This window comes from Sinohyriopsis cumingii, chromosome 4 (assembly GCF_028554795.1).
Source record: "Sinohyriopsis cumingii isolate HCF-2022 chromosome 4, ASM2855479v2, whole genome shotgun sequence".
Lineage (NCBI taxonomy): Eukaryota > Metazoa > Mollusca > Bivalvia > Unionida > Unionidae > Sinohyriopsis > Sinohyriopsis cumingii.
Genome location: NC_142964.1, coordinates 145,108,460 through 145,180,548, shown reverse-complemented (window position 1 = coordinate 145,180,548; position 72,089 = coordinate 145,108,460). Strand labels below are relative to the sequence as shown.

Here is a 72,089-nt window from a genome sequence, read left to right as displayed (position 1 = left end):
GCTTGAGCTAACTGTGAATTGGAGACTCGTTGCAACACGTTATGCAAATATGTTAATACAGTCAAAATATCAAATGCTCAGCTCAGTGTCATTTGCCCGTGGTTTAGAATATCGATCGTTCTCGCCATTGTACTGTCAAGATTATGTCTCACCCTAGTACATTGTGATCACGTGGTCTCTAACACATAGGAAAACTACTATATGTCACGTGACATAGACAAGCATTTGAACTATATGAAGGTATATTGCGTGTATGACAAAAACATTATATAAAACAACAACAAAAATCAGAGCCCCGCGAATACACTTTCTTTTTTTTCACTCAGAAATCCCTTGCAAAATGATCAATAAATGCTTTGCATTCCATCACTCTACAAGAACAAAAAGGAAAGAGCAAGAATAAGGTTTATCTTTATAATTATTTACTTATCATCGTCGTCATCAATATAATTATCTATAAGCTTTAAATATTAAGCAGTGCTACCTTTTTGGCCTCAACATTATGTATTTTATATCTCTTGAGTTAAACACTGCCAGAATGGCTAACAAGGTAAAATAAAAAAACGGCACAAATAGGCGAAATAATGCATTCGATTATAAATTAAGTGATCGAAAGGAAAAATTAATTTGTCATGCCCAGTATTTAAGGAAAAGTAATAGTAAGCAATTTTGATAGCAACTAAAATACCTTCAAACTCCCGGTAAAGGTTACCTGTTTGAAGGAATCACTTGTTTTAGCGGTCAGGTTTACCAAACTATGTAAAATTAACCTATTGTAAGCAATCACCTGTCTTCAAAGGCCACTTTTTAATAATTTCCTGGAGTTGGTGTCTTGGTATATATTTGACTGTATGAGTATAAACAGATCCGATCAAGCAATAACACGTGTACTATGATTAGACTGATTTTTCATCAACCGTGGGCTGATCCAGAAATATCGCTTAAGGAGGGGGTGAGGGGCGTAAACAATCATGAAAGGAGTGAGTGGGATGGAACCAATGGTGGGAAACCAGGACGCGAATAGCCGGGAAACTCGGAAGCTCGTGCATTTTAAGATTTTTTTCTTTTTTCTTCAAGGTATACTTTAAAACGATCTAAATGCAAATGAATTGTACGCTAGGAAACGTTCTGGTGATTTTAGTCCTAATTTACTCGTTCTATTATTTGAGTCGTATGGGGGCGGTAATTTGGTCATTAAAATTTTTCTATTTCGTGTTAATACTACTTTTTAATTAAAATTTATTTATAGCCATTGAATCATCATTTTCATTTATTAAGTGCATATATTAATATGTCTTACACAAGAAGACTGTAGAGACCCAAGCCATGAGCAGAATAAGGGAATGAATGATGCAGACGGCACGTGATCATGAAAGGATTATAGTTTGATCCAGTTTTGTGAACTACAACACACTAAAACTGCCTGAATTCCTCATTCATATTGCTTCAGAATACGATGATACACACACACAAGGAACAGCATGAAAAAGCAAACATTTCTTCTGTGATTAGCTAACGAGAAAATCTAAAACGCATAGCTGAATCCTATCCATGACCAGGCCTGGTTAGTCTGTGTTTATTTGCTAAAAGAACAGAAACCCCGGTTTTCACGACTGAATGGGCGCTCGGATTGAATGTTCCTTTGATAAGTTATTATTCAAGCTCGATAGTGGATGAACGTTTTCCGCAAGCTTCTCCAGCCTAACCCTAAAAGATAGTGTTTTCCGTTCTTCCGTGTACATACACTGAGCTAAGTTGATCGACGCGTCTTCAATGATGATTATGTTCACTTCCCTTTGTCCTGTAATGTGATGACCTAACCTATCTGTATACCGTATTCAGCACTAAATGCCTGCACACCACACACTATGCTGGTTCAAAGCACAACCAGTACATGTGTATACGTTTTAGGCTGGTAACTAGAATGTTGTTTAATGTGAAGCCCATATCATGGAACGGTGTCATTGCGTTCTCTCTCTCTCTCTCTCTCTCTCAATTATATACAATGACAATAATAATAATAATAATAATAATAATAATAATGACTTTGTATAGCGCCTAATCTTTAAAAGCTCTAAGCGCTTTACATCAGGCAACACCTATATAATAATGTGATTACAAAAAACAAACACCATGAAATTAGAAAAAAAGAAAACATGCTGAAAATATTTAAGATAAGGAAACATTATTAGTCTTTAATTCTGTTATTGCAATCGAAATAGATTTTTTTTTGTTGTTGAGTTTAATTATAGTGGCGTGCGCACAATTGTGCATGTGCCACTTTTTTCGGACTGCACCGCAGCCTGCTAGTTGTTCCTGGGGAAGGGGATGGTGCCACCTACCCCAGGCTTTTATGGATTCAAGGAACCCTGATAGTTTGGCCTCAATCTGGGGTCCATAAAGGTCCCTACAGTTGAATGGTTGGCTGTCATTAGTGGGAAGGAGAGCTCGGGAACGGTCCTGCTTGCTTTACATCGCTGGTTTCCTGTTCGTTTGCCTGGTGTTTCTTGCAATTTTTTTAATATTTTTTTTTCGAATTTTTTTTTTTTTCTTCTTCAAAATGTTCTAAAAGGAGGGGGGATGTTCTATGCTGTTTATAGAGGTTCTTAGTAGAAATCATGTATGAAGAGAGATTTTCAAGGTTATTATGGTATTACTAGTCGAGGTGTTTAGATATTACCTCTTTAAGTTATTTATTAATTAACGTTTTTAGAGATTGAATGTTATTTATACTTTATTTAGCAAGAGACCGGAGTCCTAGCCGATTACACGGTTCGTTAAGGACATCTAGGACCGGAATCCTAGCTGATTACTCGGTTCGTTAAGGACATCTAGGACATCCGATTTTGCGGTTTCCTTAGTTTTTTATAGGTGCTTCTTAAGTGAATTATTTATTAATACTTTTATAAAATTGAATGATATGTTATGGGTTTTTATGTGGTGGCTTCTAAATTTATTTAGCTAGTTACTGGGTCTTTTGGTTTTGTGGGGATAGTAATTATATTTTGTTCATAAGTCCTGCTGAGTCTATGAATTGATTTATATTTTTATATGCTGATTGTTTATTTTTATTAGAGTCCATAAGTAACTCTGGGTATGTGTGTGGTGATCCAATCTCTTTTTGGTTTTTGATAAATATTTTCCGAGCGGGTTGATATTTTGGGTATATTTTGAATACGTGGTGTAGATCTTCGGTGGTGTGGCAGTTAAAGCAGTTAATGGTTGCTGGTTTGGGTCCTATAAACCTTCCAAAACTGCTTGCTAGTTTAGTTTTTCCAGTTATTATCCTGTTTATGGTTTTCTGTTCTAAATAGGTACCCTTAGGTAGCTGTATGTTCCTATCTACGTTTTTTTTTGGGGTTTCATAGTGCTTTTTACCTTTTGTGGAGGAGTTCCAAAAATCTTGCCATGTTTGGTCTATATATGTTTGTGCGAAGCTTATTGCTTCTGTAGAGCTATAGTTAAGTTTGATAGAGTTTTGATCTCCTAGTTTGGTTTTTGCAACTTTGTCTGCTGTTTCGTTGCCAGAGATTCCAATGTGCGACGGTATCCACATGAGCTCGACTAATTGATGTGCTGTGGTGATATCGTCGATTAATTGGCATGCTCTGTCGAGGAATTGTTCTCTAGAGTGTGTATTGCGATTTTTGATTGATTTGATAACGCTTAGGGAATCGCTTATAATGACTGCTTTAGGTATTTGGTTGTCTTTGATCCATTGTAGTGATTCAAGTATAACCCAGAATTCAGTGGTGTAAATGGAGCAATAGTCAGGTAATCTGGATCCCGTTTGTATACTGAATTCAGGAATGACTATTGCTGCTGCTGTTCTTGGTGGGTTGTTTGTTTTTGATCCATCGGTATATATTTTAACATAGTCCGGGTATTTTGGTTGATTTCGTTTACCAGTACAGGTTTTAGTAAGTTTTCTTGTCCTTCTTTATTGCCTAATTTGGTAGCTTCAATGTTAATCCTTGGTGGCTTTTGTAACCATGGTGATTTGTTCTGGTCTGTATTGTTTGTTACCTGTTTTTTAGTAGAGGTATCTTTTCTCTTAGTTCAAGGATTACTTTGCCACTTGGTGTGATAGGTATGATTTTGGGTTTGAAGACAACTTTACACTTATTTATAGCTATTTTGGTGGGATGGTTGTCTGGGTGGGTATCTAATCGAACGGAGTATCGGAGGAGCAGTTCTTGCCTACGTAATTTTAAGGGTAGTTCTCCTGTTAGTGTTTGTAGTTCTTCTAATGATGTTGAGGGGAGTGTTCCTGTGCATAATAGTAAGGCTTTTCTCTGGATAGTGTCAAGTTTTTGTAGTACAGGTTGCTTAGCCGAGTTATTTGCTTGGCAACCGTAATCCAATTTTGATCTAATTAGGCTTTTATATATCGTGAGGAGGGTTTCCTGGTTGGATCCCCAGTCAGTCCCTGTGATGTCCCTGAGTAAATTGAGATCTTTGTTACAATTCTGGGTGAGTTGTTCAGTGTGCTGTTTCCATGTGAGGTGGTTGTCAAAGAACATTCCTAGGAATTTTACTACTGTTACGTATTTGATTAATTGATTTTGTATACAGAAGTTTGGATAGACTAGGTTGTTATTTCGTTTGGGGGTGAACATGATTGCCACAATTTTTTCATGAGATATTTTGAAACCCCATTTGTCCGCCCATCTCCCTATGTTGTCTAGGCTCTGCTGGATTTCTTTAACTACTGTGTTATTGGCAGGATTTATATTCCTCCATATGTCACTATCATCTGCAAATTGTGACAAGTTTATTTTTGCGGAGGCTGCATTGAAGTCAAGGTCCTTTACCATTAGGTTAAATAGTAAGGGACTTATTACACTGCCTTGCGGTGTTCCATTTTCAAGTGAATATTCTTCCGAAAGGGTGTTGCCTATTCTTGTGGTAATTTTCCGGCCTGTGAGGAAATCGCCAATCCAGTTGAACAAGCGTCCAGTTATTCCAAATTGGTTTAATTTGGCCATTAGTCCATTGGTCCATACTAGATCAAACGCTTTTTCTAGGTCTAAAAAAACCGCTATGAGGTTGCGATCGGTTTTCCTATGTGCGTTAAAAGCGAGTTTGATGTCTGTTTCCAATCTGAGAAGTTGGTCAGTGGTGGACCGTTTGTTCCGAAAGCCACATCGATTTATGGAGAATAGGTTATTGGTTTCTAGGTGGTGTTTTAACCTATTTGCGATTATTGTCTCCATTATTTTGCAAATATTGTTCGTAAGGGAGATGGGTCGGTACGAATTTATGTTGATGGGATCTTTACCTAACTTGGGGATTGGTATTACTATGGCCTGTTTCCATTTGGTGGGTAGTTGGCCTTTATCCCATATCCTATTAAAGAGTTTGATTATGGCTATTGTTATATTGATAGGTAGTTTTTTGTAGATAATGTAACCTAACTGATCCTTACCAGGGGATGTTTCGTTTTTGGATCGTAGGGCTATCTTCCATCCATGTACTGTGATGTCGCTATTTAGGTGAGATTCTTTTGTTCCTTGGAATTGAAACATTTGAGGTTGGGTTCCCTCCATTAGTTTTTTGTGTTCTTGAAAGTTTCTGGTGTGATTATTGTTGCTACTCATGTTCGAAAAATGCTTCGCTAGGAGGTCTGCCTTATCTTTATTTGTTATGGCATTTTTAATTTTTGGGGCTGAGGTAGTTGGTTTCCCTTTTATGGCTTTTATCTTGACCCATATTTGTTTTGAGTTTGATTTTAGACTCAGTTTAGAGCAAAAGGTTTGCCATAGATTAATTTTAGCAGTTTTTATAGTTTGTTTTAGTGCTTTTTCTTTATCTTTATATTGCTGGAAGTAGATAGCATTTTTGGTCCGTTTATATTTATTTAAGGCCCTTTTTTGTCTTTATGTGCTATAGTGCACTGTTTAGTCCACCATGGTACAGGGTTTTTATTTTGGATATTAGTTGTCTTTGGTATGCATAGGTTAGCTGCTTCTATAATTGTGTCTGTTATGTTATCATAATACATGTCAATACTTGGGCTTTCTAAGTTATCTGGATTTACTCTAGCTAGTAGTAATTGGAATTGGTCCCAGTCTGCCTGTTGGTACCTCCATTTAGGTGGGGTTATTTTGGAATGTATTGAGTTTTTGTTTGAATGTTGAATGTGATGGGAAAATGGTCACTTCCTAACGTATCTTCCTGATCCACCCACCAATTTGTGATTTGAGCCAATTTTGGGGTAGTGATGGTTAGGTCTATGGCTGAGAGAGTGCCATCCTCGGGGTTTAATCTAGTGTTCGACCCGTCATTTAAGCTGACCAGATTGTTCTCAGTTATCCATTTTTCAACCATTTTCCCTCTTTGATCTTTCTTTTTACCTCCCCATAATTCACTGTGTGCGTTGAAGTCGCCACAGATCATTAGATTGTTGTTGTTGTTATTAGTGATTGCCTTTAGTGAGATTAGGTTGATAGGGCAGAAGGTACCCCCTGGGTCGTATGCATTTATTACTTGAATGTTTGTGGTTCCCATATTTATCATTGCTGACATTATCTCTTTGCTATTATTGATGTTTAGGTTAGGGGGTACTTCTATTACTTCATAGTAGGTTAGTGTATCTATTAACAAAATTGCTGTCCACCCCTTTTCTGCCCCATGGGTCTGTTTTTAAAGATTCCCTGGGTATAGCCTTGTAGTTTGGGCAGGCGTTTGTGTTCTTGTGTTATGAGGGTTTCCTGTCGGCAGATTACGTCTGGTTTTACGGCCATATTATTCAGTTTGTTGTGCAGTTCTGATAGGTTTTTAAAGATTCCTCTGCAGTTCCATTGCCAGATGGTGATTTTATTATTTTTTTTTTGTACTATTCATTTTTGACCTTGTCTTTATCTGTTAGTCTTGTGGTCCAAACAGCTAGTATGGTGAAAATAGTTTTGAGGGTTCTCATTATGCTACTGAGATCTTGCATTAGGGTTCCTGTTGTTAGGTTCATTACTTCCTGTATTAATTCTGTGTTGGGGTGTGGGTTAGGTTTGGGGATGTTTGGGGTGACAGTTTTGTTTGTATCTGGAGTGTTATCAGGGTGGTCATGGTTTGTTACAATGTGGGTTGTAGTTTTTGGTTCTTTTGTTTCCTGATTCGAGCGTATGTTTTGTGGTGCAATGTTTTCCCTTCTGATTCTGCGTGGAGAGTTTTAAGAGTGCTATTGAATTATATCACTGTGTCTTTGTGTCTAAGTTCAGTGGGCAATTCGTTCCACTTTACTGGGCCTTGGTACGCAAAAGAACGTTGTCCATATGTATGGAAGACCAGAGCTGTCATAAGATAAGAATTTGTATTATATATTGTGCATTTGTACTTATATGATGTGCAAACTTCTTTATATGCTGTGCTTTCTTCCTTTATATGCTGTGCTTTTGTACTTATATGATGTGCAAACTTCTTTATATGCTGTGCTTTCTTCTTTATATGATGTACAAACTTCATTATATGCTGTGCATCATATAAGGAAGAAAGCACAGCATATAAAGAAGAAAGCACATCATATAAGGAAGAAAACACAGCATATAAAGAAGTTTGCACATCATATAAGTACAAAAGCACGGCATATAAAGAAGTTTGCACATCATATAAGGAAGAAAGCACAGCATATAAAGAAGTTTGCACATCATATAAGGAAGAGAGCACAGCATATAATGAAGTTTGCACATCATATAAGTACAAAAGCACATCATATAACGAAGTTTGCACATCATATAAGTACAAATGCACATAATACAAAGAAGTTTGCACATCATATAATGAAGAAAGCACAGCATATAATGAAGTTTGCACATCATATAAGTACAAAAGCACAGCATATAAAGAAGTTTGCACATCATATAAGTACTAATGCACGTCACATAATAAAAATTCTCATCTTAAGACAGCTCTGGCGTTCCATATGTATAATTTCGTTTTCATCGTGGGAATAATGAGAATACGAGTGTCAAAAGAGGAGCATACGGAGCCCTAGAGAGGACACGAGATAAAAAATATTATTTTGTTCCCTCAAACTAGTATTTCGTTTCCTCAAAATAATAATTCGTTCCATCAAATTAATATTTCGTTCCCTCAAATTCCTAATTCGTTAGCACAAGTTTTTATTTTGTTCCCTCAAGTTAATATTCGTTACCTCAAATTAATAATTTGTTCCCTCAAGTTATCATTTCGTTTCCTCAAATTAATATTTCATTCCCTAAAAATAATAAGTCGTTCCCTCAAAATTAACATTTCGTTCCCTCAAATTGTTAATTCGTTTGAACAAGTTAATATTTTGTTCACCCAAGTTATTATTCGTTCCCTCAAATTAATAATTTGTTCCCTGAAGTTAGCATTTCTTTCCCTCAAATTAATATTTCGTTCCCTCAAAATAATAATTTGTTCCCTCAAGTTAGCATTTCGTTCCCTCAAAATAATAATTCGTTCATCAGTTTAACATTTCATTCCCTGCAATTGCTAATTCGTTCGCACAAGTTATTATTCGTTCCCTCAAATTAATAAGTTGTTCCCTCAAATTAATATTTCGTTCCCTCAAAATAATAATTTGTTCCCTCAAGTTAGCATTTTGTTCCCTCAAAATGATAATTCGTTCCATCAGTTTAACATTTCGTTCCCTGCAATTGCTAATTCGTTCGCACAAGTTATTATTCGTTCCCTCAAATTAATATTTCGTTCCTTCAAATTAACAATTCTTTCCCTCAAAATAATTATTCGTTCCCTCAGATTATTTTTTCGTTCTCTCAAGTTGTTAACTTGTTCCCTCAAATTAATATTCTGTAAATAGAAACATTGAATTCGTCTGCAGCTCAATAGAGGGACGCTTGTCGGCGATATTTGTTCAGGTGTGGACACCAGGTTACTATTTAGTTTAGATGATGAATGCCATTTGTAAGCGAGCTATGTAATTATAATGTGATATTTTGTGATAAATGATTTTCAATGGTTCCTTCATTTTTACATGGCAGATATCTGGAATTGTAATGATGTAAGATGAATTCGAGAAGCCCATTGTGGACTATACTTTTCTTTTTGGTTGTTTTTTAATTGAAGTGTTCTTTTCTTTAAATGTATGAACGATCGTTAGATTTTTATTGTTGACTGAATATGAATTCAAATTATTCTTCAAATACCAAATACGAAAGAGACTTTCGCTTAAAAACTATACAATAGTCCTGAACGCTGTATTATCGCGGTACTTGATGTTCTTATTGGTACATATTAAAACTGTTTTGACAAATGCTGCTTACTTATAATTTGTAAAGTTTCAATGACTTTCCCGCTTTCTATACCTATAAAAAAAGTCTTTGTCAATCGAAGCGCGTAAATGTAATTAAAACAACATTTGGTAGCTGACCCAGATTAACGTAACATGAGGGAACAACTCTATTATCGTAGTATTTGCCTAACTTAGGTATTATAACACGCACGTATTATAATAATCATGAATTGCAACTTATCTGTGAGAAGGAATGTCCATGTTTGTATTGGCAGAATATTTCAACAATAAACAAAAGGGTCCAATCATCAAAAATTCAAATGGAACACACACATGTAATTAAGTAGAAATCTAGGAATAACAACATTACAAAATAAATTATTATTTTACTTTATATGAATTTTAATCGCAATGTAGGCAAGCAAATATAAATATATAAAATATTAATATTATTATTATTATTATTATTGAACTATTACTGATTTCAAGAAGGTTTAACTGTTGTTGTTTTCATATTTAATACGAGAAGTACGATCATAAGCCGCATGTTGTCAGTTGTGGTCCATATTGGCTACCATAAAATGAAATTGCAACCTTAACCATGTAAGGATGCGTGTGTGTGATTTAGATTTTTAATGTAGCTTTTTTATTCAGTCATATCGCTACGATGTCTGCAGTGTGGCAGTTTATAGTAATGTCTAGCACTGAGGCACCATGCTGCAGACATGTAGCACAGTGTCTAATCCAGTCACATTATCCTGCCACCAGGCCAACCAGTCCTAACACTAACCTCTTAATGCTGAGCACCTAATGACACAGCTACTAGTAGCATTTTTATAAGTCTTTGGTATGACTCGTTCATGGTTCAAACACACGACCGCCCACGTCCAAGAGAGACTCTCTAAACACTAGGCCACCTGATGGGTCTGTAAGGACATGTTTGTCACCATCAGCAAATGACCTATAATCATCAAACATCAGACGATATGCTGAATATATTTCGTAATCAAAGCCAGTGCAGGTATAGAAGGTTAAACTGAAGTTTTGTATATGATGAACGGAATTGCATGCACTTTACAAAAAAGCGATGTTCATTCTTTTTCATTGTGAACTTATAAAAAATATTGCCATTTTAGATGAATTAAAATTGTGCTATAAGATATTTGCATCCTTACTGGCTACAGGTTTACATCTGTAAACAACCACTAAAAGGCATGTGTCCAAAATCAAATTGGAAAATCCTGCTTGCTGCGATAATATAGAGTCCGTGATAATACAGTGTTGGAGTATAAACAGAGATAAAAAATACAAATGTGAAGTCTTTTTGTAAATATGCCCACGGAATTTTGTTGTCAATACATCCAGAAGACAAAGTATAGATCTATGTAGATCCACATATATTGAACTTCCTACAAAATGTAAAATTTAAAACTAACTTCAAATTCCAATTTTGTATTATAGAATAGATAAAGTGCGCTGAAGAGAACCATACAACATACAAATGTGAGTTATGTAGTCTCTTGATTTGCAGAACAAAATCGTGTCCTTTTTTGCAGAATTATGTGAGAATCAATATATATTGTAAACCAGTGATACAAAATAGGGAATGTTTGATGAAATATTTGCTCTGGGTGACTACCTTTTGAGGTAATGATAATTTAAGTCGAATAGACCACTTGACAAACTTGATTTATTTTTTGTATTAATATATATATATATATATATATATATATATATATATATATATATATATATATATATATATATATATATATATAATAGCATAAAGCATTAGCTCTAAAGAAAAAAGAATTAGACTAGCAACATAAAATAAGAATTCAACCTCAGTTAATTGAAAAATATTATTACAAATTCAGATGACTCAATTTATGTTAATGCAAGCATGCATTACTATACTAGTGTGTTTTTATATTCATGCAGGATTAAACCTGTGTTATTATTAATATGCAGGATTATACCTGTGTTATTATTAATATGCAGGATTATACCTGTGTTATTATTAATATGTAGGATAATATCTGTGTTATTATTAATATGTAGGATTATATCTGTGTTATTATTAATATGTAGGATTATACCTGTGTTATTATTAATATGCAGGATTATACCTGTGTTATTATTAATATGTAGGATTATATCTGTGTTATTATTAATATGCAGGATTATACCTGTGTTATTATTAATATGCAGGATTATACCTGTGTTATTATTAATATGCAGGATTATACCTGTGTTATTATTAATATGTAGGATTATATCTGTGTTATTATTAATATGCAGGATTATACCTTTATTATTCTGTTTGTTATTATAAGCATGCAGGAATATACCTTGTGTTGTTATAATGATGCAGGATTATACATTTGGAGTATGATAAGCATGTAGGATTACACGTGTTTTTTATAAGCATGCAGGATTATACAAATTTGTTATTATACGCATGTAGGATTATACCTTTGTGTTGTTCTAATGGTGCAGGATTATACCTTTTGGAGTTTTATAAGCATGCAGTATTAAACATGTGTGTTATTATAAGCATGCAGGATTATACATGTGTGTTATTATAAGCTTGCAGGATTACACGTGTGCTATTATAAGAATGCAGGATTATACCTAAGTTTATTATAAGCATGCAGGATTATAAATGTGTGTTACTATAAGCATGCAGGATTATACTTGTGTTGTATTATAAGCATGCATGCTCATACCTGTCTGTTATTATAAGCATGCAGGATTGGTATCCCACTCGAAATTTCCCTGCCTGTTATTTCAATAGTGTAGCTAGAAAACAGCTGGCTTCACAATGTCAACACTTCATATTTCTATAAATAGTCTGTCTAATATCAGTACCAAGTCTTTTCCAGTATCAGCAATAGTGCAAGTTTAATAATCCCACTGTAGTTACAGCTTTTTGATGCATCCTATACAACAATAATTTTAGAACATTAATGTTGGTTTAACTATAGCAAAAATCCATTTTTATGACTTCAACGTCACATGGCCATTATGGCTAAATTAATGACAGTAATACCACCATTAACATCTCGAAATCCTTGAATGAATGGCTTTTATCCCTGATGTGATGCACATTTGATCTTTAATAAAAGGCATATCAGTAAGAAATAGCTACTGTAATTACCACTGTATTTACCTACACCCTAAAATGCAAACAATTATGCCTGATATGACTTTTCCATATTTACCTATATATTTACTCACACACAAAAATGCAAACAGTTATGCCTGATACGACATTGCTGTAATTACCTATGTATTTATCCACACCCAAAATGCAAACAGTTATGCCTGATATGACTGATGCAATAACCTGTGTATTTACCCACACCCAAATACAAACAGTTATGTCTGATATGACTTTGCCATAATTACCTATGTATCTACCCAACCCTAATGCAAACAGTTATGCCTGGTATGACTGATGTAATTACCTGTGTATTTACCCACACCCAAATACATACAGTCATGTCTGATATGACTTTGCCATAATTACCAATGTATTTACCCAACCCAAATGCAAACAGTTATGCCTGATATTACTTTGCCATAATTACCTATGTATTTACCAACACCCAAATCCAAACAGTTATATGACTGTTGTTAGTGGACTGGCAGGGTCCATAATGTTTGTTCAACCAGTAATTTCTAAAAATGCTGTTGAACCTTATCCTCCTGATAAAAGACCTGGGCCAATGCAATCCACAGTTGCATATGCATAAAGTATATTTGAATCTGCACTACATGTGTACCCTGCCAACTTGATAGTTGGATTGCATTTAAATATCCGCACATTCCAGAATGGATTAAAAAACAGCTTGCAAGATACGTTTGAAATTTTTGGACAGTATTTGAACAGATAATTATTTTCCTTCACCCATCTCTCTGGCCGAGCAAACTTTAAAATAATTTTCACTTGTGTGAAGGTACTATTAGCTAAATATTAACTAAGTTTATATGCTGTTCCATCAGTCACTTACAAAAATTCTTCTGTTTTATTAATTTTTCAACATATTGTTTAACGTAAACCGTTTGGAAGGCTGTGCTTCTCTCTCTCCTAACTTAGAATTTGAAAGATGCGTTCTAACTTGCTCCAATAAAGGGCTGAATACTTTAATTTAGCAGATTTCAGTTACGTGGAAGAAGATATAGTATATTTCCATTACAGTTCTTGGACGCTAGTGTATGTGTCTTTGGAATGTAACATATATACCACAGTAGGTGTCTTTGGAATGTAACGTGGATACCACAGTAGGTGTCTTTGGAATGTAACGTGGATACCAATGTATGGGTCTTTACAATGTAAAACGGATACCAGTGTATGTGTCTCTGCAATGTCAAACATATACTAGGGTAGAAGTTCAAATAAATGTGTACTCCTTTTTGTGATAACCTTCCAGGCAAGCTTAAATATAGAACCGTCAGGTGAATAAGAGCATGCTAATTGCAGAATTTGTAAATTCTGTCAGAAAAAAATTCATCCGGACATGTTTATGTGTTTTCTGCATCTACATGTGATGACATTTGAGACACGCTAAAAATGTACGATCTTTTTCAATTAGATAGATCTTCACTATCCATAAAGCTCACCTATCAAATACACCAGATTAGTCAGTGTCAGTTTTAAATTTATATATTCTTCGTTCGGGCTATAGCGGATAAAAGCTTGTCCATAACAGTCATAAATGAGTGTTTTCGGTTCTCCTGTGAACGTGCACAGAGAAACGCTCGTATATTTGAACGATTGCTTGTATTTCGTCACATGCTTATCTAATATTCAACTAGTAATGCATGGATATATATGCAGCAGACAACTTAGCTGATATGGTTCACTTCCTTTTTACCCATAATTTGATGACCTACCCTACACACATACCGTATTCAGAACGAACAAATGCCTGCACACAACATGCTATGCTGGTTCAAAGCACAGACTTGTACCAAGTGTATACGTTTTAGGTTCATAACTAGGAGGTTTATTATCAAGCCCAATCCATGAAACAGTGTCACTGCGTTCTCTCTCTCTCTCTCTCTCTCTCTCTCTCTCTCTCTTATTTGTATATGGCAATAATGATATATACGTTGTTGAAATATAATTGGTTTTCCAACGGAACGAGATTGTGTATGCGACAGTCAAGTCATCTTGCTATTTTAGATAGGATTGGGGACAGCTAGGGAAATGGGTGAGCGTGGGCTAGTGGCTGTAAATTTAAGGTAAGACGAACAAAACAAAGAGTAACCCTGATAAATTCTATTTATTATTTATTATTTTTGATGACACAAACGTTTATAACGCATTGGTGGGTGGACAGGGAAATAGATAGCATACAACACTAGTTGGAAAAAACCCATGGTGCCACTTCTATGTTTTAACCAACCATATATGTTGGGATGGGACTAAGAGGTTGTTAACATTCTCCAGCCATAGGGGTAAGTGTTACATTTGCATTTTTATTTGATATGTGAAGCGTATTCAGTTTTTAATGTCGTATCGTGAAATGATGCCTTTACTACTACGCAGATTTGAAACGTTGTGAACTTTTGAATTACAAGTTGATATTATTAGAGTTTAATTTAGTAGCACATATCTATAGATATTAATTCCGAACCTATTATCATGACCAGTTTGGTTTTATTGTAGCTGTTTAGGGCTGTCTGTATGTCTATACGTATGTCGGTGCGCATGGTGGATCCTTGCAGGGTCGTCGTGGCCAATACAAGTGTGCCAACCCAATTTAGGATAACTGTGTGCTGTCGGTGCGCATGTGTGTGCGGGTGTCTCAGGCTGACGGTCTGTGTGTCGATATGGAAGATGATGTAACCATCAAGGCCATGCGAAGACGAAACCGCTAGTTTGTAAACTTGTACGCATGGTGGATCCATGAAGGGTGTGTACGGCCAGTACAAGGGAGGGCCAACCCTAGAATTCGGGAGAGCTGTGTGGTTTGTCAGTGGACACATTTGCAAGTTTTTCAAATATGTATGAATCATACGGCTGTACAAATGACTTGAGTCGTGTTTGTTTCAATTGTTTGTTTCAACTGAGTACAATTGAGTCATTTTGATTACATAAGATTATTTGAATCTTTATTTTGATTACATGAGATTATGTGAATCTCTTTCATTCCAAGAGATTATTTGAATCTCACTTTCATTTGAATCTTCTATTTTCATTCCATGAGATTACTTGAATCTCGCTTTCATCACATAAGATTATTTGAATCTTAGTCTTACATGAGAATACATGAATCATTTTTAGTTTACCAATGTGTGAATGTTTGGATAGAGTATTTGAATGAGACGTATGTTTGAATCGTGAAAGAATCACTGTATTTGTAATATATATATTTTTATTAATTCATTTTATAAATTTTCATCTTTCATCACATTATGTTGTGTTGTCATCACATTCTGTTGTGTTGTCATTCGATCCAAGCATCCTTTCAGGACTATCCTGTTACATCCTTATTCCATTTTTGATAGGGGTTAGTGGGATGATATCCATTTTTGAGTTCACGACCTTTATTTTTAGCTTCTCATCAAAGCGTTTGACAGTAGCTTCTAAAGGGATCTCCATGGGGATACCCGACAGATGTACTTCTATTGTCCTCTTTTTATCTTTCGTCGAATTGGTTCCGCATTTTTTAATCACTTTCTCCCTCCTACTTTGTAGTCCAAACAATACGTTACAAAGACCTAATTTTGTTATCACAAGAAATGTGTTTTAGAATTTCATGTTTTCAGATTTTTATTATGTTTGAATTAAGTAGAAAATCACATACCTTACAACCATTAAATACATACTTCAACCCACCAGGTCTGCCGATGCTCGATAGATTGGACCTAACCAAAATGTCCTTTATGTTCAGATTTATTTCATAACCTGTAAACAAAGTGTATGTTACAAAAGCATTGGGACAGTTTTTTTTTGTCAATTATTAACCTTTTCTAACTAATCCTCCGGAAAGCAATGAACAAGCGTCATGAAAGTTTTGTTCATTGTTGTTAATCTGGCGGAACCTCAGTATTTGGAATTTAACAATGCTTCTGAACGTATGTTGTAGACGAAAACTAGTTTTGGTGCAATCTCATTTTATTTCAAATATATCCTGGTCCCCAGATTACCACCATTTGTAAGTTATTCCCCTTGCATATTTTGCTTTATCTAAATAGGCTACACCTTCTTTATTAACATTAGTTGTAATTTTAATTTATTAGAAAACAGTACCTTTTGAGCCTCAGAAAATTCTTTTCTCCCATTCAGCAACAGAAACGTATTTGACCTGGAACAAACTTCTTCCTCACATGTATGCCTTATTAAGGGACACATTTTTCTACATTAATTGTAAATTTGTTCTTTTCAAAATAATTTCTCAGCAAACTTAAAATTTCTTAGTATGGGCGATTTGGTTTCATTTTTCTTAAGCATGACTTTCTACAATTAGCCAAACCATAATCATACTCGATCTAAATATCACGGCCGTCATGACCAGCTGTAACCAGAAAAGCATGTTTAGGTTTATTCTTTTCTCGTTTGTGGTAGTTGCTTCTTAATTAACGCCATGAAATAGGTAACAATGCTATGAAAATATTACGAATTTCCAATTCTGAAAACAGATATAACATCAAACTGATCCAAAGGCATAAAGATTGTTATGGTTGAGATGTATGAAAACATACAGACTGAAAAGTAGGTATGTAAACATCTAAAGCCAATATTTATTCAAGAAGTCTTGGATTAATTATGAACTTTTCAATTAATACAATATTAAGTACAACACCATGAAGTACTTGAACAAATACAAGGTAATGGATTATGCTACAGGTCAGTCATATTTATACAAGTCATCTAAATACCAGTGTCATTCATATGCATGCATTACAAAGCGTTATAAGACCTAATTACTTACAGAATCCATTGTTGTACTGCTAAATGATATATTAAATATAAATTTCAACATAGTTTTCCTTCATATCCAGGTCGTCCAACAGGTTCATCTGTGAATCGCGTAAATCAAAGCGTGAAAGATACTAATTATATAAGCTTGAACATTTTGACTTCATCTGACTTTTCTTCAGTTACAAGTATGACGTTATTCGTCTTATTCAAACATATGCCAATAGGTTTCTCGAGTCTATCATCACTTGACAGTAACACACCAAGTTGTCTCCCTGCAGGTGTTACTTGAATTACTGTTTGCGATTTTTTACCACAGCAATACAGGATTCCATTTTTGTCTACAGTGATTCCACACGCACCTTTTAAATCATCACTCTCAAACGTGCTTAATTCTTTTCCGTCCATATCCAATGTAACCAGTCTATCCTCGACCGTATAATAAATTGACTGTACGTCAGGGCTCATGCAAAGTGCATCAGAACGAGAGCTCTTGTGGTCAGGTACCGTAATTCGTTTGATTACTTTATTTGTGTTGTATATAAGAAATGTATCTTGTTTTCCACCATATATGTCTACAATCATGTTTGTGTGGTAAAAAGCTAGTCCATAGCATTGGCCGCCAACAGAAATACTACGAAGAATTGTTAAAGTACTGGCTACCGACACAATCTCAATTTTACTTCCACTAGTCGTAACGGCCAGAGTCTCGGTGTCCACGCTGCACATAAACCGCGGTTCATCTGTCATCTTCAGGTATGATACACAATGATACAATTGGTCAAATAGTTTCAGTTTCTTATTTCCATTATCACATAACACAATACGATCATCACTGAGGAAAATACCCGAATACATTTGACAGGTTACAAGGTCGTCCTCGAGTTTTGCGTTCCATGTTTTCAGCGAGTACTTTTGAGCGCGAGGCGACAGCACCATTGCTCTTTCATATGATGTGTCAGGGATTAATCCAGGAAGTTTCGAAGCCTTACTTAACACCTGTCCTAATGAACTTGACGTTTTAAAAACTCCCTCAAAATTCCTGTCCCTTTCAAATTCAAGTGTAATGTCCCTACATTCATCATCCACTGCGTCATATTTTTTCAAGTACTTCATAACTTGCTGAGATACTCTCGTTGTTGTCATGAATAATTTTGTGCCATCGTTTGATTTTTTCTCTTGCAATAATATCCTCTCAGATGTTTCTATGGCAGCTATGGCGCTCTTACATTCCACGATTTGATCTGATATAACCACCTCTTCTTGTTTATATACTTGCTCCAGTTCCTCTAAAGATGCCGTCTCCAGTTTATCGGTTAGGTCTTTAACTTCTTTACTCCAGTCCTTGATTGCCTGGGTTATTTCTGTTTTGTTTTCCTTGATGGATTTAAGATTGTTTAACCTATTTTCGAGCAATCTCAAAAACATCTGTCTCAAAGTACATACATTTTCCAATACCCTCTTTGTTTCCGGACTTTCTGCTACATTTGAGGATAGATCTTCGATTAAAATTAAATCTTTACAGAGCTTGTGATCTGTTATGGCACACTTACTGCAGCAGAGATCTTTGTCTTCTTGGCAGAAATACGTATATTTTTTAGTATGTCTTGCACACCGAAACAATCTGTCTTTAGTTTCACTCGAGCTTTGATTTTCTGGCATTGACAGAAGCGTAGTAGTGTGGCTGTTGCTCATTTTGAACTTTTTGTGACAATCGTAACATATCCTACAGAGATACTCCGAACAGTTGACACAAAACGCCGAGGCCATGTTGCTCTTACCGTCTGTCAAACATGGTTGGCAGTGAATTATATCATCCTTGCCGGAATGGTCCAGTGTCACACTCGACAAAACCATAGAATTAATGGGAAGCTTGGCAGCCCAGTCATCCAGGGTTTGGTCGGTGACCGGGGGAAGGGTGGGGCTTCTACATATGGGACACGTGATACTGTCTAACTGCACGCCCTCCTCTCTCATACTACGAACATGCTTACATATACATTTCTCACAAAATGTATGTAAACATGTCAATACCTTTGGTGATTCAAACGTTTCTAAACAAATGGGACAGTTCAACTCTTCGTGTTCATCACTACCCTTGGCTTCCGCCATTGTAGAAGTCAATATAGTCAGTGTTGCTATGTATAAGAAAATATAATGTTCAGTACAGATAACACTGAAGTGCCCCAACTGTCACTGCAAAAGACTGCTCGATATACACATTCCACCCTCCGAATACTATACCAACCGTATTAACTGTCATCTATACCTAAATCTTGAATACGTTCCCGTGTTTAAAAGCATGTTGATGTCTTCTACCTCACTGAGTAACTGTGTAATTTCTTTACATCAGTGGGGAGACGATCACGTGGTCTTTAATTCAAATATCTAATCGCAATCTTGCCATGAAATGTATATGCACGTATTGACCTTGACAAAGAGCGAAGCACTAGAATCAACAACGACAAGTTTTCACACTTGAATTAGAGATAATCTGTACAAAAAGTCATGTACGACTGAGAATTCAAGGGTAAGCAAAATATTAGAAACAAATATTGCATGACAGTTAACTTGAAGAGCTTTTATATACCCAGACAGGCATATAATGTGTGTATTAGTGGCAGTGGGAGCGTTGTAACTTTAATAGATGATGCAATATTAAGTTATTATTATTATTATTATTATTATTACTGTTACTACATTTAAAACCGTGCGATATTTAAAAAACTGTTAGAATTCACTGTCATTTCTTGCAATAACAGTCACGAGCATTTCATGTCACATTTATATTAACATGAATTGCTGAAGGATTTAGATGGCAAATTTTAACCTCTATGAGTTTTGCAAAGACTGTAGGTCGTGGTGAATAAATGTATCAATACGGGAGAGGGAGAGGGAGGGAGGGAGGGAGAAGGAGATTCTTTTTTTTTCCTTGTTTGAAAGATTATGAACGTGGAAGGACATACTAATAAGGATTAAAAAAAGAAATTTACTTTTAATATGTTATGTTAATGGACAGAGTCATCTAAGGGAAATTTAATGGACCGACAGTGAAATGGAATTAGGTCCTGTCTGCAATATATGTCTTGCAATTTCATGTTATCAATGTTAGGATTAAATTGTTAGCTTGTACTTGACATATTCCTGGATCTGCATTGTCTGCGGTGACATGGGTCACAACCAATTAAATAATGTATTCGCGCACGCTCAGACCACCCTACACGGATTTGATACTGTCAATCTCAGTGGCCCGCGCACACGTTACAGATTCGACCTCCAACAGAACTCTTAGCGTGTTGTGTACACGCGCGTGTGGTAAACAATAAACAATATCACCCTCAGGCGTGAGTCAAAAGAACGATTAGCATGGCAACGACTATAATTCATACAGAAATATATGCGCGTTCGCGATACCGTCAAGCAACAACCGCACTCAAGTAAATCTACGCGTAATGACATTTCTCAGCACACGATAGGCAATAGTTAGTGGCCAATATGACTGGTAGAGGAAGAACCCGGTATCAACCAGAAAAGATCCTCCGACTCCCAGGGAGCTACTGACAAGCTACTTCTCACATGTCCACATTTGTCAAGTCCGAAACTCCAACCCACTCCTACAAAGGTGAGGTGGCAGTGATCGGCAAAGGCGAGTGCATTAGACCACTAGACCACCTAGAACCCATGTTGGATCAAGAGCGTGTTTCATAATGCTATAACATTTCCGAAATAGGAGGCAACCACTAAGTAATGTTGTCGGGAGTACGGGCGGCAAAGATACTGACTGGAAAGCTTAACAAAAACCGCGACAAGTGCAACTATCACGGCAGCGAGCACAACAAAGAAAGATGTCACAGCCACATATAGGAGTGCAAGCTGCTGTGCAGAAAATACAAACTATCCACTAACTTCAACCAGGGTGCGAGATCGCTAGCAAACGCCAGAAATACTCATTAGTTCGCTGAGATTCGGCAACAATTTCACAGATGTCATCAACCTGGGCATACAAATCTGTTAACGATTGTACACACACGGGATCATGGAAGCGCCTGTATCTCGCACCATCTTACTTGAATTGATCGGGTACGTTTACCATATTTCATAATTGACAACACACGAATGCTCATATAAATTAATACTGCAGTATAATTCATCGTGGCCACGGCAAGCAGAAAGTGGCTGAAATTCGAAATATTGTTATGCACGATCACGGAGCCAGTGGGATCATCTGAATCCATGTGCACTCTTGAAATCGCGTTGTCTTGGTTGTGTGCGTAGTAAAGTTGACCAAATATTAATGCGAGCCCTTCGGCTGTTTACCGGCCAAACAGATTGCCACTGCCGTGTCATTGATCAAAATCATCATGGAAGATCCCGCGTCAACACCATCGAGTTGAAACACAATAATTCTCCTGACGGCGACAGACACCATATATCGACCCCTGTATTGTGAATATCGCGTTGGCGTTCGCCGTTAGTTTAACGTGTGACCCCATCGCGGGAAGATATCAGTCATCGCTGGGTTGTCAAGCGAGCCACGGGTACATTTTATACAGATTCTTCTTGGATGTTTCTCCGGGTAATCGGATTTCGGTCGTGACGACTAACCCGGTTTATTTTAAGTGTAACGGCAACACTATGGCAAAGCTGAGGTTGTCGCTGAACTCTCGATTTACGCGGGGAAGAACTCACGGTGAGACTGTACATTCCCGATCGGGCTGCTTAAACAGCATCACTTAAGTCGCCACAATTAATCATCGGTGAAAAAAATGAACATACAGTGACGATAGTGACTGAGCAGCAATGCCCTTACGTCAAATAAATTACTGCGTGCCAGTCCCGCGCCACTTACGGCAATGCCCTATGTAACGTTGTCGTAGAACTCTGTGGGATTTCGATTAACCCGGATGCCTAAGAGTAGTGAATGGGGATGGTATAGGGTCTATGGGACTTATCATTAAAAATACCCTTGGGAACATATAGGGTCTATGTAAATTTAACATGGAGAAAAATCGTGGGAACATATAGGGTCTATGGGAATTAACATGGCCAAAAACCCTGGGACAATATAGGGTCTATGTAAATTTAACATGGCCAAAAAAAACCTGGGACTGTATAGGGTCTATGTAAAATTGAAATAGGGAGGGTCTCTATTTTTTTTTTTTTTAAAAATAAAAAATAAAATAAAAAATAAAATAAAAAAAGGGGTAAGCAATTCAAAGGCTATCTCTTTTCGAGAAATATAGGGGCCCTGAAAAGGGCCTTTGGGTTTTCTTCTTCTTCTTCTTCTTCTAATTTCTTCTTTTTCTCCACCAAGTTCTTATTTTATCTCCTACACTCTTCTTCCCTTTCTTTTTTTTCTTCTCCTCCTCTTCTTTCTTCTTCTCTTCCTCCTCTTCTTTCTTCCTCTTTTCATTTTCTTCTTATTTTTCAATTTTTTCGTTCCATTTGCGTATTCTTATTCTTTCCTCTTCATCCTCCTTCTCCTCCTTTATCTCTTTCATGACACCACTAATCTTGTCCTTTGCTTTTCTTAAGTTATTAATTTCCATCTTTACACGATGGGGACTATAGGAATAATGGTCTTCAACGAGTCTTATTAGCATCTGTTCCATTATTCCTAAGTTGTCTAAAACGTCTTGCAAGGTTTGTATTTTGTCCATTTGGTTTGACGCCATCTTCTTTTTATTCTTTGCAGAATGGTTTGAACAACGAACACTGTGGGTTCTTATAGTGAAAGCGCGGACGTGAAGGAAAACATCCCCCTAATAACATAAAATTGATCTTACCTAGATCATGACCTAACATCGCGCGTACGTGAAGGAAAACATCCCCCTACTTTCTCATTTCATATAACCACAACTATACTCTCTACATACGCTAAGAATCAATAAATAAACCCATAATCTACTATTCACACAAACTTACTTCACCATTTACAAACACAAACTTCCTTCAACATTTGCAAACACAAACACACACACACAATCACATACACTTTCACTATTAAAAAAGAGTTAGTGTTTATTTTCACACTACTCTACCTACACACATTGGCAAATCGATCGTTATTTCTTTTCTAGAGTATTGGGTAGCCCTGAAAAGGGCTGTTGGTTTTTTTAAACTCCAGATGCACCTATCTAATGGTTGCACCTTCCTGGCCTTGCGCCACACACGCATCTTCTTCCCCAGTCTTCTTTCACCTTTCTTCTGGGGAGCGCAGAGGGAGGATGATTCGCTTCAACACCCCAATCCTCTGTCTCGGGAATATTGAACGACATCCTCTCTTCTCTTTTCTTTTCCTCTTCTTCCCTCTCTCTTCTCTCCTCCTCTTCTTTCTTCATTCTTGCTTCTTCTACGATAGCCTCCGCTGATAGTTCGTTTACTATGCGCCTGGCATATTCCAGGTGCATCTGGAGTTCTAACAGTTTCACTATTCTGCTATTCATTCTTGTGTTGATCAATCAACAAGGGTAGCTGGACTGCCGAGCGAGTTTCAATTTACTGAAAGCGCGGACGTGATGGAAAACATCCCCCTAAAAACATAAAATTCATCTTACCTAGATCATGACCAAAAAAAAACAACAACAACGCGCGGACCTAAAAGAAACACTCACTCACTTTTTTATGCTACCCATCACTATTTTAAAATTTTTTATAAATCACTTCAATAGACTATTTACATACGCAAAGCAATCCAATTTAACCCCAAATATACACCTCAAACACCAAAAAAGACATTATTTTAATCTACTATCCATACCAACTTACTTAATCACTTACAAACACAAACACACAAACACATACCCTGACATTTTTTTAAAAAAGAGTTAGTGTTTATTTTCACACTACTCTACCTACACACATTGGCAAATGGATCGTTATTTCTTTTCTAGAGTATTGGGTAGCCCTGAAAAGGGCTGTTTTTTTTTTGTTTTGCTATGGCATTCTTTTTTAGTTTCTAAGAATGCGATGTCCTCTGAGGATAGACTTTCTGGCGATAGGTCTGCTTCTTCGGAAAGAGAAGAAGAACTCTTTGGTGTCGATACGGCAATCGACAAAGCCTCTGTCAGCTTCAGGTTGCTGCTGTTGCTGCTGCTGTTGCTGCTGTTGCTGCTGTCTCTGAAGTCTGTACTTCTCTGTCCATTCTTCTTTCTCCCTGTTCATTTCTTCTCTGAAGAGCTCTTCTATCAGGTCTTCAGTGATTTTTAACATTCTCACATTCTCTATTTCTTCTGGCTTCGGTATCAGACTGTGTCTGACCCTATGCAAATTCACGTAGGCTTCGTTGAGCTTAGCTAGTTTGGAGCACATCTTCGTAGGAGGATGAGTCGACAATGGATGGTTAGACTGGGAACAAACCGGTTCTTAAAGTCAAAGCGCGGACGTGAAGGAAAACATCCCCCACACGGTTTTTCGAGCCGCAACGTTCATGAGAGGGATAGTAAGAAATGAAAGAGCATCAATCCAACATTCTTATAGCTAAACAAAAGACAAAAGCATTTTTTCAAAACACAATATTTTTTATTCAAAAATCACATAACACTAAACAACAACTCTAACATTTTTTAACAATAATCCAACACTATAACATCAAACAATTTTTTTCAAATCACAAACATTTTTTCTCAATGGACAATCTACTTTAAACAGGGCTGACAACGTTGTGAATGAAATTGTGATTTCCACTGTTGGAAATCATTAGGCCATTGATGGACACTACGTTTCCTAGCTTGAGACAAAAGATAAGCATAATGGTCACAAAACCATCGATCTACTTTCACATCGTTTCTAGCAGAAGAACGAGGATCGAAATGAGTCACTAAATGTTCTAAGGAATAGCCCAGGCTGCGATGATGCAGAAAATACACACAGTACTGTCCACACACCAAGGAATCTGTACCTTGTAATTTCACATTATTGAATCGGGTGGTTTGAGCATTTCTTCTCATAAAGTCGATGATATCGTCTTCCAAAGGGGGCAATCCGTACGAATCGAAATATTCCACACATCCTTCTTGAGGAAAGTAGACGGCTACCCAGTGGGTTCCTGGGAGATGACTGTCGTCCGTGTTGATCACGTAAGCTTGATGGTCTTTAGGTTTGCGATGAGGGAGTTCATCTTTAGCACAGACGACAGGATTCCAAGAAGCCGTATACGAACTGTGGTTCAAAAGGTAATAAAGTTCCCAGGTATCCATTGTTTTGTGTTTTCTTCTTCACAGGTAATAATAAGTCGTCAATTCGATCCTGACTTTTTGCTTGAAAATGTCTGACGAATAAACGGTTATTCGTTCTGTTTCCTCACTCTGATTCAGGAGAGCTTCGATACGATGGATCTCTTGAGTGGTTAATGGTGGACAAGAATGTTCACGCAAGTCTTTATACCACTGGTGCAACACGTCTTTGTTCGAGATGAGACTCCAAGCTTCGTCCAGATACTCGTCCAATTTTTCTTCTTGACTTAACATTAGGCATTTATCGTGTTGAATTTGACTGGGATGATCGTTTTGACATCCATAGCAATTTTTCTTGATCAATTCCGTCATTTTATCGACCAAGTGTTTGGCAAAACAGGAGACTAAATGGGCTTCTTGTTCTGGCCATCTCGACTTCATTATGATCACTTCTTCTTCTTCCACAGTCTCCTCACATTTCATGTCCAAAGTTTCTCCACTAGGTAAAGAGGGATAACAGTCTTCCATGACTTCTAGTAATCTAGAATGACTTCTCTCAAACTGTTGATTTCTATGGTATTGTCAAATTCTGCATACAGGATGACGTTCACTGTGTGATCTGGAGGTGGATTTGCAAACTGAAGTTCCACACGAATCTGGCCTGATTTTATAGGGTGGAAATGTCCCTCGTCGCTGCCTTGGTCTGGAGTGAAATCAAAACCCCACAAAGCATAGCCTCCTGCATAATCGTCGTACGAAATACCGTGACTGGTGTTGGTTCCTAACTGTCCCGTGGCTTCGTACAGGGACAAGTACGATCTCAAATAATTCTTTGCGACACCAAAGTTGAGCTCAAAGGGTCGGGTACACAAGGTCTTGCCGTCGCGACTGACTTCGATCTTGGACACATTGTAATGTTGAAACTCAAAAGGATTTTGATCGTGGGTTCCGTTGAAGGCTGAATTCCTGACGATACCAACAATCAAACGTTTGGGTAACTGTCCTTGGAACAGATGATCTTCGATCATAGATCGCTGTCCAGCAGGAATGGTGAACGTTTTCACTTCTACGCGTCGTATCGGATACTTGGCAGTCGTTCTGCTCAACGTCTGACTGACGTCGTTTCCCACTTTAGGTAACACTTCCACACGACGCACGTAAAGTCGGGCTTCTTGAATGATAGTTTTGTATTCGTTGGCATGGGCCATCAAATGGAAAGTGGCACTGCTACGATTCAGTCTCAGACGGATATCCACCCCGTTGAGCAAATACTTTTCTTGTAACCACATGTCCAAATGCAAACGATCCATCAGTTCTAAACTTCGCCCTTGCAGAATTTTCTTACGACGGTCGTTAAACCCCACATTGTGAGGATTATCATCTTCTGTCAGGACTGTGTCGCTAAACGTGCCTACACCTGCTGTGTCAGGTTTCCATACCACGCAAGCATCCAGATGAGTATTCTTGGCTTCTTTTCCGTACGTCAAGAGATTTTCCAAGTAGGCACGATATGGGTAAGTATCCATGCTGCTGCTGACCAGTTTGTTATTCAAGTACAAGTCCACTTCGCTAAATAAGGAATGCATGAAATTGTTGACAGGAGCTACTCTAGCATCGCCTCCTGGATTGGTGTTGTCCGTTTTGATCACTTTCACTTTCAAATACAGGTAACTGCTATTCAGATCGATGTAATCTTCGGGTTGTCCTTTGATTTCAAACTCGATGGGAGCTGATTCCGTCAAAGAGGAGACGGGATGAAATTCCACCCACTGGGATTCTTGCATGGTCATCATGGTAGGGGGCATGGCAAACAGGTCCAGTTCCGTCTTGGAACAAGCGCAAGACTCTCGGTGCATCATTTTTTTCTCTTTCTCAATAATCGAAAACGTCTAAGTCTCGAACGGTTCTTCTTTTCTTGGCCTTTCTCGCTTGAAGTCTGGTGAAAGGGTGTTTTCTTCGTCGTCTCTTTCTGCCTTGTCCTTGCTGAATGCCTGACTCGGTAGCGTGCAGGGCATTTATAGGTGTGTCTCGTCGGCCCAAAATGTCTTTACCCGTTTGCAGCAAGACATTTTTGCCTGCCCTCATGAAGGCTTCTTTAGGGTTTTGTTTGTCGATGATGACATTTTGGAGAAATTCTTTGCCTTGCGTCAGTGCCGCATCTTTCAAGGCGTGCAATCCGCGTGTCACCATCGGTTTCAACACCGGAGCCACCGCACGAAAGGCCGATTTCAGCATGTCTCCTAAACCGTGTCCTCGCTGTCGAGCAACCCCTCGGTACACTGGATACATGACTTACTTACGAGTCGTGAGAGAACCGTTTTCGAAAATGGAGTTTCACCGTGACTTTTCCTTTGGTGAATGAAATATTTTGTCCCAAATCTCCTTTTATAGCAATGTTGACCGTGTCCAAATACGACTTGCTGACCGGCAAATAGTGAGGATGGACAAATTCGCGGTGAACGTGATAAGTGTTTCCACCTTCCTCGTCAGCGTTCATGGCAGAATCCACTTTGAAAGGAATGACACGTAGTAACGGTACAGAGGTGTGTCCCACCACGTTATACTCCACCACATCGGAGTACACAAACATCAAATTCAGTCCTTGGTTCAGTTCTACCGGGGCACGAAATAACTTGCTAAAAGACTCGTTGTTGTAAACGATGGGTCATTCGTTTTTCTTCATCATGGCCATTCTCATGTCCATGTCTCCGCCCAACATGTCAAACAATTCAGGACAAAATAAAATGGACAGGATTTTACTCCCGTCAAATTTCATCAAGAAGCGACGAGCTGTTTTGTGGTATTCCATGGTGACACTTTTTTTGACACTTTCCAAAGCTTTCAGAAACACGACATTAAACCTGGAGGTAATGGTGCTGACCAAATGTTGACCACTAAAATAATAGCCTGGGGGAATGAACAAGTGATAAATGGTGTACTTTTGATTTTTTGTGCCAGGGGTTTTCTTGTCATATTTGCCATAGGTATCCAAGTACTGTTGCAATTGTTCGTCATGAACTTCCACATCAAAAACATTTTGATTGGGAAGGACATTGAGGACTTGGGTCGGGTGAATCATTTCTACTAAAGCCACTTCCCAATGGGCTTCGTGATCTAACTGGATGGCCTGAGGTAATTTGGCCGTGTAACAGCACAACGTGTTCTTGGGAAACACCTCCATGGAACTGTCACTGGGTAAAGTTAAGTAAAATTGGTTTTGGTGACTCATAATTCCAAATTTCTTTGGCTGTCCGAGGGGTTATTAATGGACGTCAGAGGCGTGTCTCCGCCCAAAATGGGGTTCTGATTGTGGTTGGAGTGGTGACTGGCACTGGCACTGGACACAACGTTCCCGTTCGAGGAGAATTTCAGGGAGGGATTGGGAAGCAGGTAACCGATGCAACTGCTCAATAAAATGGTCCACAATTGTTTGTCTCCTTGTTGCAAACTCAAATTGGCAATGGCTGCCCCGATGACACAATACACCACGAAGATTTGGCAGAAAAAGACGATTTGCGTTTTAGGCACACGTTCTCCACACCACACCCACAAGGGTTGTTTTTGTAAATCTTGCACAGAAGAACTGGGTGAAGAAGGACTGGTCGACGTAGCTGCGTCTGCTGTGTGAAAGGGCATGATGGTCACTTCTTCTTTTTATAGTCGATGACTTGCGAAGCGTCGATCCAAGAATCGAAACTGGGTGGATATCCTTTCCAACGTACTTTGACTTCTTTGACACGTCGTTTGCCCACTTTACGGGTTCTGCGTTCGAGAATGCTTTCGATGTCGTACACGTCGTCTTCTTTTTGGTGACACGTTGTAACTCGGGCAAATAAAACGTTCCTTTGAGCACTTCTCCGTTCATGTCTTCCAATTTATAGACGGTAGGATGACGGCCATGCACTCGTCCAGTGACGCGAAACAATTCGGTCGTCCAGTTAGGTAAGTAACTTTTGTCGAAAGTGCGTTTGGTTTTGCCAATGCGCACCCAATCTCCTACGGCCAACACTCCACTTTTCTTGGGGACAGCCCTCGTCGGGGACGTACCAAACAGACGCTCAAACACCAGCACTTCGTTGTCGGGAGTCACGTCTTGCGGGGCACGTCCGATGCTTCGATGGTAAGATTGGTTGTACGCTTGCACCAGGTGCGGTAAGATGTCGATGTACTTCAGAGTGTGGTGATGCGTAAAATATTTCCACATGCGTTCTTTCAAAGTGCGTTGAAAACGTTCCACGATGCTGGCTTTGGTTTCGGGATTCTCGGTGGTAAAAAAATGAATGTCACGTTTCTTTAATTCTTTTTGGAAAGCTTGGTTCAGAAATTCGGTACCTTTGTCCGTTTGCCATCGAAAAGGGTGACGACCGCTTTGTTTCAACACCTGTTGCAGGGCTCGCACTAACTCGCTGCTCGATTTGGAAGTCAAGGGTACGACCCAGGCAAATTTGGAAAAGACGTCGATGACACAAAACAAATATTTGTAACCACGATTGTAGCTGGCCAAGTGAGAGACATCGGCTAAATCGGCTTGCCATTGATGATCGATGCCTTCCACTCGGGTGCGACTTCTGGCAAACTTGTGTCGAATGGGTTTGTGTAAAGTGTAGGTAGCTTGTTCTTGTAACCATCGTTGCACTTGAGGTAAACGGAGACTTTTCAGTCGAGTTTTGGCAGCACGATACAATTTTTGAACTCCTGCGTAACCTGCAGGATGGGAGGGATCGTAGTAAATGCTGGCTAAGACTTTTTCCATTTTTTGTGTTGGTTGGTGTGTTAATAAGACACCCACTCTTGGAGGATGCTACTCTTTTTCTCTTGGGGTACTTTCTTGGATTGCAATGCTTTGCGTGTGCGGCCGGCAATAGGTGTCGAAGAGGAGAAGGATGTCTGAGCGGGGGATATCGGTTCTTGTTTCACTTCTGTCTTCACTTCTGTCTTCACTTTCTTTTTCTCTTGTGAGGAAGAAGGGGTGGCCATCATCTTTTTAATCCATCCAATTCTGGAGGTAGGTGGTGTTGTTAACTTGCGTACTTTTTCTGGTGGAGTTTGAAACCCTTCCTCTTCTTCTCCTTTTTCTGTCTTGGTCACGGGTACTGGTGGTACTGGTGCTGGTACTGGTGATGGTGCTGGACTTTTCATCAAGGTCTTAAAATCTTTCAAAGTGGGTAGAGCTGTTTCGTCTAAAGCTTTCTGGTGAAAGAGTTGCAGTCGTTGCAAGAGTTGACCGTACTTTTGCGATTTTTCTGTTTCGGACAAATCTTGGCGATCCATCAAGGCCTGCAATTCGTGTTGTAACTGGGACATCTCGCTCAAATTGGGATTGGGAGGTAAATGCGGGGTGCGTTGTTCTTGCCACCGATGGTATTCCATCCATCGTTTGTAAGGCACTAAAGCTAGTTTTCGTCCTTCCATGGGGTTGTCAGGGGTCGATTCTGAGATCTTGGGACTTTCGAAGGCCTTTTTATCTTGCTCCCACCAGTCCTCCCAACATGGTTCTCAAGACTCCTTTCAGAATGGGGCCTAGCAAGAGAGGCAAAATGCCTCCACGTTGCACTAACATCTTCTTTTTTTGACGAATGGGAATTTTCTTTCGAACCATTTGGCGAAGAACGTGACGATGTTTGCTTAAGCATTGTTTCTGGTGTTTGGACAAAGGGATCGTGCCTTTCAAAACGTTCAAACAACATTCGCACACGGTATCGATGACCTCTTTGGAGGCCGTTTGAATGAGTTTTTTTCGTAGGGGTGGAGAAGCTTTGGACAGGACAGATAACAGGTCCCCGTGTCTGGCTAAACGTGGTGGCAGTCCTTTCCTTTTCTTTCCTTGGGGTTTTCTGGAGGGTGACATCTTTGAGTCTTTAGGAGCACCTAAAAAACACTGATACCCTACTCGGTCACAGGTCTTTTTTATACTGGAACGCGTCGCCACTGATTGTCTTTACGGCGTATCAGTTTGAGGACAGGCATGACACGTCGTGCAGGGGTACGTAACGGACTAAATCGAGCCAGTTCTTGCTTGGACAAATCCAGTAAACTTTGTAACATGCCCGATCTTTCATGAACTTTGATTTTGGGAGAAGGTACTTTGTGAGCAGCAGCCACTGCCACTAAATTGGAGGGTCCTGCCACTGGGGAAGTTCTTTTGGGGGTCATCAACGGAGAAGTTCTTGGTGTGATCAACGTCTCCAAGTACTCTTCAGTTCCTGGTGACATCAACGGAGAAGTGGATAAACGTAAGGCTGCCGGAGACGCAGTCACCGCTGTGGCAGGTCGTGGTTTGCGAGTGTAAGGTTGCGTCCTGGCCGAAGTGCCTCTCTTGCGACTAGTTTTCTTCTGTGGACTTTTCTTTTTCTGAGGACTTTTTCTCTGTTTCTTTTTCTGGGGGCTTCTTTTCTTTTTCCGGGGTGGTGGTGTCTGGTAAGAGGAGGGTCCTGCCACTGGAGAAGTTATTCTTCTTGGGGACCTGGTCTTTTTCTTTTTCTTCTTGGGGCTTCGTTGGACTTTTGTCTTGGGGATAACTTTGGGGGCATTAGGATCCCATCTTAAGAGTGAGCGAATGATGACCCCTCCTAAAGTACCGCTCCCTCCAGGTTTCAAAATGATTTGTTTTTTGGTTTGAGTGTCGATGCGCGGATCGGCCAGTTGGACCAATGCGACTTTGTTTCGATCGAAAAAGCGTTTGGTTTGATGAGGAATCTGAATGATTCCTTGGAGTAATTGACGTGCCGTCACCGTGAACCATCGTAAGACTTCTTTGAGACTAGCTTCTAAGACACGAGCTCGTGTTTGTGGGTCTTTTTCTCGACTGATGCCATACAAGGCACGAATCAATTTGACGGGAAGATGCGACTGAAGGGACGTCATGTTCACACTGTGTGAGACAGACGAAAAAGGGTCTGAGGTTTTTATAGATTTTTTCATGGGGAGTGAAATGAAGTCGAGGACGGAGACGTGTACAGGACAGGCCCTCCGTCTTGGCACCAGTGGTGAAACAAGTGGGTACGAAATCGCAAATCCTCGGGGGTCGTAGGTTTCAAATCGACGAGTAAATAGGCGTGTGGTGTTTGAGTGGCATCGTCGTACGCCTGAGTCAGCCAAGGCGTTCCTAACTGTTTGGCTAAGACTTGCACTTGCGATTTATCTCGAGGGCTTTTAAACAAGACCACGTAATGAGCATTGAGACTGATGGTGCGATGGGCTTTACTTTGTTGAAACAAATTTTGGGTGATGTAAACGACACTGGCATTACGGTGATGCCCTTTGCGCGTGAACCACAATTTAATTTCTTCTTCGTCTTCTCCTAACATGTCGTCGAAAATGACCAAATGGGTTTGACGGGAGTCAGAGACGATGCCGTCGTCTTCTTTAGGAATGCCTTCCACAAACACGATGGAATCGCCTTGACTTTCTCGCAAGAGGTTGTACGCCGATTGCCACTCTTTGTAACACCACACGATCCGTTGAGGTGGCCGATCGATCAAATGATGTTTATGTTCGATCAAACGTTTGACGAATTCGGTTTTGCCTGAACCGCTAGGTCCAGCAATGAGCATGTTAAAGGGATGGCGAAGATACAAAGCCTCCCAACTGGCACGATCTAAGTGTTCGTCGATGACTTTGACAGTAGAGGAAGAGGGAGCAGAGACAGCAGAGGTAGCCATGGTGTGAGAAATGTCACTTGTGGCACAAAAACAAACAAGACAAGAGTTTATATACATTTTCAGAACACGTTTATTGAATGTTTTTTTTCAAACATGAATACGAAAGACAAAAATACATAAAAGCCAAAGGCTTAAGTACAACAATAAAAGGCACATGATAACTATGAACGTGGAATAAACACAAGTGTCTGTACAACATGTTTTGGGTAATGTTCTAACCAGTTATATAATAGGGGGTAAGGTCACACAAGTGTCCTCCCGAAAGGGTCTTTCAGGCCTGTCCACTACAGTCCTGTCCTGGGTGACGGGTTCTTCTGGCACCGTCACTAACACGGGTTGAAAAGTAACTTTTTTCCTTGAACAACTCTCGTGCATACTGGGCCACTTCTTGGGTCCAAGCCTCAAAACCCCATTCTTTCCAGGCACGGACATCTGTCCAATGGGGATGTAAGTCACAAGCTACACACACATCGTCATACACGTCTTGGGTAGCTAAAAGTTGACGAATCTTTTTTTCCTGTTGAGGTCGAGAAGTATCCAGATGAAACCGCAAGGCTTTGAGCAAAAGGAGTTTTTCGTGACCATTTAAGGCCATGGAGGTGGTAAGTACTGATCGTAAAGAGTCCACAAAGAATCGTCTGGTAAACGAAATCCCAGAAAACAAGTCACTAAGACACACACCACTTGTCGTCCCAAATTGAATGGATACAGTTCTTGTAATAATTGATGGTAATGATCCACGGTTTGAATATGGTCATTGAGTTCCTTCCACGGAATCTGTTGGATGACATGTGACATAAACCGTGGCATGGCAGCCTGTTTTTATATTCTCTTTTTTTCGGATGCAATACACGTACTTTCTAGCCAGAGATCTTCGTTCTCCAGTAGGGAATCTAAATCTTGCATGCTGTAACCGAAACGTCAGAGTTCGTTTAGAAGTTTCCTCTTCCGCTAAGTAGATTCCACGTAACAAATGTTGGTAATCCTTTAACTTGTCTTCCTCAATGCGTTGCACTAGGTGAATCTCGAAGTAACCATAATCATGAACATGTCGATCATTAGCGACCTCAAAGTTTTGAACAATGTCTGACCATTGAAAGAATTTCTGACGAATCAGTTCTCTTATACCATTCAGGTACCAGTGGTTAAAGATCTGGTGACGTATCGGATGCAATTGTTCTTTACGTTTGACTTGTATTTTGACCAGCTCTCGGTAAATGCATTCTCTCAATTCCACAGGCAAGGCACGAATGTTCTCTAGCAAAGTATCCATGAATAGGTCATACTAAATCCTCCTTGGTCTGACACAAGAAATGTACTGTTTGCACAAACATGGTTTTAATTCATTGTCGAATCTAAATCGTTTCACCACTAATTTACACATTACAATTCATTCAGAAGTTTCCTCTTTCACCAAGTTGACATTGCGTGAAAGATGTTGGTAATTCGTTAACTCTTCCTCTGGAATTCGATGCAGTACGTTTACAATGTAGTAGATAGAATCGTCAATACCAAACCATTCCTTTTTATAACCAGGAGGTCGTTGATCAATGTCTGTCCAATGGAACACTTTCAACTCAATCAGTCCTTGTATAGCCTGAAGGTACCAGTGGTTCAAACACCGGTGACGTAACGGACGCAATTGTTCTTTACGTTTCACTTGTATTTTGACCAGCTCTCTGTAAATGCATTCTCTCAATTCCACAGGCAAGGCACGAATGTTCTCTAGCAAAGTATCCATGAACAGATTATTATGGTAAGAAGTTACTTCAATGTCTCGGTCCCACTAAGGGTAAGTAATGACAATTCGGTGACCATCGAGCATGTTCTACGTAGGCCGAATCTTGCGGTTCCCAGTGGTGAAGTGACACACCGCAACTGAAGCACTTGACTTTATCTCCTTCGCCCAAGTAGAAAAATCCGGCTCTGGCTAATTCTTCGGGGGTCGGTCCTCCCAGATATTTAGGCCATTTTCCTTTGAACGATTGAAGACGATTTTCAAAGTCGCAGTATTCCGACAAACGCACAGGAAACGAATATTCGTTTTTCACAGGTTCGTTTCGATGAGGGTTGGGTGACAGGAACAGGAGTTTGCTCAGGGCTGGATGACATCCGTAGGGGGGTAGACGTGAAGGTGAACATTCCCCTTTAAACCCGGTAAAATGTCTAAGAGGACGAGCGGCATCGCTTTCGCATCCCTCAGGTTTGACACGCACAGCATCACTTTCCATGACAGGGGTAGTGAGAACAAAGTTCCCATGATGCTTTACGGCATCGCTCAGGTCACAACGTACAGCATCGTACCCATCGCAAGGCTCACAATCGCACTCGTCTGCAAACTCCGTTACGCAATTACAATGGTAACCACATGGACAATCGCAGTTTCCTTCCGGACATTTTCCGTCGCAATGCATGGGTCTTATCCATCCAATATTAGTCACACTAGAGGAAGATACAACTTTTTTACAATGCCCAAACTGGAACGATGCCTCTTTCAAAGTATTCATCTTGTTCGTTCGGTCTTCGTAGTCACAATGAACTATCGATCTTGCCTAGGGTTCCTTTTTATATACAGACCAATACCGACGTGACCGTACGGTAAGGTGAAATGATTGGGAAGTCGCACTCGCTTCTGGTATACAATTTGATAGACTTTTTCCAAGGGTCGACTGACGATGTGGTGAGTGGGTAAACGTACAATCTTGTTCGGTTGATAGGTGGTCACTTTAAAGTTTCCATCCTCTCCCGATTGCAAGGCTTCTTTCAATACCCCAAAGTTGACCACACGACTGGTACGATAATTCAGAGTCAGTCCTTTCACTTTGCACGTCGTGTGCACTTCTCCTTGTTTGTCACGGTATTCGTAGCCGTAATTTTTGGGACCGCCACTGACGAAACTTAGAATCTTGTCGTCGGGATGCTTGTCTGTCCAGGCTCCTAAACGGTCTCCTTCGATGTTAGGGTGATGTTGAATCGGGTGATGGATGTAAATGCAACTGTCCGTGTCAAAGTACAGGACGCGTTCCCCTAACAGTTCTAAAGCTTCGTACAATTTTAAGCGAGCATGGGCTGTCACGTAAGCCGCAATGATGACATTTCCAAAAGGGTCGTCTTGTACAAAGTCCAGATCTTCTTCGTAATTGACCAAGATCAAATTCTCTCGAACGACGTCCACGTGTTTCATGTATTTGGTTTTGTCGTGAATCATCTGGAAGTAGCGGGAAGGTTCTGTCAAATATTCCGTCTTGGGTAAACACGGTCGTTGTGCCATTTTACCCCACAAGCAATTTAACATCACTTTGGCAAACGATCGCCTGCCTTCGTTTTTCTCGATGTGGTCTAAAGTGATGCCTTCTTGTTCGTAGTATTTCTCTTTGAATTTTATTTGGTCTTCGGGAGTGTGACACCAGGAAGGATAGCCGCTGGCTTCTTGCTTCAGTTTCAAAAAGGCATCCACGTAGTCGGCGAAAATGCCTTTCTGCGTGGGGTCACCCTTGTGGTATTGTTGTGTCTTGGGAAAGTGGCAAATTTCGTACACTTCTAACAGTTGGTATCCCATGTCCAGAGCTTTGAACAATTCTACGCTGACCCAGGTTCCCGTCAAGGCCCGTTCTTCCTGGCTGTGATGGCAAGGTTGGTCTTGGTTGCACGTTTCGGCACAAGTACGGCACAAGGGAAACATCAGTTTGCCTTGACAATGGTGAGGTAAGACGGGATGGTATAGGTTCGTGGGAGGCAAAACTTTACACTTGATCAAGCCTTCGTATTGTCGAATGTTTTTCAGGTCGATGTGTTCCGTCAGCAATTGCGGGTACCCTACGGGAAAGCGACAATATTTGCACACGTAGGGATACAGCGAACACACGTCCAAGTATTTGATTTCTTCTCCTTTCTCTTCGTCGGCTTGGTACAGCAAACAGGTGGCATTGGTCCTTCCTCCGTACAAACTATCCCTCGGGTTCAGCGGGTCCATGAACTGGTAACTTTCCACGAGGCGTTTAAACTCGGGATCGGTTTTCATACGGTGATCGTACTCGTGTTCCCACATTTCCACCACTTGGTATCCTTGCTGTTCTAACTTTAGGCGCCGCTGACAAGTGTCCTGGTACAAGTCTTCCATGGTTCGTTGCAAAAACTGATTTTTAGTGCCACGGTCAGGGTAACAGACGGGACATCCGTGAAATAAGCAACCGTTAAACTCGTACACGATCTTGGGGTTTTCTAAGTCCCAGCCATCGACCGAATACGTTCCGATGGTCTTTTCGCCCCCTCCGTTGCGGGCATGCTGAATCCACTTGTCTTCCTTGTCGCACAAGTAATGTAACCAACGTAGGGCTTTGACCGAGTATTGACGTTTGACAAAGTGGGTCGTTTGAGGACTGATGACAGCCACGGTGTTTTCAGGCATGAATCGTTGTCGATACACTAAGGAACACGCTTTGGCAATGGTGCAAGCTTCTTTCAAAGGATCGACCCCTCCGTGTTCCATGAACAGTTCTCGAAATTTTCCACAGCAACGTCGTAAAATGTCCACGTCGGAACGACAATACTTTAACATTTCTTCCTGAAAGTCGAAAGGGTCCGAGGCGTGAGCCTGGTACCAAGCGTAGAAAGCTTCTCGTTGTTCGGTACGCATGTTGTCGGGGTCGTAATAGTGAGCCTCGGGTAAATGGGGTAGAACGGCGTGTTGATTGGCTTCCGTATTGAAAAAGTGTGGAAAGTACCCTTTAGCCATTTCTGTCATTCCAAACGTTTTAGGCATTCGACTCAAAGGCATGGCCAAATAGCTCATCAAATCTTTAAACTGTACTTGTCCCACTTGCATGAAAATGATTTTGGCTCCGTTCAAAGTCACTTTAGGACGTTCGGTGCCTTGTTCCGTATAGTACCTCAAAAGAAACTGTCCATCGTATCCGGAGAAATTGTGAGCCATCACTGTGGCATGGCGATGACAATCTCCGTAACGTTCGATGTCCTCTTGGCTCCACGTCTTGTCGACGGGGTCTAAGACCCATTGGGCAAAATCGGCTAACGTGTTCGGTCCCCGAAAGATTTTTTCACGCCCTCCGGGAATCTTGCTGCAGTGAGGGCAATGACTGAAGATAGGTTCTTGAATGCACTTCTCGCACGCTCGATGAGCCACGCAGAAATTAGGAATGTGAATGCCAGTCTCTTGCATGCATTCGAAATCGAAAAAGATGAAATTGCCTTTCTTCTTGTGACCGTCCTCTTTCTCTGGTGGGGGTTGGTATTTTTGCACGTAACATTCGTGTTCCAAGTCCACGATGTGGTGACAAATGTGACATTTTTTCTTTCCTCGACATACGTGTGCCTTGGTACTATTGGTACGTATGACTTGTTCACACGTAGGGCACAATCTCAGGAGTTGACAAGCACATTTCTTCTGTGAACCTTGCGTTTTCAGATGTTGTTGGTAACAGGTAGGGCTGACAAACGTACGCAGACAAGTTGAACAAGGCACTGGTTCTTCGCTCAGACAGGGTGAAGAGGCCAAACATCCTGAGCATTTCCATCCACAATGCTTGTGTTGCTCTCGATTATTATAACCATAGTCACATTTCTCACAGTAATAACCGTATCCCAGGAATCCAGTGATATTGGTAATGGTATCGAAATGTTCATCGTGATGATAAACATGAATGTATTTTCCGTCCTTAAAGTCTTGCCCTCGAAACAACAAAGACCCGCGCACTTCTTGAGGGTGCACTTTCAAGGTGTATCGTGGAGCTAGGGCATCTTGCAATTTTTGCATCTCAGGAATGCCACAGGGTGTGTCTTTGGACAGTCCAGCTTGTCGTAACAGGAGTTCTGCTTCACTTCGTTGTTTGGCTCGGTCCGATTGTCGAATGTTCTCCCAGTCTCTTTTCCATTCTACCGTGTCGTTCTTGTTGGCATAGGTTCGTCCCACCACGATGGCACGGGCTAAACACATCTGGTCATGAGGATTGTGAATTCGGACAAGGCTACGCTTAATGCTGCGAAGGTCGTTCACCAATAACATCTTTTTGCGTCCGGTCCCTTGAGGAGGAGAGACGTGGGTCATGTCCAATGTGGCTTTTCCATCGGTGATGTCAAACTGGTCATTAGATTGTTGCACGTGTTGAATCTTGTCCATGACTTTGGAAGCGGTCAATTCTGCAGGGGTACTAAACTCGATCCAAACAGGGGATTTCAAACCGTCGTGTTGTATGGAAAGTCTCAAGCGATCGTCTTCTTTGGGTTGACATTGTCGCTTGAGTGCAGTGAGCAGAGAATCCCACACTCCGGTGATGAACCCTTCTGCTTTCTCTAACGGTACTTCGGACTTGAAATCTTTAAACTTCACCGTGTATTTGTAAGCCGTGGTTCTAAATTTTCTAGAGGAGCGCTTTTCCGTCTCTCGAATGGAATAGTATTTTTCAGGGTTGACTAAGGGTGGTGAACTTGGTTTAGAGGTTTCAAATTCTGGTTCACTCATGTCCTCTTCAAAATCACTGGCATGAATTTGTGCCAAGATTTCAGCCCTGGTTCGAGGCGATAGATCACGTTTCTGCCTCTTACTTTCTTCTTCTTCTTTCTTCTCGAATGAATGGGATCGTTTCATCTTGAAAGCAAAAAGTCAAATGACTCAAGTTCAAACACCATGAGCTACTTTATAGTCATAGCAGACCAGCGTATATAAAAGGGTGTGTGTCTTATCCTTTCACTATTCATTTCACTCTCAAGCCGAGTACAACGATGGAAGAGACTAACCAGATGGAACGTTTCGTCAGAGCTTTGCGAGGGGTCATTAGAAAATTCTCTTCAGACCAGCCGACGGACTACTCTCCTTCCTTTCGAGATAAAAGTCAAGATACTTGCTATATCTGTCAGAAGAAAGGGCATTGGTCTTCAGAGTGTCCAGACCGTCAAAAAAGAACAAAAACAGGGACTAAAAAAGACAAAAGTCAAGATACCTGTTATTATTGTAAAGAAAAAGGACATTGGTCTCCAGATTGCCCAAAAAAGAAACAAGAGGAGTCAGAAGAAAAGAAGGATTCTTCAGAAGAAGAGAGGGATTCTTCGGAAGAAGAGAGGGATTCTTCAGAGGAAGAAGAGGAAGAAAAAAGACAATTCTATCTACAAGAGGCAAAGAAACAGGAGAAGAAGAAAAGAAGAAGGGAAGAAAATGAGGAAAAGACGGTGAAGAAATTCAAAAAACAAAGAGACTAAACAAGGAGAAAGAAGAAGTCAATGAACTTTTTATTAAAGTGTTGTGTTGTGAATTGTGAATTGGATTGTAAAAAATGGATAAAAGAATAAATTAATGATATAAGGTAAGTGTCTTTGAGTTTTGATTTTAAAATAAGAACGTACACTCACGCACTCATACACAGACACGTACTATAAGGGTAAAATGGGTGGGGTTTATTTTTGAGTTATTGGCAAATTGAAATTGTATTTCTTTTCGAGAAATGTGGGTGGCCCTGAAAAGGGCCTTTTTCTCTTTATGATGTAGGGGTGAGTTTAAGCAATCAACTTTAACTGCCTTATGCCTTTGCCACGGCCAAGGCCTACTTCTGGACTGCGTAATGTTGATGATGATGATAATGATTGAGTTGAAATCACTAAGGGTGGTACGGTAGGCTTAGTCACAGGGTTGACGTGTTTAGCTCGGGAAGGTCGTATTCTCTTCGGTCGTGATAAAGAAGTCTGATACATTTGTTTCAGACTTCTTAACTCCGCTAAAATGTCCAACAGTACCGTGACCGTTTGATTTTCACCCTCTTGTTTCTTTGCTGCTGCTACTTCTTCTTGCTGTTGCTGTTGTTGTTTTTTTCTTACCTCTTCTTCTTGCTGTTGCTGTAGGAGAAATGCCTGTTCCGCTTCCTTTTGTCGTTGTATAAATTTCTCCAATTCTTCTTTCTGTCTCTGTCTAAAATTCTCCACTTGCGGTAATGAAGAAGGTAACGAAGGTTCCGGAACAAATTCTTGCGAGGTAAGAAAATCCACAAAATCCCAATTCACCTCTTCTGAAAGTAAGTCCGAGTTCACTTGGGCAGTCTCCCCTGCTGGTGCACCCCAATGGATCGTTTTCTGAGTTTCCGTCATGTTGAATCACTGTCGCATAGATTGACTGCACACAAGCGCTAGCGAATCTATATAGACTACGTGACGTCACAGACTGCTATCTTCGGATTGGATGCGAGCTGACTGAATTCTGTAACGCGTGTTCGGATTGGTAAATGAACTCAATCCGTTTCAATCCTTCCTGTACCTATAAATAAGCGCCGTTCAATGCATTGATTCACCTGTTCTCGTCGCTTCAAGATGTGGACTACAGTTGAGTCATCCACCCTTGTGTCTTCCATGATGTTTCGGACAGACTTGCTCATGTATGTCCGATCGAAGTGGACCGTTGTCCACAGGACAAACACCAGCCTGTGGATACGTAGGATCTACGTCGAAAGACAAGGATGCCTGAAAAGAGTGCTGATGTACGGACCAACAGTAAGACGCAGCCTAAGGACAAGAAGAAGACCAATGCGGTGCCCTTTATGTTTATGAATACATTAACATAAACCCAAAGGCCCTTTTCAGGGCCCCCATATTTCTCGAAAAGAGATAGCCTTTGAATTGCCTACCCCTTTTTTTATTTTATTTTTTATTTTATTTTTTATTTTTTTTTATAAAAAAAAATAGATAACCTCCCTATTTCAATTTTACATAGACCCTATACAGTCCCAGGGTTTTTTTGGCCATGTTAAATTTACATAGACCCTATATTGTCCCAGGGTTTTTGGCCATGTTAATTCCCATAGACCCTATATGTTCCCACGATTTTTCTCCATGTTAAATTTACATAGACCCTATATGTTCCCAAGGGTATTTTTAATGATAAGTCCCATAGACCCTATACCATCCCCATTCACTACTCCTAAGTCTTTGGCTAGGACAGTAGTGGTTTGCTCACAATGAGGGGTCATAGGTTCAGGACCAACGGCCCTCCGCGAAAGAAAGGTTTCTGGAGGGATCCTTCGTCAAACTTAAAGAAGCGGGCTAAACATGGTTGTTTCTTGGAAATAAAAACTGCGGAACCCCGAAATATTTTGTGATTGTGGACTGTGCGCAATGAGATACACAACATCATATTTTCCATTTTTTTTTTTTTTTTTTGAGTCAATAGAAATTCATATCACTATATTTGTGACTGTCCAATTCAATATCGCCAGTGGGTGAGAAATTGTACATGCACCGCACTTGTCGATGATACATTTATGTATAAATTTTATACATTGATCATCCTTGGTGATAGATCCATACCGTGTTCATATTGTGTACGAATTCTATACATTGATCATATCTTGTGATAGACCTATATATCTATCGCAAATTGTTTGAAAGTTCCAAATATCGATTTTTTAATTTGATTATTCATTAATGTTCCATGTTCTCATTAGTTCCATGTAGGTATAATAGGAACAAGATCATTCTCTTATACGTTAGTGCACATTATGTTTATAAAGCTATTGCTGGATTTTATGTATTTCAGATTCAAGTATCGTCCCCTCACATTCTAAATAAGCCAATAATTCAAGAAACTGCGTTCAGCGTCTTCGCTAAATTCACCCAAACCCGGCACCATCCTGATGTACAGTATGTTTGCAATGTTGGTGTATTTGTTGATTTCGAGGGGATACAATTTTGAAAACAATAAGACCTGCTCATTTTGTATAAACAAAACTTTCTATGAAGTCAAGAATGTCTGCAATATAAGCAGGGGACAATTATATCCAAAACCCGTATTAAAGTTTGATTCATTCTTCTGGGACGAAGACGAGCGGGTGCGGGTGTGCGCATGCCAGTGTATGTGCGTGTGAATAGGAAAATCAAGTCCATAGCGCTGAACCATTGATTTACGCCCACACCTCCAGACTCTTAATCTAAGTCAAATTAAAGCAACATCCAAAGTTTGGTCCAAAGCTCTGACTAGACTGGTACACTCACTCAGAGAAAAAATGACAAGAAAATGACAATATAGACTTTTATACAGAGAAGAAAACTATTCAAGACGGAAAAGAACCATTAAGAGGTTACGAATAGGATTCGTTCATGTATTTGATATGTGCAACTGACAGGTTAGAAATATATAGGCATAAAAATTTAATTAGTACAACCATAAAAAAAAAAAAAAAAAAAATTAAAAATTTTTTTAACATTCTGGTATCTAGACGTATGAGCGTGAACGATGCCAGTTCGTTAGAGGAAATGAAATGATATGAATAATGGACTGAATGAAATTCTTTCCACCATGGAAACTGTGACGATGTCAGACAATAAAGAAAATCATGTAGGACCTATCTGAATATTTCAAAACAAAGCAAAAGCGATCACTAAATCTGATAAATGCTCTTTTTGACGGGCAACCATATCCAGTTTCACATTTATTATGATTCATGATATTCGTGCAAAGTAGCATTCGTCCACCCTTTAAAATCAATAACATAATGTATTCATATTCTACGTTTACTGCAGCAGTGTACCTTTACAGAAATAATTATTTTTTGTAGAAACCTTTCTTTAGTAACAATGTCTATTCCGCATATTAGTTATTCAAAATTGTACGACGTTTATTTAGTTCTTGAATTCTCAAACAAGAAATTCTTCTAGGTAGGATTTTAGACATTTCATTAAAGGTCCCTGTTAATAATTGATAATAAGAATTTATTTAGACAGGCTGAATGGTCTTTCGGGTATGTAATAAAAGGTCACTATACAGTGAACTGTGTAACATGGAATTATATTGGATTCGTCTATACTATGTTCAAAAATGCATATTTTCTGCATCGAGTCCAATACCGGTCTTTCAATACAACATGACAACGTTCAGTAAATATCCATATTTTAAAGATCACTATAGCTTCTTAATACCGAAGTTATTATAATAGACGCCCCAGCAGCGGTGCAGTTTCCAGAGGGATTGGTTGGCGTTGAATACTGTACATAACTTTTTGACTTGAAATGTTTGTAAACTAGATTATTTTTAAGTTTCTGCGTCTTTGGATTACTCATGCACCGTTTTAGTTATTTTGACTTACCATAATGGATATATACAGATCTATAAGCCTCGATACGGTAGAAGCTTCTTTTTCGGTGGACAAACAAAAAAGGGGCGGGGGCGTTCATTAGAAGGGGTTTTCTATTAGAATAACTACGGTATGTCTAGTTAGACTCACTTTTTTGTATCATTAGAATTATATGCTGCGTGGTTTTTATGAGTCTATCGGCCCATTACTATTACTGTTATAAATTATTTCCCTTTCATTACAGTTTAGACTAAATGTCTATCAAATGCATTATACCAATAATAATTTAAATAAGTTTTACCCTGGTAATAGTATTCCAAGTCTATATTATCGTCTGGGAAAACATTTGCATGCCTGCCATCATATAATCCATCCATATCGTCAACTTATGTTTTATGGAATATCAAACATACAGCCACAAGATGGCCATTTCTCGGTTTAATGAATACTCAGCTGGCTGTAAAGTGACTGATAACATTGTTCATTCAAAGGTTTTATTTTAGTGTAGCCGATGCTTGTATTATGGGGCGTTTTACTTACTTTAATAAATGCAGTGGATTTATGTACATTTTCATGAATTTACTCGGATACAGATGGGACAAATTAACGATGCCATCTGGAACAAACTATAGTTAGATATTGCATTAATCACAATATGTTTTTCCTCATCACCCCACTGTTATCTATCTGTTAACATTTCTTTTTCTACGCATCACCATTGACGCCTTTTAATATTTTGCAGTACATTAAATAATATGGCAATTTGGCAAATAAATTACAAACTATTTGCCACACTGTACAATTAATCGTAATCGAAAATTTCAAACATGCCATGTCTTGTTTTTTAAGTTATACAGAATCATTTTTATACCTTAGAAAAAAATGTAATGTGGGTTTATATTATTATATTTAAGGTAACTTTTCAATAAGGATAGCAATTAATATGCCATAAGAGTCGCTAGAATATGTTAAGTTTAGAACCATATTGTTCTAAACTAGAACCGCTGTGTAGTGTCTGTCAATGTTAATACTATATACAGAAAAGTATTTATAGACCAGGCAGTGCGTTATTGATTTGAATAGTATAAATACTATGTGAAGTAGCACCATCGACTTGTATGATATTATCTGTTATATAAGAAGTTTCTGCAAGGTTGTATGTTTAATTTATAGTATCATCTATGTTTGCTATGAATGATAGATAATGATATAGGTCACATGATCCATGTCTATTGGTTTTATAGAGTATAATATATATCCATTTAAAATATGCACCGGATCAATATAAATAGTCATAACTGTTGGATTATATCAATTTTTGCTCTCATGTTTTGCAGTATGTGTCTACCCGTCAATTATGAACTCAACTTTATTTACTTAAGGGGGAAAAGGATTTAAAAGGTTATTTCAAATTTATTAAACAAGTGTGGATGGTGATGACGTTCGTGAATGTTGTTTAAGCTCATTTCACCCACATTCTCCGATTTAGATCAAAGCAATCTCCGAAAGAGTCAACTTTTGGTCAAATGTCAAAGAGCCGTTTAAAGTTATCGATGAACCTAACCAACTTTTCAAAACTCACCCCATCAAAACAAAAAGAGTTTGCTTTTATACCGGACTTTCGCATCTGAAATTTATTACTTTAAGTAGGTACTAAAGACATTTCTTCACACATCTGTCTGTTTTGTGTTAGTCTCTACCAATGCTTTTTAAGTTTATCTTTGTCATTTTCTGTTTTCTCCTAAATCTCTTGGATAAGTAAACCGGCTTCATTGATTTGCATCCTTTCACGAACAAAATTTTCATTCAGCGGGTTGAGTTCTGTTTACGCTTTTTATTCATTTGAATGAATGTAAGAGGGCTAACAAATAATGGTCCTAATCTTTTATCTTCTCTTTCATGAACTACTGGCTGTTTTGCGTGCAGTGGTAAAACGTTCGACCTAAACATAAACCAATCATCTGCAAAACAGTTATATAAGTGTATAAGACTAAGTAATCGACGACAGATGTACTTGAATTGACGCATGAAATCGGTTGAAGAGAGCATCCTACAGGAGGTCAACATAAAGATACATTTGGTGATTAATACCTTGGATAGAAATTCTTTGCCACGTTTTCCTTTCCTACAAAAATTTTGATACAGTTGTATCATCACTGATCATCATTGTAGCAGACAACATATCGCTATAAATCAAATACATTTTTTACGTTTAGAATTGAATATTTGTGACGTAACGATACTTTGAATCTGTTTATGTCAGGCAATGAAACACATTCTTGTTAGACTAAGAGTATAACAATTTGTGGCAGGTATAAATACATAATGATTAACCCATAGAGCGTACAATCGAGGTATGCACATTAACTACATTTTCATTGTCCGTCACAATGATGTGTATACAACGATACACTGGCAAGTGATTTCTTCACCACTTGGCTCTACAACAGCGAAAACTATATGTAGTTACTAGTGAAATACATTCCGCATTTGTTTGCATTCTGTTTCGCTGGAAACTATCAAATATACGGAAGCCCATTAGTGCCAAATCGTGTCTGTAAAAAGATATAATGCGAATAAACGCAATACTTACTGCGAATATTCGCAATAGATTGCGAATAAACGCAATAATATTGCGAATAAATGCAATATTATTGCGAATAAACGCAATACTTATTGCGAATAAACGCAATACATATTGCGAATAATCGCACTACTTATTGCGAATATTCGCAATACTATTGCGAATAAACGCAATACTATTGCGAATAAACGCAATACTATTGCGAATAAACGCAATACTGCTTTTATAAAGTTGTAGTTTTCCCTTGGATTAAGTTATTCTGAAATTATTTGCTGTTTCGCAATCAATCATAGGATTGTTATCAGTATGAGAACATTGAAACGAAGGCTGACGGAATTGAGATTATATAGGAGAAAGTATCCATCAAACATTTTGAACGTAGCTTTATACGTAGCGGAGCAGGTCAGTAAATCTGGCTGTCAGAATAGTTATCGCTGGATGCATCGAAAATGTTTACTTGCAAGATTTCGAACTTCAAGATCTGACGTTGCAGTTTTGCTTTCACTTTTAGACCCTCAGGGGTGTGAACTTAGAAGAAGAAAAAGACTACGACGAAGGAATTATTATGCCAAGGGGCCTAACTTTATCTGGCATCTGGATTCTTACGACAAACTGAAACAATACGGTTTATGCATCAATGGCTGCATAGATGGATTTTCACGGAAAATCATTTGTGCAAGATAACGAGTTCATGCAGTAATCCACGCATTATCGCAGGACATTACATTGATGCAATGGAGCAACTCGGTGCATGCCCAAAAGCTGTAAGAGGCGACCGTGGAACCGAGAATAATCATGTTGCTGAAATGCATAACTTTCTGACTAATACACAGTCTTTCATCTTTGGTTCAAGTACCGCTAACCAACGGATAGAATCGTTTTGGCGGCTGTTACGTATGGAATGTTGTCAGTTTTGGATAGAGCTCTTCGGACTTCTGAAAGAGACAGGCTATTTTGAAGGAGATACGATAGACAAGAATATTATACAGTTCATCTTCATGCCTATTTTACAGGTAATTAACATAGCTTGCATCTCTCCAAGTAGGGCAAACATGATATCCTTACTTAAGAAAAAAATAGTTGTTCTATTAATATTATTGTCCTGATGACTTATTTTTGACATGATAACTTTACGAATGTTTCTCATTATATATATATATATATATATATATATATATATATATATATATATATATATAGTTTCTGACCTTGATTCAGAAATCAATGAAAGTTGTAGTAAACAGCTTTTTTGTAAAAAATTATGTGTAATTCTTTTTCAGACTAAGATTCATAAAGTGAAATCGAGGCGATACTTGGAGTACGTGACAAATAACATGTATCAATTAGGTTTTTCCAGAGGATTGACCCACATCCGGGCATCTGTTTTGCGTTGTAGCTAGATTTATTATTGATGTTTTGTGAAAGAATAGTCATTAGTGTCTTAACAGTTAAGAAGTTAAAGTGTTTTATGTTGTGACCAGTTTAGGGGCTAATTGTTTTGTTTACTTTAATTTATTTGGATTACAAGTTTGTTTTCCCTGGAAATACTAGTGCTCTAAATTAATTCCTGGACAAGGACAAGTTATTGAAATTTACACAGAATTCAAACACTGGAATATTATTTTCTGTGTTTCAACAAAGAACGTTGACACATCAGTACGACGCTAACCACAGCATATGTAATGACCTTCCATTTTGGATTTCATCGGGATTCGAACTCACTAGGACTTTTTATTACTAGGACTTTTATTTTTTAATTCTCGGATTATTCTTGGAATATTTTTGGATTTGATTCGTAGAACCGTAAGTTCCTTTCCTCATTTTTACCTTGGTTTTCTAGGGAAATAAATTATTTGTTTAACTTTACAAAGCTTGCTGTCTTCACTTTCTTCTTGTTACATTTTGTAAGAGCCTAAACACATACCAATATATATATATATATATATATATATATATATATATATATATATATATATATATATATATATATATAGTGGCTGGAAGTCTGAGGAGGATGTGAAATACATATACCATAAATCTTGCAAGGGGAGATATCTTTAAACCCTTAATCAAAGACATTTGCCAAATATTTTGATTATGACTTATTTGAGTCTGAAAAATTCGTAATTTTTGCATAGCATGTAGAACATGCCCCTAGAACAACACAAATCCTAATAATACCTCGTTGTTTTTACCCCTTTTATCGTGTGATTTTTCAAATGTTTACTCCATTCATGTTGCACTTTCATTTCTCCTTCACTCTCAACTGTTTTACTCGTTTTATTCACCATTAATACGCTCAGATGCTCCTTTAATTTCTCGCGAGGGGATACGACATATACATACATAGATCATGCAATTTTCTAAACAGATCATTTACTTCACATTGCTACTCGTCCACTGAATATGTTCTTAATGCCCACAACTGATGTAGGAGGGCCATAGAGTGCAAATTTTGTCTATCCGACTATACGTATGTCCCTACTTGGCTAAATTTATGCATTTTTGTCACTGTGGATGGATATTAGAGGGACATGAATAAGCTCATGGTATTTGTGCTATGTTGATAAAGCAATTTAATATATATATATATATATATATATATATATATATATATATATATATATATATATATATATATATATATATATATAATAGTACACGAATGTATAAGTAAATAAACCATTAACAAACTTAATGCAGTTTTATATGTGTGTTCGATTACAGGAAGACATTGACGAGTCTGTAACAATATGGAATACTCATTGCATACGTCCGAGCAAAAACCAGAATGTACCCAGTGGCAACAGATGTGGATCGGGACACCATCATTGTATGCAAAGACGAATGTTGGCTTAACCAAAATAAGCCATTAGACCCAGAACTGCACGAACTCTTCCAGATTCTAATGGAAGAAAATAACCTGGAAATTATGAAGAGCCCTGAAGATGCCCTCAACACTTACAAAACACTGCGTAGACTAGTTTTGAAGGCTCTGTACGCATGAACAGTGCAAATGATCTTGATCGTTTATTTTTTTGAAATTTATGAATAATGCAATGAAAATTTTAATGCAACCTATATAGGTAAACCATGCCAGTCTCAACGCTTTGTATCATTAATTGTCGCATTTATAACAGTATCGTTGTGGACATCTTCCCTCACCCTCGTCCAAGTACAGTGGGCAGGAACCTGGGATTTATGGCCTGAAATTCATTGTATATATATATATATATATGTGTGTGTGTGTATATATATATATATATATATATATATATATATATATATATATATATATATATATATAAGGATTAAGGTTGGTTTCTCTATATCTCTTTCTTACTAACTCATATGTTACTGTATTAATAAACTTTCAAATATCTGTGATACTATTCAGCATCCCGTAGTCTATATGATGCAGTTAATGTGAAGCGACCTTGACCTTTATGGAGACTTACTGGTTGACGAAGACATGCCAAGGTTTACTAGAGGCTCTATTACATAAACGAATTCAGTCCCTCAAAGGTGTAGAACGTACTACTTTGATACAATCTTTCTATTTTCTGCAGAATATACTCCTATCAAAGTGTGTGTGTGTGAATGGGTGTGTGCGTGTGTGTGTGTATATATATATATATATATATATATATATATATATATATATATATATATATATATATATATATGTGTGTGTGTGTGTGTGTGTGTGTGTATATATATATATATATATATATATATATATATATATATATATATATATATATATATATGTGTGTGTGTGTGTGTGTGTGTGTGTGTTAATATAAATATATGTGTTAATGTAGCAGAAGATCAGAAAAATATAAATGCTTTTTTCATTCTAGCGCTTTCGCATCATCTTTATCGATGCTCTTCAGGTGAATACATCATTTCTTTACAACATTTTTGCAAATTAACAATTTGACGTCATTATAATATTAATTACATCATTGTTTACACAGGGAGAAATTAACATCTTCACTATACCTATATACCACACTTATATACAAAATTACATTTTTAATGTTGAAATGTCATGAACGTTCATTAATGTATTGTTGATACAATGTCAAATGTGATTATACAATTTAAAAGTTAAAATATTATTTTGTCATCATCATATGAAAATGTATCAGTGTGTTAATACAATGTACCGATAATCATGTGTTAATTTTTATAAAGAATTAGCTCTAGCTATTAAGGTGTGGATGTAGAGTATGAAATGCAGTTCCTTTTCTTTAACTGAAGAATCATTATTAGGTAATAATAAAGGGAAAGACTTTGAAATTTCCTCCTGGCAGTTATGTATGTTTATTTACTTTTCATAAATCGAGCTCTTCTATTCATTTCGCTATGTCTATGTACTGTCATTCCCTTAGGTAATTTTTCGTCTGACGTATGGAAAAAGCTTCACACTGCACAAATATCAATGCATAAATCACATTTCTTGAACTGTAATTAATGTCTTTTTTAACTTTAAATAACTTACCATTTGAAAATTTTAATGGGTTTCCTTCTGTTATATTGGAACAAATTTTGCATCTACTCGTACCACATTTGGTTAATCAGGCCTTTCTTTAAATGACATAAAATTTAGTTCTGGTAAGAATTTGTTTAAAATATTTGGATTGTCTCTTACTATTAATAATTTTCCACGTTTCCAAGACATTTTTCATTTTATCACCACATTTGACTAATTGTTCACATGTATGATATTTGTATTCCATGGATTTTAGGTTGTAATTAAAGGGATTCCATTTCATGATGGGTTTATGTTTTCACGGATATTTCCCTTGATTGGTCCATTTGTTTTCGACATAGTATTCCTTGATCGATACTTTGGTTTGGGTAATTTTGCTTCTGAAGATATTGCTGTAACTCTGCCAGTCTTTGTTTTTTGTATGTGTTTGTTCTCTACAGTTGTTATCAATCTCGAGGCAAGGGTAAAAGGAATATTCACTTTCGTTTGTTTTGCATGATAGGATTTAAAATTGAGATAATTATGTTTCAGTTGGTTTACTATACATTTCACTAGTATTATGTATTCCAGATAATTTTACGAGAATGTCCAGGAAAGGAATGCATATTTCACTCTCATTCATTGTGAAGTTTATAGCTGGATACAGGTTATTAAGTTCCTTGAAGAGTTCTTCTATTGGTATATGTTTATTCCACATGAAGATGCAGTCGTCTGAAAATCGTTATATACTTGTGGTAGATCTTATATAACTATATGGAACTTATTTGACAATACTCTAAGTTCTTTTTAAACTTTCACATTGTATTCAAGGGAAATAAACTGTTTGTTACATTTTGCAAAGCCTGTTGGTTTTCACTCTTTTCTGTTAATTAGTTTAATACCAGAGTCTTAACTATATAACTATATATAACCAAGGGAAGGGTGCAAAAATGCTACCCTTCTTGGACATGGAAAATAGTGGCAAATGGACAAGAGTTTTAGCATCGCTATGGAAGAGACAGGCATCTTATCAGTGTTCTCCTCATACCATTAAAATGAAGTTGGGCACTTACAGTTCCATGTTGGTTCCACTATTCTTCTTACACACTGTTCAGATTAATACACCTTAATTGATTAGGCAAAGAATAACATTTTTCAAAGGCCCTGTCATTTTGCAATTCCATGCGGTAACGTGGGAATTAAGCTAGCAGTCAGTCTGTTGAGCTTTACTATATTTGATATGAAATTTGACAAATTTTATGGAGTTGCACAAACACTTTTCCATATTTCTGAAAGCATATAAAAGGTTTTAATGTATATAGCTAGCAAACTTGAATCATTGTCAATTACAAACCAAACTACGTCTTTATACACAACACTATCAAAATATTATGGGTATAAATCTCTACTCAAGGCCTCATAACAGAGGTAGAACTCAAGTACAATGTAGGTATTATGGATCCAAGACAATAAACGAAAAACAAATGCATTCAGTGCAGTAACAGTTACTTATTTTTGCTACAGTGGTGCACTGTCTCTCTGGATGTATGTATATTTTCCAGTAAGAAGACAGTACAGGCAAGGAGAAGACATACGGGATTACATAAGTGACAATGTTTCATCACAGGCTCCTCTTCTTCTTTGCTTGTTTAGGAAATAAGCAAGAGCTTAGAATATATCGACCAAATGCAAGAAACTTAACAATTATTAATGATAATTGTGACACTGATGTTGATTCCAACAGTATTGAAAAGATCTCTTTTCTTATAAATCATCTAACAATGTATTAATCTAGGAAAAAGTACAACATCTAAATAAAAAACGATCTCAAGACCAGGTGAAAATTTATTTTATATCTTTATAGTAAATGCCATTAACACAAAAGAAAAATCACAACTCACAAGCCATAACCATCGCTCAAGATGAACTCTCTCTTTTCAGATAAATATTTCAATATTTTTAAAATGAATTTTCGTCCCTTAAGATTGGATTTGCCTCAACATAAAAAATGCAAACAGATGGTAAAAGTAACAATGAAACTGCACCAAACAAAATCCTTAAACATCAACAAAACTATCATATTTCTTATCTATAGGCAAATAAAGGTTACAAACATGAAAATAAAAAATGATATGAACCTGCACCTTTTGGACCACTATGAAACAAGCTGAAATAAATGTAAGTTCACATTGAACTGACATATGTCTCATTATCAAAAATTCCAATAAAAAGTAAAAGCAACAATAAACTGTAAAAGAAAACTTCTAAAACACGAACAAAACTGTATCCGATTTCTTACCTATATACAAAGAATGGTTATAAATCTGCAAATAAAAAATTTGTTGTTGCTGTAGGGTTTAACGCCATTTTTCAGCACACGATAGGCTATACATGGCGGTCAGTATTAATGGTGGAGGAAGAACCCGGGAAAACCCCGGAAAGAACCACCGAAACACGAGAAGCTACTGGCAAGCTTTCTCACATACCCACATTGGCTGAATCCGAGACTCGAACCCACGCAGACAGAGGTGAGATGGCAGTGATTCGTAACGGAGAGCGCTTTAGACCACTCGGCCACTCGGGGCCCCGCAAATAAAAAAAGATATGAACCTGCACCTTCTGGATCACTATGAATCAAACTGAAAGAAATGTAAGTTTACGTACAATTTACATCATTACGAAAGTAAAGTTAACAGCATACCAAAACAAAGTAGCAAAAAGAGGTGCATATCTATCAATTCAGAAACAGTACAGACCCAGATATGCTGGTACTTAATGCAACACATCTGAGTCTATACTGCCCACATTTGGGTGCACATCAATTTATGGTCATTACTTTCATTTTTTTAATGCTGTGGATTTTAATTTTACCTCACTCAATGAATATGTTGCAAAAGGTAGTACATACAAATATGACACATTATATAAAGTTGGTCATGGAGTGAAGAACCAAGAACCAGCAAAATACTTAAAACATATCACTTAAGTTTTCACTTCACGAATCCAATATATGATGGAGTTAGATAAATCCCCATTTGTTCATGTATTATACATAAAGTATTAATGCTATTATTATATGGATATGCACTGATAATATTAATATTTGTATAAACACTTATAATGTTGTTGTTGTTGTTGTAGGGTTTAACGCCATTTTTCAGCACACGATAGGCTATACATGGCGGTAAGTATTAATGGTGGAGGAAGAACCCGGGAAAACCCCGGAAAGAACCACCGACCCACGAGAAGCTACTGGCAAGCTTTCTCACATATCCACATTAGCCAAATTCGAGACTTGAACCGACGCAGACAGAGGTGAGATGGCAGTGATCCGTAATGAAGAGCGCTTTAGACCACTCGGCCACTCTGGGCCTCCACTTATAATGTATTGCCATTATCATATTGTGATGCATACAAAACAACATTGCAAAATACATGTATTATTTTTTTACTAATTTTATAAAAGATGATACTTAAGTGAATAAAGTTATTTGACTTGTACATTAACTGATTTTAGTTCTTAAATGATGTAAAGCAACTGCAATGGCTTGCCTTCACAAATCCCCATGAATTGCACAGTATACTTCAAGACAACCACCAACACCCATATTCATCACTCAACAGTACCCAGGGGTCATATGTATTATCTGTCACACATATGAGGGTCTTCCTACTGTGAGTACATATATGAAGTTTATTTAGAAAATAAATGAAAATGTATCATTGTAATTTCTTATATTTGACCTTTGACCTGCTCCCCCACCTCCCGCTAAAAACAAACTGGACCATGGACCCTTGGAACATATATCAAGAATGACATTCCTCTTATTAGAGACAAAGTGCCCCACAATATCCAGAACACCTTTTAAAGATGAATGGGAATAATAAAGCATCAACTATTTATTCAAATTATGTCATACAATGACTAGTGTTGGCATTAAATTAGACTACTTATTTATTTCAATGGATAACGAGACCAAGTACTAAGATACTAAGAAACTGGAATGACAAAGTCACGTCCATCATAAGCTACTTTGTGTTGGTCATGACATGTACAGTACCATACAAGGACATCTGCATCATTGTGTGTTTTAACATTATACCATACAAGGACATATGGATCATTGTGTGTGTGTGTGTGTGTGTGTGTGTGTTTTAACATTAGCAGTGATATGCATATTATGTCATTAAATGTGATATCTTCCACTAGATTCATCAGTTGAAGTAAGCAAATGTTTTGAAAAGTTCACTCAAATATTTCAAGAATGAAACCAGTGTATAATGGAAATCTAATATCGAAAAAACAAACATTCTATCTATTCTTCTAACTGTAACAAGGTCCAGTCAATTTCCAGGACAAAGCATTATATATTTTTAATACCAATGATTTTCCAATTACAAACTGAGTGCAAGAAGCACAGTCTTTTCCCATGTGTTAGGCCTCTTTACCTTGTATGATTAACTTATTTATAATGGTTCCATACCAGCTGAGGCCCCCATCTTGTATGATCAACTTATTTATAATGGTTCCATACCAGCTGAGGCCTCCATCTTGTATGATCAACTTATTTATAATGGTTCCATACCAGCTGAGGCCTCCATCTTGTATGATCAACTTATTTATAATGGTTCCATACCAGCTGAGGACCCCATATTGTATGATCAACTTATTTATAATGGTTCCATACCAGCTGAGGCCTCCATCTTGTATGATCAACTTATTTATAATGGTTCCATACCAGCTGAGGCCTCCATCTTGTATGATCAACTTATTTATAATGGTTCCATACCAGCTGAGGACCCCATATTGTATGATCAACTTATTTATAATGGTTCCATACCAGCTGAGGCCCCCATCTTGTATGATTAACTTATTTATAATGGTTCCATACCAGGTGAGGCCCCCATCTTGTATGATTAACTTATTTATAATGGTTCCATACCAGCTGAGGCCCCCACCTTGTATAATTAACTTATTTATAATGGTTCCATACCAACTGAGGCCCCCATCTTGTATAATTAACTTATTTATAATGGTTCCATACCAGCTGAGGCCCCCATCTTGCATGAATGATGAGAAAAAAACACTAGTATGAGAAAAAGCAAAACAAAGAAATAACTAATGAAGATACATATAGCAAACATTAAATATGTATCCTGAACTGCTGGGATAAACACTTTGTTCATAGTAAAAAAATTATCAAATATTATATAAAATAACCAACACAACTAAGACATCAAAAACAATTCAAAGTTTGTAACTTTTTAAGAATCGTAAAGTCCTTCCTTACACTTATTGGGTCTTACACATAAAATGAAAAGAAATTAAAAGAAAAAGAAAACACAATTTGTATAAAAATGTGGTGCACATGATAAATACAATGGACTCCTGACAAATTATAGGGACCCAAGTGTCAACTAATCAGATCTGTAAACTCTTTTGATATCTCTAAATATTAATTTTCATATCCAATCTGTATCCCCTCCCCAATTACTTAAGCCACTTAGTCCATATTTTACTGTCAAAGGAAACCATTATTTTCACTTCTGACAAAAAAGATGAGACAAACCTTGTTTCTTGTGGTTTACAGATTATCTTCTTACCAGTCAAGAAATAAACTCTATCTTTCCTCCAGTTTCTTCTAAATAATGTCCATTCTTAACATCTTGCTGTCTAAAATATTATCAAAGTGCTCATGAAGAAGAAGAAAGATGTCATAGCTAGTGGATAGCTCCAGTACACAGCCACATGTATCGGCAATTGGTCTCAGGGTAAATGCAGACATTGATGGTGTAAATCTAACTTGAATTTGTTTGCCAACGATCAGATCACTTCCAGTACAAAATCAAAAAAATGCTGTTAGTTTGACTTTACTACAGCTTTTGATGTATTGCCTCAAAGCATCAAGTGTGAGCTTTTCTACTTTTGAAATATCATCTGGTAACTGAAGCAAGTTCAAAACCTTTTTGTTTGTCACATGCAAATCTCTGTACACTTCCTCAAGTCCTGTGTTGGGTAGCAATGATCTCAAATAATACTTAAGTAATGGTGACCAGCACTCTGTTACAAATGAAGGTTTTTGCACTATCTGATGATGAGAAATATCTCTAACTAGCTTTCTCGTGTTCTCTTTTATGGGCATAACGCGTGCTTCATAGCTTGAAAATACACCACAAAGATCCTCTTCATCCACGTTATCAAAATCATTCAGCGCCATTTCAAAGATTTCCCTATCCATAGTGGGCAGAGAAGACAGAAAAGTATTCAACAGTTTCTCATCTTGGACATCCTTTCCATCAATGCATCTCTGAAGAAAAACTTGCGACAGCTGAATGGGCAAGTACCCTTCCTGTTTATATCCACATAATATTATATGAGAACCTTAACCACTGCCTCCCAATGTTCTCTCCTCATGATATGCACAGTTGTTGGGATTTTGATGTCAGACCCAACTGTATGTTTAATATAGAAGGTCTCCCAGAATTCTGATACAACATCTCTGAAAACACCCCCAGCATCCTCACCTCTTTCAGATACAAGTTCTACCTGTAATTGATTTAATCTAGGATCAAAGTTGGTATCCAGAAAATAATTCATCATGTTATCAGACACATGACCTCTCTTAACTATTACTTTCTTAACACTCTCAGTCAAAAGACTGTGTCATCTAGTTCTGATCTGGTATTAAAATGGTCATCCCCAGGGTAAAACAATATTTCATTGTCAGAACTGTGCTGGTCTAACATAGACTCTAATACAACAGAAGGCATGATGGTATTTTGTGTACAATTTATATACATGTTGGCGTAACTTGCATCTTGAAGTGCATGACTTGGGGTGCTAAGGGTCTCAACAGATTCAAATATTGACCGTGCAACTGGCTGTGACTGACTGGGTGTGACTTTCAGCACTGACTCAGATGAAAACTCTTCTTTTGACTGAAGATGTATCGGTACTGCTATATCCAAAGGACACGTAATCAGAATACTTTCAGCTTGTTCAGTTTGATGCTTTAGGATTTTTATTCAGAAAAGTTACAGGTGGTTTGCGATAGGACTCTAAGCCATGATGTAATGTTTCTGGTACGCTTATAATGTTCTCTTTAGTGAGTGGCTCAGAAAGTATCGTTATTTGATCTTGAAGAGTGAGACTTTCTGTATTGAGTGAATCTTTTTTCTCTGTGACCATATAAAGTCTCAGCAAATGTACATTTGAGGATTCATATAATTCTTCAACTGTTTTATTTTGGATTTCTCCGTTGGAAAAATCTGTTAATTTAAATACAAAATCCACAATACTACCAGTGGGGCATGATTGGTTGGGGGAAAATGTATTTTAGCTTTATCCAAGACTTCTTCTTTCCTGCTATTTCTTGGCAATTCAATTTTGCGAGTTCCTCCTCCTTTTGCTGTCCTTACTTACTTTCCATTATGTATCCATCCCAATTCTACTTTCCTGCTTTCTTCAAAAGCATTTCTGTTACAATGTCTTGACATAGTTCTTTTTCTCCACTTCAAAGAAGACTCTCAAATACATTTACCCTGGAATTCTTCTGGAACAGTATCATGACAATGACTAGTTTTCACAATGCCCAACTTGGTACGTAAAGTTTGAATTTGCTTGGTTTTTCTTTCTTTCCCTTGATATCGTGATTCCTGTTTTTTCTTAATTTCTTCATCTACAAATAATTTCAGTGCTATTCTATCACCAAGCTTTGGCAACATTTGCACCAAGTCATCCACACTCATATAGCTGATAACTGTAAGATCCAACTGGAACAAGAAATAAAAGGGAATGGCAATATGAAGAAACTTAGTAAGAACATGACATTATATGGTACAGAAAATCAGGATCAAACAGGCAAAGGAGGGAATCTAGATATGTAGACATACTCGGACACAGAACAATTTCCCCTCTTCCACAATCATTTTTCATTGAATTGTGCAAGTATAAATCTCTGGCAGAATGCAAGCATGTATATATATATATATATATATATATATATATATATATATATATATATATATAGTTTGTCAGGCCCCCCTCATTCTCTCTAACTGACAGAAAATAGTATTCCTGTTCAAATGAAGTATTCCAACAGGCCAAATTTAGGCTTGATCCCAATCACCTATCAGTAAATAAACTGTAACCTTTAGTATATATCTTTCCTCTAATATAAAGATGATTACTCTTACATCTTTGATTTTAAAAACCAACTAATGTCAACAAAGATCAACATTAAAGTACAGTCTCATAGAAGAACCTGAGTTTGATAAGAAGAGAAGTTGTGTGTATTGTGTAGGTGATTTTCTTCAATCAGCTATAAGCTACCATGAATAAGGCAATATTTCACCCGTGACCCTGCTGCCAAAAGGCTGAATGAACTTGGTGTCAAATCGCAATGTTTAAGTTAACAAAGTCAAACATTGTGAATAATGATATAAAACCTAGTCAACATTATTCTCACAATCACAACCAACAGCTTCTAAGCTCTAGCTAATATGAAGCTTCATGTTAAATGTACATTTTAATTTTAAAAAACACAGGGGCACATTTTCACAGACAGATGCTCACTGTCTGGCCTAAACAGCACGATGAAATTGAATGCTATGATCCTCTTCTTTTATGTAATGGCATTGTTGTATAATTATGCTTATTTGAACATGGGTAATAATTCAATGTAAATCTTTTAAAGAGTCTGCATGTATACATATGTATATATTGATAGGGTTTAATGATACATCAATACAATCCTAGTTATACAGCACTGGGCAAAATTATTACTATTGGTAAACCTTTCGGAATAAATGCAAACATATGTTCATAAAATATGCCAGTTATAGACATAAGTTAGAGATGTAGAAGTCTTTAAACTTGGGTATATGAAGCAAACAATAATGTTAAAGCAGGGTAATATCCTGTAAATATAGTGAAATATTTTCAAGAATACTTTTGTGGTTGTGTCAATAAGGATTCAGAGTTCTGCAATACTTAATGTCTCATTAGAATGGTACAGAGGATTATGTAATTAATACAGTGCTAGAAGAATAATGGATATCCAAGATATCATATCTGATGTGCTAATGATAATAATAACACATCTTTGGTGGGGTTTTTTTTATTGCAGATTAAGTCAGCATTACAAGGGAGAGGTACCTGGTTATAATCTCATGATTTATTTCTAAATTCACCTGTACTAAAGGGAAATTGCCTTGTGGATGTGTTTGAGGTTGAGCATTTCATTATAAATTGCTGAAACGTGAGCCAAGTTCAATTCTGGTTGAAGGGCAACCATTGCTACTATATACATTATCTATATCAGTCAATAAAATGGAAACAAAACATATATATTTCACTGGAATATCTATACAAGATCTTACAAACAGGAATTATACCATTTTAAATTCTACTATTATCCTTTAAGTTCGACCTCTTTCCTATGCTATACTGCACATTAAAATTTGTATATTTGTAAAGTTTTGCTCTTGACTTGTAAGATCTCAGATGGCTTGTTCAGCCACCATGCATTTGTAATATTAAAAAATAGCTTAGCATTTGTATGATACTGGAGCTCAGTACAATGACATTATCTGCTTGAGTATATCTTATCAAATGCATACTTTTCACGATGCATACGCGCATGTTGAATAAAGCAGCGACATGTTTTGGTTAGCCTTGCAAAACTGCAATAAATTATACTTGCCGATCCTAAATTGTGCTTTGGTTTTCCACATGTAATTTCATGCGTCACATTTGTATGGTTTTTGCATGGTGTTTCTAACCGATTCTAGTAACGTAACCAAATTTCTAACACATTTTTACAAATATTCCACATTTCTACTGTTCATATTGGTTGGCATTATAAAGCAATAGTTTATAAAGATGCTTTTGCTCGGAAAACGTTTATGCAATTGAAAGCAGAAACGTTTTGATGGATATAGGCTTATATCACAGGGGCTCGTATCGTTGCTTACAATCGACCGGTCATACATGTACAGTACTATATAATAGTATTTATTATATAGTACATGTACGACCGGTCGATTGTAAGCAACGATACGAGCCCCTGTGGCTTATATTGGGTTATAGGAATAACGTTTTGATGGATCTAGGGCTAGGCTTTTATTGGGTTATATGAATAATGTCGCAATGTCTATTTGGTTGCAGTTTGCACTGAAATACCTTTTCCTGCTCCATTTTTTCAATTGCATTATGGCATCCTATGCCTCTTAGAAATTCACTTAGCTCTGGCTCCATCTTCGATCGCTTGCTGAAATTAAATAGAACCGGAAGCCAAGTTAAGCTAGAGTACATGTGCACGAATCAAATTTGGTAGCAGTACCGGGTATGTTTATGTCAATAGTACACTGTACCAAGAGAATACTAAATAGTAACGTGGGCCGAGGTGCTGTATGCAATTATGCCCAACTATTATTTTAGTTTTTTCATAGTCAACTGACCTATGTCCACCTACCCACCATCCCGCAGTGGCGGAGTTTGCTTGGCCTGGGCAGTTGCCCTGCCACAGATTCATTCATTTCCACAAAAAATATTCGAAACTTGAAATTCATTTGAATACATTAAGAAATAGAGCAATAATCTTGTCATTTTCACTTACGACTGTAAAAATAATGCGTCCATACTCACCTAAAGACGCAGACGATTTGACGACAGAAATTCAAAAACTTCTTCAGGTTGAATGTAAGCAAAGGATTGCCTAAATCACAAATGTATTACGTTTATTGTTTATTCGCAATAAGTATTGCGTTTATTCGCAATCTACTGCGTTTATTCGCAATAGTATTGCGTTTATTCGCAATATATATATTTTTTACAGACACGATTTGGCACTAATGGGCTTCCGTACAAATACATTCCATTGTAACTGATGCTTTCTCTGTGAGACATTACTTTGCCAACTAATGACCCGGTTCAAGCCATCCACCAAGAAAGTAAAACGCATAAAGCGCACATCAGATGAATGTCAGATCCATCAAGAAAATAAATATAACGCATTCGTGTTGTTTTTACTTGAGTAGTTTTATTAAACAGGTGTATTTCCAAAAATCATAAAGTAATTTCTTACAATGTTGCAAATAAGTTAAATTACAGTTCCTGTTCCTGACTTTGTCTGGAAGATCCTTTCTGTTATTAATTGCATGCTGCAGCAAACATAATTCGAACAAAATCAAGACATAACCTTATTTAACTCATCAAAGTACAAACTAGGTCAAACTTGCTCAACAATGTTACAAATGTCAAGTACTTGCGAAAGAAAATATTCATCGTGGATTATGATCTTGATCTACGACATAAAAGAGACAATATTAGTTTATTAGCTTTGAATGAAATGTTTTTGTTCTGCGTAAAGCTTTTGGACTTGTTTTTTTTCTTTTCTATTCAGATGTCAGTTCACCAGCTTAGATATCCTATTATAAAAAATACATTTTGGAACTGCGAGATTAAACTTTAGAAACTAGAACTGTATACAGATAATGTAATCATTAACAATTATAACGCAAAAAAATTTGAAGTTTTTATATATTGGAATTTTAATCCTGATGATCAGCTATTAATACTATAATTGTTCACTTTTTCGATACAATCACTGATATAGCAGTCTAAATATTTTCACTATATTAGATGCTTCTTCAAATACCATGATCATGTTGTTGTTATCATTTAAACATATTCCTAATGGCTTATTAAGCCCATGTTCAGATGAAAGTAATACGCCGAGTTCTCTGCCTTCTTCTGTTATCAGAACTACGGTGTTCGAATCATAACCACAACAGTAGATAATTCCATTCCGATCCAAAGTGATCCCGTATGCTTTTTTCAGATTATCGCTTTCAAATGTATTTAGCCTTCTACCTTTCTTGTCCATCGTTACAATTTTATTTTCGTTTGTGTAGTAGATATTTTCTCCGGCAGGGTTTACACAGTGTGTATTACAACGATGGGTCAATTTGTCATATGAATCAATCTTCTCAACGATTTTAAATGAGGCATCGGACTTAAGAAGTGAGTCTCTTCCGTTAATACTAACGTCTACGATAATGTTTTGCTGACAAGAAGCTACTCCATAACAATTGAACTTGACATGAATAGTCCTTAGTCGCGTGAGAATATTAGTCACAGCGACAATGTCTATGCTTTCTTCACCAGTAGTAACTGCTGCATTCTGTTGATCAATGACGCAAACGTGTCTCGGCTCGTACACCATATTTAAATGACATGAAAAATGAAAACATTTATCGAAGAGCTTTAACTTTCTATTTTTTTGATCTGATAGTAAAATTTTTCCATCGTGAAGGAAAATGCCTGAATAGATATGACAATCTGTTATGTCATCAGACAATTTAGCATTGATCATAGCTATAGAATCCGGTCGAGCACAAGGAATCAGCATCGCTAATTTGTCAAATGAAAAGGCAGATGACAATCTAGGAATTGGTGATGTCTCACGCGACCATTGACCAAGGCTATTAAGCGAATTAATCATTTTCTCAAAGGGCTCGTCGCAGTGAAATTTAATTTTAATTTCTTCGGATTTCCTTTCCAGTGTGTCATAATTTCTCAAATAGTTTAGTACGTGTTGTGATACTTTTGTCGTTGTCGTGAATAATTCAATTTCATCGGAATTGATAAGTTCCAATAGCATTTTCTGAGACGTCTCTATTGCGGCAATAGCACTTTTACATTCTACAATATCATCTGAAATAGCCAAAGTTTCCTGTTTACATATTTGTTCTAGTTCTTGTAAAGTAGACAGTTCCAACTGGTCTACATGATCTTTTACTGATTTAGTCAAGTCTTTAATCGTCGTTGTTATGTCTGTGTTCTGTTGAGGAATGGATTCAAGAGTTTTTGTCCTATGTTTAATAAGAGTTAGAAACATCTCCTTTAGTACATCTAAATAGTCCAATGTTGTCTGATTGTGCCCCTTCTCTTTGGTGTCCTTCAGTAAATGTTCCAAGGTAAACAATCCATCGCAATGTCTGTGATATTCAAATGCACATTTACAACAGCAAAGTTCTTTGTGCTGTTGGCATAAATACTTGTACTTTTTTATGTGTTTAGAACACCGGTACATACTGTTTTCAGCAGGATTTAAATTCGGACTAGTTGGCAATGTGTGTATTGTAAATGTGTGGCCCTTGCTCACCTTGAATTTTTTATGACAGTCGTGACACGTTTGACAGAGATACTCCATACATGTGACACAGTAAGCCACTGAGGGTTGGTGCTGATCGTTCGTTAAACATGGTTGACAATAAACAGGGTCATCCTTTTTGGATTGGTCTGACGCCAAAAGTCCAATAACAATGGAATTTGGTGGAAGGTTTGAAGACCAGTCTTCAGTGGTCCGGTCTGAGGCAGGTGCTGGGGTAGGACTTCTACATACGGGGCACGAAATAATATCTAGTAGTGTCCCTTCCTCTCTCAGACCGCTTACATGTTTACTTATACACTTCTCACAAAATGTGTGTAAACAGGCCAATACTTTTGGTGATTCGAATGTTTCCAAACATATAGGGCAGTTCAACTGTTTATCCATATCGTCCTGACCTTCTGCCATTGTAAAACTCATTACTTCCTCGTTGTGAATGTGAAGACGATGTACATTACACAAGAAATACGACAGCTTGAGCTAACTGTGAATTGGAGACTCGTTCCAACACGTTATGCAATTATGTTAATACAGTCAAAATATCAAATGCTCAGCTCAGTGTCATTTGCCCGTGGTTTAGAATATCGATCGTTCTCGCCATTGTACTGTCAAGATTATGTCTCACCCTAGTACATTGTGATCACGTGGTCTCTAACACATAGGAAAACTACTATATGTCACGTGACATAGACAAGCATTTGAACTATATGAAGGTATATTGCGTGTATGACAAAAACATTATATAAAACAACAACAAAAATCAGAGCCCCGCGAGTACACTTTCTTTTTTTTCACTCAGAAATCCCTTGCAAAATGATCAATAAATGCTTTGCATTCCATCACTCTACAAGAACAAAAAGGAAAGAGCAAGAATAAGGTTTATCTTTATAATTATTTACTTATCATCGTCGTCATCAATATAATTATCTATAAGCTTTAAATATTAAGCAGTGCTACCTTTTTGGCCTCAACATTATGTATTTTATATCTCTTGAGTTGAACACTGCCAGAATGGCTAACAAGGTAAAATAAAAAAACGGCACAAATAGGCGAAATAATGCATTCGATTATAAATTAAGTGATCGAAAGGAAAAATTAATTTGTCATGCCCAGTATTTAAGGAAAAGTAATAGTAAGCAATTTTGATAGCAACTAAAATACCTTCAAACTCCCGGTAAAGGTTACCTGTTTGAAGGAATCACTTGTTTTAGCGGTCAGGTTTACCAAACTATGTAAAATTAACCTATTGTAAGCAATCACCTGTCTTCAAAGGCCACTTTTTAATAATTTCCTGGAGTTGGTGTCTTGGTATATATTTGACTGTATGAGTATAAACAGATCCGATCAAGCAATAACACGTGTACTATGATTAGACTGATTTTTCATCAACCGTGGGCTGATCCAGAAATATCGCTTAAGGAGGGGGTGAGGGGCGTAAACAATCATGAAAGGAGTGAGTGGGATGGAACCAATGGTGGGAAACCAGGACGCGAATAGCCGGGAAACTCGGAAGCTCGTGCATTTTAAGATTTTTTTCTTTTTTCTTCAAGGTATACTTTAAAACGATCTAAATGCAAATGAATTGTACGCTAGGAAACGTTCTGGTGATTTTAGTCCTAATTTACTCGTCCTATTATTTGAGTCGTATGGGGGCGGTAATTTGGTCATTAAAATTTTTCTATTTCGTGTTAATACTACTTTTTAATTAAAATTTATTTATAGCCATTGAATCATCATTTTCATTTATTAAGTGCATATATTAATATGTCTTACACAAGAAGACTGTAGAGACCCAAGCCATGAGCAGAATAAGGGAATGAATGATGCAGACGGCACGTGATCATGAAAGGATTATAGTTTGATCCAGTTTTGTGAACTACAACACAATAAAACTGCCTGAACTTCTCATTCATATTGCTTCAGAATACGATGATACACACAAACTGCGAACAGCATGAAAAAGCAAACATTTCTTCTGTGATTAGCTAACGAGAAAATCTAAAACGCATAGCTGAATCCTATCCATGACCAGGTCTGGTTAGTCTGTGTTTATTTGCTAAAAGAACAGAAACCCCGGTTTTCACGACTGAATGGGCGCTCGGATTGAATGTTCCTTTGATAAGTTATTATTCAACCTCGATAGTGGATGAACGTTTTCCGCAAGCTTCTCCAGCCTAACCCTAAAAGATAGTGTTTTCCGTTCTTCCGTGTACATACACTGAGCTAAGTTGATCGACGCGTCTTCAAAACGCTATTTGAAAGATTGCTCGTATTTCGTCAAATACTTACCTAACATTGAACTAGTAATGCATAGGACACTTGATGATTATGTTCACTTCCCTTTGTCCTGTAATGTGATGACCTAACCTATCTGTATACCGTATTCAGCACTAAATGCCTGCACACCACACACTATGCTGGTTCAAAGCACAACCAGTACATGTGTATACGTTTTAGGCTGGTAACTAGAATGTTGTTTAATGTGAAGCCCAAATCATGGAACGGTGTCATTGCGTTCTCTCTCTCTCTCTCTCTCTCTCTCTCTCAATTATATACAATGACAATAATAATAATAATAATAATAATAATGACTTTGTATAGCGCCTAATCTTTAAAAGCTCTAAGCGCTTTACATCAGGCAACACCTATATAATAATGTGATTACAAAAAACAAACACCATGAAATTAGAAAAAAAGAAAACATGCAGAAAATATTTAAGATAAGGAAACATTATTAGTCTTTAATTCTGTTATTGCAATCGAAATAGATTTTTTTTGTTGTTGAGTTTAATTATAGTGGCGTGCGCACAATTGTGCATGTGCCACTTTTTTCGGACTGCACCGCAGCCTGCTAGTTGTTCCTGGGGAAGGGGATGGTGCCACCTACCCCAGGCTTTTATGGATTCAAGGAACCCTGATAGTTTGGCCTCAATCTGGGGTCCATAAAGGTCCCTACAGTTGAATGGTTGGCTGTCATTAGTGGGAAGGAGAGCTCGGGAACGGTCCTGCTTGCTTTACATCGCTGGTTTCTTGTTGCGTTTGCCTGGTGTTTCTTGCAATTTTTTTATTATTTTTTTTTTCGAATTTTTTTTTTCTTCTTCAAAATGTTCTAAAAGGAGGGGGGATGTTCTATGCTGTTTATAGAGGTTCTTAGTAGAAATCATGTATGAAGAGAGATTTTCAAGGTTATTATGGTATTACTAGTCGAGGTGTTTAGATATTACCTCTTTAAGTTATTTATTAATTAACGTTTTTAGATTGAATGTTATTTATACTTTATTTAGCAAGAGACCGGAGTCCTAGCCGATTACACGGTTCGTTAAGGACATCTAGGACCGGAATCCTAGCTGATTACTCGGTTCGTTAAGGACATCTAGGACATCCGATTTTACGGTTTCCTTAGTTTTTTATAGGTGCTTCTTAAGTGAATTATTTATTAATACTTTTATAAAATTGAATGATATGTTATGGGTTTTTATGTGGTGGCTTCTAAATTTATTTAGCTAGTTACTGGGTCTTTTGGTTTTGTGGGGATAGTAATTATATTTTGTTCATAAGTCCTGCTGAGTCTATGAATTGATTTATATTTTTATATGCTGATTGTTTATTTTTATTAGAGTCCATAAGTAACTCTGGGTATGTGTGTGGTGATCCAATCTCTTTTTGGTTTTTGATAAATATTTTCCGAGCGGGTTGATATTTTGGGTATATTTTGAATACGTGGTGTAGATCTTCGGTGGTGTGGCAGTTAAAGCAGTTAATGGTTGCTGGTTTGGGTCCTATAAACCTTCCAAAATTGCTTGCTAGTTTAGTTTTTCCAGTTATTATCCTGTTTATGGTTTTCTGTTCTAAATAGGTACCCTTAGGTAGCTGTATGTTCCTATCTACGTTTTTTTTTTGGGGTTTCATGGTGCTTTTTACCTTTTGTGGAGGAGTTCCAAAAATCTTGCCATGTTTGGTCTATATATGTTTGTGCGAAGCTTATTGCTTCTGTAGAGCTATAGTTAAGTTTGATAGAGTTTTGATCTCCTAGTTTGGTTTTTGCAACTTTGTCTGCTGTTTCGTTGCCAGAGATTCCAATGTGCGACGGTATCCACATGAGCTCGACTAATTGATGTGCTGTGATGATATCGTCGATTAATTGGCATGCTCTGTCGAGGAATTGTTCTCTAGAGTGTGTATTGCGATTTTTGATTGATTTGATAACGCTTAGGGAATCGCTTATAATGACTGCTTTAGGTATTTGGTTGTCTTTGATCCATTGTAGTGATTCAAGTATAACCCAGAATTCAGTGGTGTAAATGGAGCAATAGTCAGGTAATCTGGATCCCGTTTGTATACTGAATTCAGGAATGACTATTGCTGCTGCTGTTCTTGGTGGGTTGTTTGTTTTTGATCCATCGGTATATATTTTAACATAGTCCGGGTATTTTTGGTTGATTTCGTTTACCAGTACAGGTTTTAGTAAGTTTTCTTGTCCTTCTTTATTGCCTAATTTGGTAGCTTCAATGTTAATCCTTGGTGGCTTTTGTAACCATGGTGATTTGTTCTGGTCTGTATTGTTTGTTACCTGCTTTTTTAGTAGAGGTATCTTTTCTCTTAGTTCAAGGATTACTTTGCCACTTGGTGTGATAGGTATGATTTTGGGTTTGAAGACAACTTTACACTTATTTATAGCTATTTTGGTGGGATGGTTGTCTGGGTGGGTATCTAATCGAACGGAGTATCGGAGGAGCAGTTCTTGCCTACGTAATTTTAAGGGTAGTTCCCCTGTTAGTGTTTGTAGTTCTTCTAATGATGTTGAGGGGAGTGTTCCTGTGCATAATAGTAAGGCTTTTCTCTGGATAGTGTCAAGTTTTTGTAGTACAGGTTGCTTAGCCGAGTTATTTGCTTGGCAACCGTAATCCAGTTTTGATCTAATTAGGCTTTTATATATCGTGAGGAGGGTTTCCTGGTTGGATCCCCAGTCAGTCCCTGTGATGTTCCTGAGTAAATTGAGATCTTTGTTACAATTCTGGGTGAGTTGTTCAATGTGCTGTTTCCATGTGAGGTGGTTGTCAAAGAACATTCCTAGGAATTTTACTACTGTTACGTATTTGATTAATTGATTTTGTATACAGAAGTTTGGATAGACTAGTTTGTTATTTCGTTTGGGGGTGAACATGATCGCCACAATTTTTTCATGAGATATTTTGAAACCCCATTTGTCCGCCCATCTCCCTATGTTGTCTAGGCTCTGCTGGATTTCTTTAACTACTGTGTTATTGGCAGGATTTCCATTCCTCCATATGTCACTATCATCTGCAAATTGTGACAAGTTTATTTTTGCGGAGGCTGCATTGAAGTCAAGGTCCTTTACCATTAGGTTAAATAGTAAGGGACTTATTACACTGCCTTGCGGTGTTCCATTTTCAAGTGAATATTCTTCCGAAAGGGTGTTGCCTATTCTTGTGGTAATTTTCCGGCCTGTGAGGAAATCGCCAATCCAGTTGAACAAGCGTCCAGTTATTCCAAATTGGTTTAATTTGGCCATTAGTCCATTGGTCCATACTAGATCGAACGCTTTTTCTAGGTCTAAAAAACCGCTATGAGGTTGCGATCGGTTTTCCTATGTGCGTTAAAAGCGAGTTTGATGTCTGTTTCCAATCTGAGAAGTTGGTCAGTGGTGGACCGTTTGTTCCGAAAGCCACATCGATTTATGGAGAATAGGTTATTGGTTTCTAGGTGGTGTTTTAACCTATTTGCGATTATTGTCTCCATTATTTTGCAAATATTGTTCGTAAGGGAGATGGGTCGGTACGAATTTATGTTGATGGGATCTTTACCTAACTTGGGGATTGGTATTACTATGGCCTGTTTCCATTTGGTGGGTAGTTGGCCTTTATCCCATATCCTATTAAAGAGTTTGATTATGGCTATTGTTATATTGATAGGTAGTTTTTTGTAGATAATGTAACCTAACTGATCCTTACCAGGGGATGTTTCGTTTTTGGATCGTAGGGCTATCTTCCATCCATGTACTGTGATGTCGCTATTTAGGTGAGATTCTTTTGTTCCTTGGAATTGAAACATTTGAGGTTGGGTTCCCTCCATTAGTTTTTTGTGTTCTTGAAAGTTTCTGGTGTGATTATTGTTGCTACTCATGTTCGAAAAATGCTTCGCTAGGAGGTCTGCCTTATCTTTATTTGTTATGGCATTTTTAATTTTTGGGGCTGAGATAGTTGGTTTCCCTTTTATGGCTTTTATCTTGACCCATATTTGTTTTGAGTTTGATTTTAGACTCAGTTTAGAGCAAAAGGTTTGCCATAGATTAATTTTAGCAGTTTTTATAGTTTGTTTTAGTGCTTTTTCTTTATCTTTATATTGCTGGAAGTAGATAGCATTTTTGGTCCGTTTATATTTATTTAAGGCCCTTTTTTGTCTTTATGTGCTATAGTGCACTGTTTAGTCCACCATGGTACAGGGTTTTTATTTTGGATATTAGTTGTCTTTGGTATGCATAGGTTAGCTGCTTCTATAATTGTGTCTGTTATGTTATCATAATACATGTCAATACTTGGGCTTTCTAAGTTATCTGGATTTACTCTAGCTAGTAATAATTGGAATTGGTCCCAGTCTGCCTGTTGGTACCTCCATTTAGGTGGGGTTTCGTTTGGAATGTATTGAGTTTTTGTTTGAATGTTGAATGTGATGGGAAAATGGTCACTTCCTAACGTATCTTCCTGATCCACCCACCAATTTGTGATTTGAGCCAATTTTGGGGTAGTGATGGTTAGGTCTATGGCTGAGAGAGTGCCATCCTCGGGGTTTAATCTAGTGTTCGACCCGTCATTTAAGATGACCAGATTGTTCTCAGTTATCCATTTTTCAACCATTTTCCCTCTTTGATCTTTCTTTTTACCTCCCCATAATTCACTGTGTGCGTTGAAGTCGCCACAGATCATTAGATTGTTGTTGTTGTTATTAGTGATTGCCTTTAGTGAGATTAGGTTGATAGGGCAGAAGGTACCCCCTGGGTCGTATGCATTTATTACTTGAATGTTTGTGGTTCCCATATTTATCATTGCTGACATTATGTCTTTGCTATTATTGATGTTTAGGTTAGGGGGTACTTCTATTACTTCATAGTAGGTTAGTGTATCTATTAACAAAATTGCTGTCCACCCCTTTTCTGCCCCATGGGTCTGTTTTTAAAGATTCCCTGGGTATAGCCTTGTAGTTTGGGCAGGCGTTTGTGTTCTTGTGTTATGAGGGTTTCCTGTCGGCAGATTACGTCTGGTTTTACGGCCATATTATTCAGTTTGTTGTGCAGTTCTGATAGGTTTTTAAAGATTCCTCTGCAGTTCCATTGCCAGATGGTGATTTTATTATTTTTTTTTGTACTAGTCATTTTTGACCTTGTCTTTATCTGTTAGTCTTGTGGTCCAATCAGCTAGTATGGTGAAAATAGTTTTGAGGGTTCTCATTATGCTACTGAGATCTTGCATTAGGGTTCCTGTTGTTAGGTTCATTACTTCCTGTATTAATTCTGTGTTGGGGTGTGGGTTAGGTTTGGGGATGTTTGGGGTGACAGTTTTGTTTGTATCTGGAGTGTTATCAGGGTGGTCATGGTTTGTTACAATGTGGGTTGTAGTTTTTGGTTCTTTTGTTTCCTGATTCGAGCGTATGTTTTGTGGTGCAATGTTTTCCCTTCTGATTCTGCGTGGAGAGTTTTAAGAGTGCTATTGAATTATATCACTGTGTCTTTGTGTCTAAGTTCAGTGGGCAATTCGTTCCACTTTACTGGG

General features: G+C 37.7%; 3 protein-coding genes and 1 pseudogene across 3 annotated transcripts; 1 reads left to right on the top strand and 3 right to left on the bottom strand.

Annotated features, from left to right (window-relative positions):
* The window catches only part of LOC149802266 (E3 ubiquitin-protein ligase TRIM33-like), a 2,781-nt pseudogene extending 2,630 nt beyond the window's left edge, over positions 1-151 (bottom strand).
* A 16,765-nt stretch (positions 152-16,916) lies between these two features.
* LOC149802263 (uncharacterized) lies at positions 16,917-64,929 on the bottom strand. The gene is made up of 5 exons (XM_089956911.1): positions 62,738-64,929; positions 62,239-62,290; positions 57,006-57,477; positions 51,729-51,859; positions 16,917-19,355 (listed from the first exon to the last, which is right to left on the bottom strand). Exons 1-5 carry the CDS (start codon positions 64,720-64,722, stop codon positions 17,304-17,306), a joined length of 4,692 nt encoding a protein of 1,563 aa, XP_089813037.1. The 5' UTR covers positions 64,723-64,929; the 3' UTR covers positions 16,917-17,303.
* LOC149802265 (uncharacterized) lies at positions 47,344-49,826 on the top strand. The gene is made up of 2 exons (XM_089956691.1): positions 47,344-47,663; positions 49,378-49,826. The coding sequence occupies exons 1-2, from the start codon at positions 47,385-47,387 to the stop codon at positions 49,507-49,509; spliced, it is 411 nt and encodes a 136-aa protein (XP_089812817.1). The 5' UTR covers positions 47,344-47,384; the 3' UTR covers positions 49,510-49,826.
* Positions 58,571-61,395, bottom strand: LOC149802264 (uncharacterized). The gene is made up of 2 exons (XM_089956692.1): positions 61,311-61,395; positions 58,571-58,900 (listed from the first exon to the last, which is right to left on the bottom strand). Exons 1-2 carry the CDS (start codon positions 61,383-61,385, stop codon positions 58,655-58,657), a joined length of 321 nt encoding a protein of 106 aa, XP_089812818.1. The 5' UTR covers positions 61,386-61,395; the 3' UTR covers positions 58,571-58,654.
* Positions 64,930-72,089: the final 7,160 nt, after the last annotated feature.

Excerpts from the sequence above, each read along its gene's own strand:
- LOC149802264 (XM_089956692.1), bottom strand. The coding sequence starts at position 61,385 with ATGGAGCCAGAGCTAAGTGAATTTCTAAGAGGCATAGGATGCCATAAT. Across the intron at positions 58,901-61,310 it reads AAAAAATGGAGCAGGAAAAG|TTGGATCTTACAGTTATCAG; the intron begins GTATTTCAGTGC and ends TTCTTGTTCCAG.
- LOC149802265 (XM_089956691.1), top strand. The coding sequence starts at position 47,385 with ATGGAGCAACTCGGTGCATGCCCAAAAGCTGTAAGAGGCGACCGTGGA. Across the intron at positions 47,664-49,377 it reads TCTTCATGCCTATTTTACAG|GAAGACATTGACGAGTCTGT; the intron begins GTAATTAACATA and ends GTTCGATTACAG.
- LOC149802263 (XM_089956911.1), bottom strand. The coding sequence starts at position 64,722 with ATGAGTTTTACAATGGCAGAAGGTCAGGACGATATGGATAAACAGTTG. Across the intron at positions 57,478-62,238 it reads CAAAGTCAGGAACAGGAACT|GAAGGGTACTTGCCCATTCA; the intron begins GTAATTTAACTT and ends GGATATAAACAG. Across the intron at positions 19,356-51,728 it reads TTCCTTTCCTGGACATTCTC|TTGGGGCACTTCAGTGTTAT; the intron begins GTAAAATTATCT and ends TTGCAGTGACAG.